The sequence below is a fragment of the Nicotiana tabacum genome, chromosome 21, assembly GCF_000715075.1.
Source record: "Nicotiana tabacum cultivar K326 chromosome 21, ASM71507v2, whole genome shotgun sequence".
Taxonomy (NCBI): Eukaryota; Viridiplantae; Streptophyta; class Magnoliopsida; order Solanales; family Solanaceae; genus Nicotiana; species Nicotiana tabacum.
Window position 1 is genome coordinate 59,895,945 of NC_134100.1, and position 72,089 is coordinate 59,968,033.

Sequence of the window (72,089 nt, forward strand, 5' to 3'; positions counted from 1 at the left end):
CAGGATTTTGAGCGGAGCAAACCAGTTGGTTCACCTCCACTTACTTGGGATCAGTTTTCGCAGCTATTCTGTAGAATTTCATTCCTTTCACTCAGAGAGTGGAGTACCGCAGGCAGTTCGAGCACCTCCAGCAGGGTGGCATGACTATTATCTAGTACGAGACCAGATTTGTGGATCTAGCCCATCATGCAGCTATTTTGATTCCCACGGATAGGGAGAGGGTGAGGAGATATATTGATGGTATTACTTTTGGTATCAGGATACAGATGGCCAAGGAGATGGGGGATGATATTTCTTTCTAGAGGGTCGTAGAGATTGCTAGTTGGATCGATATGATTTGTAGTCAGGGTAGAGAGACGGTGTCTGAGAAGAGGCCTCGTCATTTTGGTAGTTTCAGTGGTGCCTCATATGGAGGCAGAGGTTCTTTTGGTAGAGGCCATCCTCCCAAGCCAATTCAGTCAGCTCTTCAAGTAGCCCACGGTGCTTCGGGCAGTCGTGGTTCTTATTGGTCTCACCCTGAGCAACCAGCATTCATTACTCCTTTAGCTCCTATCAGTGCACCACTGCTACAGAGTTACTACAGTGGTTATCTTGGCCATCATGGCCATAGCAACCACATCATCCAAGAAAGTCTTAGACTTTCAGCAGCCACAGCATCCAAGAAAGTGTTTTGAATGTGGAGATACAGGTCACATCAGGAGGTATTGTCCTAGATTGATAGGCATCAGACCTCAGTAGGGTTCTCGTGCCATTATGCCGGCACCGGTTGCTCCACCGCCCGCACAGCTAGCTAGAGTCAGGGGTCAGGCAGTTAGAGATAGAGGTCAGGCCATTAGAGGTGGAAGCCAGCCAGCTAGAGGCCGTCCGAGAGTCGGAGGTCAGAGTGGTGGGTCCCATCCTCGTTGTTATGCATTCCAAGCCAGACTTGAGGTAGAGTCCTTTGACACCGTCATCACAGGTAGTTTTCTGGTGTACCATAGGGATGCCTCAGTTTTATTTGATCTAGGCTCTACTTATTCATACGTGTCATCCTACTTTGCTCCATATCTGGTTATGCCTCATGATTCTTTGAGTGCTTCTGTCTATGTGTCCACACCTGTGGGAGATTCTATTGTAGTAGATTGTGTTTATCGCTCGTGTGTAGTTTTTATCGACAACTTTGAACTAGGGTATAACTTCTACTTCTTGATATGGTGGACTTTGATGTTATCTTGGGTATGGATTGGTTGCCACCTTATCACGCCATTTTGGACTGTCACGCTAAGACGGTGACCTTAGCCATGCCGAGGTTGTCCCGATTAGAGTGGAGGGGGACTCTTGTCCATTCTACCAGCAAGATCATTTCTTATGTGAAGGCTCGACGTATGGTCGAGAAGGGGTGTCTGACATATTTGGCCCATATATGTGATCCTAGTGCGGAGGCTCCTTCCCTGGATTTAGTACCAGTTGTGCGCGAGTTTCCAAAAGTGCTTCCTGCAGATTTACCAGGGATTCCACCCGATAGAGATATCGACTTTTGTATTGACTGGGCTCCGAGAACTCAGCCCATTTCTATTCCACCATACCATATAGCCCCAGCTGAGTTGAAGGAACTGAAGGAGCAGTTGTAGGATTTGCTTGATAAGGGATTCATTAGACCTGGTGTCTCGCCCTGGGTTGCACCAGTGTTGTTCGTGAAGAAGAAGGATGGTTCGATGAGGATGTGTATAGATTATTGGTAGTTGAACAAGGCCACTATCAAGAACAAGTATCCATTACCGAGGATTGATGACTTATTTGATCAGTTTCAGGGTGCCAAAGTGTTTTCAAAGATTGATATGATTTCTGGCTACCATCAGTTGAAGATTAGGGTATCAGATGTCCCTAAGATAGCTTTTTGGACTTGGCATGGTCATTATAAGTTCCTAGTCATGCCATTCGGCTTGACAAATGCCTCAGCAACATTTATAGATTTGATGAACCGGGTATTCAAGCTCTATTTAGATTCTTTTGTGATCATCTTCATTGATGAAATTTTGTTCTACTCCCACAGTCGAGAGGATCATGAGCAGCATCTGCGGATCGTACTTCAGATTCTGAGAGATAGTCAGTTATATGCCAAGTTTTCAAAGTGTGAGTATTGGTTGGACTCAGTTGCCTTTTTGGGACAAATTGTATCTTCCGAGGGCATTAAAATGGATCCTAAGAAGACCGAGGTTGTTCAGAACTGGCCTAGACCTACTTCAACTACAGAGATTCGGAGCTTCTTGGGTTTGGTGGGTTATTATCGCCGGTTCGTGGAGGGGTTTTCATCTATCTTAGACCCATTGACCAAGTTGAGCCAGAAGGGTGCTCTTTTCAGATGGTCTGATGAGTGTGAGTTGAGCTTTCAAAAGCTCAAGACTACATTGACTACAACCCCAGTGTTGGTGTTGCCTACGGGTTCTGGGTCTTACACTGTGTATTGTGATGCGCCACATATTGGGATTGCCGCGGTGTTGATGCAAGACGGTAGGGTGATTGCCTACGTATCTCGGCAGTTGAAGGTTCATGAGAGAAATTACCCGGTGCACGACTTGGAATTGGCAGCTATTGTTCATGCATTGATGATTTGGAGGCATTAGCTCTACGGCGTGTCGTGTGAGGTATTCACATATCATCAGAGTCTACAACACTTGTTTAAGCAAAAGGATCTAAACTTGAGGCAGTTGAGGTGGTTAGAGTTGTTAAAAGACTATGATATCACCATTTTGTACCATCCCGGAAAGGCCAATGTGGTGGTCGATGCCTTGAGAAGAAAGGCTGAGAGTATGGGTAGCCTTGCATATATTCCAGTTGGCGAGAGACCGCTAGCATTGGATGTTTAGGCTTTGGCCAATCAGCTCATGAGGTTAGATGTTTCGGAGCCTAGCCGACTTCTTGCTTACATGGTTTCTCGGTCTTCTTTGTATGAGCGCATTAGAGAGCGTCAGTATGATGACCCCTATTTGCTTGTCCTTAAAGACATGGTGTAACACAGTGATGCCAAGGAGGTTTCTATTGGAGATGATGGGGTGTTGCGGATGTAGGGTCGAATATGTGTGCCCAATACGGATGGGCTACGTGAGTTGATTCTAGAGGAGGCCCATAGTTCGCTGTATTCCATTCATCCAGGTGCTGCCAGATGTAACAGGATTTGAGGCAGCATTATTAGTGGAGAAGAATAAAGAAATATATAGTAGAGTATATGGCTCGGTGTTTGAACTGCCAGCAGGTGAAGTATGAATATCAGAGACCGGGCGGTTTGCTTCAGAGACTTGAGATTCTCGAATGGAAGTGAGAGCATATTACCATGGATTTCGTTGTTCGTCTCCCATGAACCTTGAAGAAATTTGACACAGTGTGGGTCATTATGGATAGGTTGACCAAGTCAGCACATTTCATTTGATGGCGGCTACCTTTTCTTCAGAGCAGCTGGCCCAGATCTATATCTGTGAGATTGTTCGTCTCCACGGTGTGCCGGTGTCTATTATATCCGACCGAGGCATGCAGTTCACACCATATTTTTGGAGAGCTGTGCAACATGATTTAGGCACACGGGTTGAGTTGAGTACAACATTTCACCCCAGACAGACAGGCAGTCCGAACGCACCATTCAGATCTAGGAGGATATGCTACGTGCATTTGTTGTGGATTTTGGGGATTCACACGATCAGTTCCTACCAATTTTTGAGTTTGCCTATGACAACAACTACCAATCGAGTATTCAGATGGCTCCTTATGAGGCCTTATATGGGAGGCGGTGTCGTTCACCAGTTGGTTGTTTTGAGCCGAAGGAGGCTAAGTTATTGGGCACTGATTTGGTTTGGGATGCCTTGGAGAAAGTAGCTTATGTGGACCGAAAATTTAAGAATGTAGCTTATATGGTGGGAGAGAGGGATTTGCTCAGAGTTTCACCCATGAAGGGTATGATGAGGTTCGGGGAGAAGGGCAAGTTGAGCCCTAGGTATATTGGTCCTTTTGATATCCTTGAGAGAGCTGGTGAGGTGGCCTAAAACTTGCATTGCCACCCAGCTTATCGGCAATTCACCTAGTGTTCCATGTTTCCATGCTTCAGAAGTATTATGGTGATCCGCCCTATGTATTAGATTTCAGCTCAGTCCAATTAGACAAGGATTTGACTTATGAGGAGTAGCCGGTGGCTATTATAGCCAGGCAGTTCTGGAAGTTGAGGTCTGAGAGTTATGCTTCTGCGAGAGTGCAGTGGAGAGGTCAGCCAATTGAGGTAGCTACGTGGGAGTCCGAGTCCGATATGCGGAGTAGATACCCACACTTTTCACCAGTGCATGTACTTTTCTATGTCTGTTATAGGAAGAACGTTTCTTTTAGAGGTGGAGAATATGACGACCCGATAGGTCATTTTAAGTACTAGATCTTATTTCTGAGTTTCGAGACCTCTATTAGATCCATTTTATGTTTCTCATTTTGCGTGCGCAATCCGTATCCTTTTCCAAAAAGATTTTACGTAAAACCTTAAAGAAAACATGATTTTTAGCTTTAAAAATAACTTGAGTTGACTATGGTCAAATCTTTTTGTAAATGATACTGGATCAGTATTTTGACGATTCCAATAGGTTTGTATTGTGATTTTGGACTTGGGTGTATTCCCGGAATCGAAATCGAAGGTCCCTAGGTTGATTTGACTTATTTTGCTGAATGCTAGTAATTTGAAAGTTTAGAAATTTCCTAGGTTTGACCGTAGGTTGACTTTATAGCTATTGGGTTCAGATTTTGATTTTGGGAGCTGGTATAGGTCCGTTTTGGTATTTGAAACTTTTCTATAAAATTTGGTGCAATTCGGAGTTGGTTTGATATGATTCGGATGCTTAGTTGTTATTCTAGTTGTTCTTGAGTTTCCTTTTGAAATTTCATTCGTTTTGATGTTCCATTTGTAGTTTTAAATATTATTTTGGTGATTTGATCACACGAGCGAGCTCGTATGATGTTATTACACTTGTATGCATTTTTGATTTGGAGCTCAAGGGGCTCAGGTGAGTTTCAGATGAGTTTGGATAGTGTAAGGACTGCTGGTGTGTTTCAGTTCTGGTGCTGGGTTGCAGGTCTCGCAATTGCGAAGACCTGTTCGCAAATGCGAACTTTGCTTTGGAAAATTTGAGCTCGCAATTGTGATGGGGGACTAGGCAAGGTAGTCTTCACATTTGCGAAGAAATGTTTGCAATTGCGGATATCCCGTGATTCGCATTTGTGATGGGTTGGGCGCATTTGCGATTGAGCCCTGGGTTTAGACAGATTCACAAATGCAAACCTTTGATCGCATTTGCAGTTGGACGGGAGATCACATTTGCGATGTTTCTATCGCAATTCGACTATAGTAGGCTGGGGACATAGTTCGCAATCGCGACCTGTTTCTTGCATTTGCGATGCTCCCAATTGCGAACAAGTGTTCATAATTGCAACATCTGTAGCTAGGTAAAAGAGGGAAAACGGGACTTGGCTCATTTTACACCATATCTCAACCCTAAACACTCTAAAGGCAATTTTTCAAGAATTTTTTCTTCTTCCCAAAATCATTGGTAAGCAACTCTAATCCACTTTCTTTCAATTCCCCATTACTTTTCATGAGATTTCAACATCAAATTTAGGATTTCCATGGTAGAAATTAGGGATTTGGGTAGAAATGTAAGATTTTGTAAAATTGAAATTTAGACCTCAAATTGAGGTCGGATTTCAAAATAAATCACATAACAGGGCTCGGGGGTGTATGGGTAATCGAGTTTTTGTCCGAATCTTGGGTTTTGACCAAGCGGGCCTATGGTTGTCTTTTGTTGACTTTTTAAAAAATAATAAATATTGAACCTCTTTCATTAATGGGTAGTTTCTAAAGCTTATTTTGAATTGTTTGAACGATAATTTGCTAGATTTGGTTGGTTTGGAGGCTTGTTCAAAGGGCAAGGTCGTGGTTGATTGATTGCTGTAAGTGTTGTATCTAACCTTGACTTGAGGGAATTAGGACTTGTTAAATTATTAATTATGTGAATTATGTGGGAAAATGATGTATATGTGAGGTGACGAGTGTATATATGCTGTCATGAGATTTAACATGCGGGATTTGGGTATTTATTTTCATGTTTTTCTTTATTCCATGATATTTTTTGTTATATGCTTTAACTGTTACATGCTTTACTTGACTTCTATGATATAATTGCTACTTGGCATTTGATTGTTACTTGCCTTAATTTGTTCATTTCTCACATAAGTTTTGCCTATTTTTTACGTGTTTCTACTTGTCTTAATTGTATATCTTAATTACCACATATTTTATCTGCTTTTAATGTTTCACATTATAGATGTACTCTATTAGGTTGTTTCGCTTATGTGAGCCGTTTAACTTTTTTGTATTGATTAATTGGTAAAATTTGAGATTCCGAGATGTTTGAGATCCTCCGTTTATTCTGTGGTTCTTTACTTTTCTGTACATTCCACCTTCTTTGTGTGATATTTTGTGAATATTATTGTAGAGTTGTTTATGTTAATGATTTAAAATTGTTTGGGGATCGGGTTGCACGCCGCAACGGTATTAATTGGTATTGAAATGATATGAAGGAATAAGAACGGATTATGATATGAATATATGATGATATGGTGAGATCGGGTTGCGCGCCGCAACGGATTTAATATGTTGCAATTGCTTGTGATTGTTGAATTATCCTCGGTATTGTGATATGAGACTTGAGACTTTGTTATTCTGGGGATCTCTGGTAGTTGACCTTCGGGTCCGTTTATATGAGTTTATTTCTTTATTTTTATTCCTGTTTTTTTGTTATTATTATTTCGTACAGGTTATTTGTAAGTGACTTGCCATAACCTCGTCACTACTTCGTCGAGGTTAGGCTCGGCACTTACAGAGTACATGGTGTCTGTTATACTCATACTATACTTCTTTATTTCTTATACAGATACCGATGTTGGTCACGGCAGCACGTAATGAGACTACTCAGATTCAGCTACTTTAGGAGATTTGAGGTATAGATGCACGACGTCCGCAACCCTAAAGTCCCCTTTCTATTCTGTATTTACTGTTTATTTAGTTTCTAACAGTTGTATTTTGTTCAGACTTTATCTGTAGTACTCTAGATGCTCATGTATTCGTGACTCCAAATTCATGTATTCATGACTCCAGATTCTGGAATATGATTAGATTTTGCCATTTGGTATTTTTATTAGTCTATTTCAAATGTTTACAGTTTGTTATTATTAATGTTTTGATCTTAAATTGTTAAAACTGGTTAAGTAATTTAGCTAACGTTGGCTTGCCTAGCAAATAAAATGTTAAGTATTACGGTCCCGAGGGTAGGATTCTGGGTCGTGACATACATAAATCCCTAAATAATTTCTTCATCCAGTTATAGAATTGGACATCAAAGCATAGCATGATCAAGCACAATTACACAAGACAACATGCATTCAATTAGGAGCATTTAATGGACATACTAAGAAAGGAAAAAAGGGAGTGAAGAAGATGACAAACCTTCTGTAGTGTAGCAAACTAAGGGGCGGAGCATGGTTGTCGAAGATTCATCTCAGAATTGAAACCAGAAACTCAAGCTCAGCCGGATTTGAGAACAAAAGAAAAGAAGAGAAAATAAGAGTTGAGCGATTAAGAGTGTATCGAAGTGAGTTGTGAGTTTTATCGTGATGTTTAGTGATATTGTTGAAGGTTATTGACTCTGGTATTTATAGCCATAGTTATGGCTCAACTACCAAGTTAGGGTTTTGAATTTCAAAATAGTGACGGTATGTGAGTTGAGAGGAGAAAAAGAAAGATAGAAAAGATAAAATGGAGAGGGGTCTCATCTTTTCAGAGGTCTTGAAGGATTTATTTGAAGGAAAAAGAGTCGTTAGGCTCGAAGCTGGCTGTTCGTCCCCATCATCAAAGCTCTGAGCCTCGAATATGTTTTGGCTCGCAAAATCTTGAATGGTTCTTCCATAGGACCAAAGGATCTTCCAGATCCCATGATGGCATAAGAGATTTGACCGGGACAAGTAAGAGATGAGGGGTTTCTGTGACCTCTACATTTCTCAGAGGTTTGATGGAGAAGAAAGAATAGGGGAAAATGTAATAGGAGATAAGGGTTCAGAGACGGATGGTGAGAGAAAATGGGGGATAGAAGGTGGGGGTCGATAGCGGACCACCAATTGAAGCTCGGGTTCGACGGGTAAAGGTTGAGAGATGAGAGAGGGAGAGACAATGAGGGCAGCCGTCTCTGAAGGGAATGAGAGATTAGTTTTGACCCTAAGGATAAATGAGTGTTTGGGGTTTGGGTGAAGGTGAGTCGTTGATCAATGGGATTAGTGAGAAAAAGAAATGATAAAAGGGGTATCTTGAGGGCCGTTGGATCAAGAATGATCGGAGGGTAATGGTAATTTGAGTGGGGAATTAAATTTGATAAAAGGGGAAAAAAGGTGGGCGTTGATGGAGAGGAGATCAACAGATGAGATTATTTGTGTTTCTTTTGTGAGAGGGACGAGCGGGTGATATGGTACGCGCTGATTGGTGCATTAATAGTGGCGCGGATCACTGAGGTGGAAGGAGGAGCTGGGCTAAGGGTTTTCGGACTGGGTTGGGGTTACTGGGCCAATTCTTTGGGCCTTTTGATGGGTATGAGGATGAAGAAATAGGATTGAATATATAGCCATGCCAATTAAAATCTAAAAATTGCAAGCATAGCCTATTACATTCTTAACCCCTTTTATGATAATTAATTTAATTAACACTTCCTTATTCATAATAATTCATAACAAAATACATTATTAATGACCTGCTGCATATCTACATATTTATAAGCTAATTTTATACTTCAAGTAATTAGTTAATTATATATATGTTTGGGAATTATATAAAATAGCCGATTAATCTTAAAATACAGGTAATTTATAAACATATTTTCTAAAATTGGTACTACCAACATAATCACAAATATATAATTAATATTAATAGCTATTTTCATTATTATTATGCAAAAATATAAGGTAGGTTTAGATGTAAAAAATATAAATAGTTGGAATATACTTTATTATGTTACTATTGATGAGGAAGCATATTAAATTAATGATAAAAAAGGAAGGGCCAAAATTGGTCATCAATAGGTTCCAGGCCCTTAGCCTATTTCTATCCCACTGTATGGCTCCAACTAAGTTGAAGGAATTGAAGGAGCAGTTGCAAGATTTTCTTAATAAGGGGTTCATTAGACCGAGTATTTCTCCTTAGGGTGCGCTGGTATTGTTTGTAAAAAAGAAGGATGGATAGATGAGGATGTGCATTGACTATCGGTAGTTGAACAAGGTTACTATTAAGAACAAGTATCCATTTCCTAGGATTGATGATCTATTTGATCAGCTTCAGGGTGCCAATTCTCCAAGATTGACTTGAGATCTAGCTACCATAAAGTGAAGATTAGGACTTCGGATGTCCCTAAGATAACTTTTAGGACTCACTATGGTCATTATGAGTTCTTGGTGATGTCATTTAGGTTGACAAATATCGTAGTAGCTTTCATGGGTTTGATGAACCGAGTGTTCAAGCCTTACTTGGATTCCTTTATGATTGTACTAATTGATGATATTATGGTTTACTCTCGTAGAAGAAAGGATCATGAGAAGCACCTGCGGATTGTACTTCAGACTTTGGAGGATCATCAGCTTTACGACAAGTTTTAGAGTGTCAATTTTGGTTGGACTCAGTTGCATTGTTAAGTCATGTTGTGTCTTGTGATAGCATCAAGGTTGATCCTAATAAGATTAAGGCAGTTCAGAATTGGCCTAGACCTACTTGAGTTATAGAGTTCCAGAGTTTTTTGGGTTTGGTAGGCTACTATTGCCGCTTTGTGGAGGGGTATTTATCTATTGCAGCCCCATTGACTAAGTTGACTTAGAAGGGTTCTATTTTGAGATGGTCTAATGAGTGTGAGGAGAGCTTTCAGAAGCTCAAGGTTGCTTTGACTACAGCTCTAGTGTTGGTGTTGCCCCACGGTTTGGGGCCTTATACTGTGTATTATGATTCTTCGGATATTGGATTTGGTACAGTATTGATACATGAGGGTAGGGTGATTGTCTACACATCTCGTCAGTTGAAGATCCATGAGAAGAACTATCTCGTGCATGATTTGGAGTTGGAAGCTATTGTGCACGCACTCAAGATTTGGATGCACTACTTATACGACATGTCGTGTGAGGTCTACACTGATCATCAGAGTCTCCAGCATTTGTTCAAGTAAAAGGATTTGAATTTTAGGCAGCTAAGATGGTTGGAGTTGTTGAAAGACTATGATATCACTATATTGTATCATCCGAGGAAGGCTAATGTGGTGGTCGATACCTTGAATAGGAAGGCGAGATGTAGGTAGTTTGGCATTTATACCAGTTGTATAGAGGACATTAGCTAGGGATGTTCGGCCTTGGCTAACAGATTTGTGAGGTTGGATATTTTGGAGCCTAGTAGAGTTCTTGCTTGTATTGTTGCACACTCCTCTTTGTCGGAGCGCATCAAGGCTCGCCAGTTTGATAATCCTCACTTGTTGGTGTTGAAAGACATGGTTCAAGGGGGTGGTGCTAAGAAGGTTGTGATTGGAGATGATGGTGTTATGCGGCTTCAAGATTAGATTTGTGTTTCGAATGTTGTTGGTTTGAGAGAGTTGATTCTTGAGGAGGCTCATAACTCGCGGTATTCTATTTATCCAGGTGTCACGAAGATGTATCATGACTTAAATAGCATTATTGGTGGCAGAAAATGAAGAAAGACATTGTTAGGCATGTCTTACGGTGCTTGAATTGCCAGCAGGTGAAGTATAAACATCAGAAACCAGGTAGTTTGATTTAGAGGTTGGTGATACCGGAGTGAAAGTGAGAGTGCATTACTATAGACTTGGTAAGATTACCACAAACGCCGAGGAAGTATGATGCTATTTGAGTCATTGTGGACTGATTGACCAAGTTCGCGTGCTTCATTCTGGTGATGATTTCCTACACTTCAGAGATGTTGGCTCAGATCTATATTAGAGAATTTTTTAGCTGCACGGTGTGCTATTTCTATCATCTCGGACCGTGGCACGTAGTTCACTTCACACTTTTAGAGAGCTGTTCCGTGTAAGTTGGGCACTCAGGTGGAGCTCATCATTGCATTTCATCCGCAGATGGTGTCAAGCCCCAAAGTCGGGGAGCGCGACCGGCGCTCAACCGAGTGAACCCGATCGAGCAAGCATGTTAGATTTCCTTCTACCCAACTCACCCATGAATGGAGATAATACATATTTTCATTAATTATACAAAAAGGTGTTCATGTCCACAATACCAATTCATTATCAATAGTTCCATCATTTTTAACGTCTTAAATAGAACAAGTAATACACCCACAACATAACATAGTTTGTCTTTCCCAGCACCAATACACAACCCACACTATGTCTACGGAGCCTCTAAAATACCAAAGAGTACAATGATAGTGCTGGCAACAAGGCTCCGACTATACCTCAAAATACAATAACACATACGAAACAAAAGATACACAACCCCGGAATGAGATGGGGCTCACCAAGTTAGTTGGGAAGAATGAGCACCACTATCACTGGTCAATATCCTCTGTTATGGAACCACCTGCATCCATTAAAGATGCAGCGCCCCCGGTAAAAGGGACGTTAGTACATGTCGAATAGTACTAGTATGAAAACCAAACACCAATTAAAGAATTTGGAAATACAATGTAAATATGATGAACCAGGGCGATAATAGAATAGCATAGTTAACCGTTTAAACCAAAGCAAGCTTATCAAGAGCTGTCATTAACATTTATAGAATTTAATATGAGATCCTCTGTAACCGTTCCCACATAAAGCCGCCTCACCCCAATGTATGCGGGTGGAGATTTAAACACAATACTAAAACTCTACTAAAGCGGCCCTACCGCCTCACCCCAATGTATGCGGGTGGAGATATAACCACAGTATCAAAAACCTACACAAAGCGGCTATGTCGCCTCACCCCAGTACATGCGGGTGGAAAATGCATCAACGATACCAATACCTACACAAAGCGGTCATGCCGCCTCACCCCAATATGTATATGCGGGTGATGGTTCAATAACAATATCAAAATCATACACAAAGCGGCTCTTCCGCCTCACCCCAATATATACGGGTGGAGGTGTAACCCCAATCACAATCTCTACACAATTTGGAATAATAGTTTTTCACTTAAATCACGACTTGGAATCATAACACGTAGATACACAATCCATAGTTTGAAACACATCCTAAATTTATAATACAGTATGATAAAAGCACTTGAAACACGAATTGAACATATATCTTTGTCAAAAAACTTATCCATAATACTCAACTTGTAATAGATATCTTGGAACTTACAAGGATATTGGGGTTCCAATTCTTAAAGAAGAGTTTAACCAACATACCTCAATGGAGCTTCCTTAAACTCTAAAATATTTCGAAATTCTTAGTAACTTCAATCTATTTTAGAAATATAACAAATGGACCAAAATTAGGAAGATGCTCATGGTTTTAGCTCATTCGAGCATTTTATCAAACACTAGGTGTGCATTAAGGTTTCAAGGTCCTTTTATGTAGGATTCCATCATCCCACAACACAATCTTTACCATTTTTAGCTCAACAATCTTCCTACACACTTTGATAACACATGCATATAAAATAAAAAACCCTCATGCCCAAAAATTAGCTGCTAATTACCCATTTCAAGAAAAAATTCAAAATTGAGAGTTAGGGTGTAAAATCTTACCTCTAGGATGAAGACCTAGTGAGTTTCCCTTCGTAATCTTCCAAACTTTGAGCAAGAATTGAAGAACAATTATTGAGAATACCTTCTCACTCTATGGCACTCTTTCTCACTCTAAAATATCAGATTTTAGCTCAAAAATGGCCCAAAGCGTGTATTTAACGAAGTAGGGTCGGGTTTTAAAAACCAAAAAATGAAGCTCCGGAACAAGGTTTGCGATCGCATATGCGATCTCATAATCGGTATGCGGACCGCATATCGGCCGCATAATTGGTGTCTAAAACTAGCAAAAACTCTGCCTCGGTCTGCGGTCACTATGCGGCCCGCAGACCTGTTTTGCGGTCGCATAGTGAATCGCAGAACAGTTCTGCGGCCGCATAGTCGACCGTAGAATGGCATCCAAAACTACCCCTCTCCTTTCTCACTCTGCCGCCATTATGCGGTCCGCAGAGTGATTCTGCGGTCACATAATGGACCGCAGAAATGCATTTCTCTGCCAAAAATTTTTTCTTTATCCCTCAGTGCATTGTTCAATCCAAAAAGTCCGAGCTAAGAATTTATACAATCCTCAAACACGTAAGCCCAATCCGGCACCACGAAATATTATATTTCTCTTTGCAAAATTTTACAGGGCCTTACAGATGGATGGCAAGTACGAGCGTACTATCCATATCCTTGAGGATAAGTTGATGGCCTACGTCATTGATTTTGGAGGCTGGTCGGACTAGTTTCTACCATCGGTGGAGTTTGCCTACAACAATAACTACCAGTCCAACATTTAGATGGAGTCGTATGAGGCCTTATATTATAGGTGGTGGCGTTCTCCTATTGGTTGGTTTGAGCCTAGTAAGGCTAGGATGTTTGGTACGGATTTGGTTCGTGATACTTTGGAGAAGGTGAAGTTGCTTCAGAATCTCCTTCGTACAGCACAGAGCAGGCAGAAGAGTTATCCAGACAAGAAGGTCTGTGATGTGGCTTATATAGAGGTCGAGAAGGTACTTCTTAAAGTTTCTCCTATGAAGGGCGTGATGAGATTTGGGAGAAGGGCAAGTTAGACCTGAGGTTTATTTGCCAATTTGAGATCTTAGAGAGAGTTGGAGAGGTTGTTTATAGGCTTATATTACATTCCAGTCTAGCAAGGGTACATCCAGTATTTCATGTTTCTATACTTCGGAAGTATCATGAAAACAAGTCACATGTTTTGGATTTCAGTACAGTGCATCTAGATGAGGATTTGGCTTATGAACAAGAGTCAGTAACTATTCTAGATCGGTATGTTTGAAAGTTGAGATCTTAGGATATTTCTTCTGTGAAATTGCTTTGGAGAGGTTAGCTGAGGGTTTGGCTTATGAACAAGACTTGGTTATGTTATTTCATGGTTATTTTTGAAAGGCTTGTTTGGAGTTGCTTGTGAAGGCATACCTTAGTCGTATTTTCTCGTTCTATATCTTCTTGGTTTTATACCTGTTATCTCTCTCTTATTATTTATCTGGTCATCTTACTTGCTATTTTACTTGCCATCCTATTATTATGTCTCTCGTTACTTTCTCATTACTTAACTGCACATGTTTATATATAGGTATCTTGTCTTAGCCTCGTCACTACCTGTCAGGGTTAGGCTCGAGACTAATGGGGTACATTGGGTTGGTTGTACTCATACTACACTTATGTATTTCTTGAACAGATTTTGGTGTTGGTCCTACTGGTACCACGAGGACAGACTAGCTTGCTGCTCGAGGAGACTCGAGTTAGTACTGCACTCTCGTTCGTAGGCCTTGGAGTCACCTATCTCATAGTCCCGTTACTGTGTTTTCGCTTCGAAGAGTGTATTCTTTATTTCAGGCTTGGTATTTAGTTATTGTGTAGACGCTCATGTACTCAGTGACTCCAGTTTCTGAGAGGTGTTAGATGGTCGTTGGTTTTAAACATGATATATTATTTTCTGAGTATTATCTTTATTTATGATATTATGTTATTTTACGTTTTGTATTGTATTTATTTTTGTTATTCGTTGGTTTGCCGAGTATGTGGTGTTAGGCGTCATCACGACCCTTTGATTTGGATTTTGGATCGTGACAAGGATATGCCTCTTTCTCCCAAGTTTATTCTGTAGGGTCGCGGCATAGTTCCCCTACGACTTTCTATCCATGCTTTTGTTTGAATAAATTTGAACTACCTCGTCGTGGTTTTATTTTAAAAAAAATAAAAAAAATACATTGTATGTGTCTACATTTTCTCATCTTATGTCATAAACTGTGTGTTGGAATATGCTTAGTGGATTAGACGGTGCATATACTCAAATAGGGTATAAAGTATTGATCATGCCTTCGCATAATTACATGCATTCACGAATTTCTTATAAAAGATTGTCCTAGGCTGTTAGACGCAGGCCGATAATGCTTAATTAATTTGTACATATACTATATTTGATACCACAGCTGACTCCTAGTTAGCGCATCACTCTCTCGACCGTTGCAGCGGTGAGACATTCGCTTTGTCCCGGTGGAGGCTATTTTTATGTTAATTTATCTTTTACTGGGACTATATGACCCAATTCGATTGTATTAAGATTCTTAGATGCTCCATAACGATTGAGGGTGTGAGATTTGACGTACGGTATTACTCTCAGTAATTTCCTACGTACTGTTACGCTATCTATCGTAGAGTTGTTTGTTACATTATGTTTGGGAATGTTGGCTGATGTGGATTGAAAGTTCGGTTAGTGGACAGATGCTCGCTAAGCCACTTGCGGACTGTCCAGTTTTGGATCGGATAAGCTTTTTAATACTTACATCATATATATGCTGAATAAAATCCCTTGCCAATTTATTAGTACACACAAATATGTTTATAAAAATTAAGAAACGAAAAGCTCCAAACACTAACTCACACATTGGACAAAGCAGAATAGAATCGAGCCAAAACAAAAGGAAAAATGGCAGCAACTGACTGCGTTCCGGATTTTCCTACTTTATTGGTGTCTCTTAATTAGTTGTTTTTTGGTGTATCGCTAGGCTGCACTTTGCCATCATCTCTTGAAACCTTTTTAGAATTTGCTTCGTCGTTTGCTGTGTCTTTGTCACATAGGACCCTAAGCTGAAACTTGTCGCATAAGAAATTGAACCAGGAGACAATTTCAAAGACTAGAAAGATGAAAGCGAGGCAGCCAGCAACTCCGAAATAAGCTGGTACCCAGTAATTTTCGTCCAAATACATTATTCTTAGCCCTTTCACTATGTTGATACAACTCACGACAAGTAATGAATATCCAAGAACATGATGGAACATGTTCCGATAATCGCGACACTTACTTTCATCGTCCGGTTTAAGTTTGAGAAACAGCATCTGTATGTGGTAAACCAAATGATCAGAGACCTTTTGTTCATCAAGCGAGATAGTCGAAAATTTTAAGTTAAAGAGACATCAAAAAATCAACTCGTTAAGAATATCAACAGACAATTTATTCTAAATTGCAATTCTTTTTATTGGTTTAAGTTCTCAATAAAGTAATAATTTTGTGTTAATTTTAAACAGTAAAAATTAAAATAGCGGGTCTATTTACAATAACAATGTATAGATTTTATACCATCAGATTAAAGTGACCAACAATAATAATACAATATATATGACTGTCTGTATTAATTCTAATTTGATAACCTATAAAATAATTTTCTCCATCAGATTGATGTGGGCTTAGGCAGACCCAACTCGTTCATTACTCCAAAGTCCAAACAGAATTACAAGGAAAGGGTTGGATGTTTGTATAAACCTAGTAAATATATAACTTGCTATAATCAATTAAACTATACTAACCGTTAGAATTTCTTTACACTGTCAGTATATATAATTTTAATTCTTCATATATATGTGTGTACTCTTAAGGATCACTTGGTTGGTGAACAAGTTAAATCGAGATTATAATACGGAGATCAAATAATGATAAATTTATTAAATAGATAAACTTTTATTGGTAAACATTTAATTCATCGATTAAAGATGGGATATGCGGGGATTAACTAATTCTGAGATTGCTAATTGGAGAAGAGAAAATGCAACTAAACTCGTGATAAAATAATATCGTGATAAATTACCCACCCACTTGCGTATCATCTACTTTTGACGAACAAGTATAGGAGACTAGAATAAAAGATGATAATGTTTCCTTGTTAAATTCCAACTTATGTGTTAAGTTGTTCATATTGTTTTTATATTTAAAAATAATTTGATTTTAAATTTCTTATTTTACCTTAAATGAGATGATTTTAAACTATACAAAGATTTATTATTACTTGTTTTAGATCACAAGTTTCAAAAATATTTTTTTCTTTCTTTCTTAATTTTTATGCCCAGTTAAACAACGTCGCATAAATTGGGACAAAGGGAATAATATCTAAATAAAAAGGGCAATTTGTGCTTATTAATTTGTGAAATATTGGCAAATTCTGAGTTTATCCTTAATATATATCGAGATTGAGAGAGATAGAGAGTCTTACTTGTAAAGTGGCAAAAGTGAAAATGCAGATGCCAAAAATTCCATGTTTGGGAAAGGAGTAGTATTTGGATGCTTTGCCAAGCCATATTCCGACAGCCCAACCCGCTGATCCCACAATGTATCCAACTGACTGGCATGAAATATGGTAACTTTTCCATCCCGAACAAGGTAAAGGGTACTCTCTGAAATTCCTTGCTATAAGTACGCCAATGGGCAGCAATGTACCCCACCCAATGATATTTAATACTCCATGAACCTGCAAATTTATTATCAAATGATCAATAGATTCGGATTTAAAATTTAAAGTTGGTGAGTTCCTGCACCAAACTCAAGTTATTATACAATAGTAATTGAATTTGCATTTAAATATTTATTAATATTAAGTGAATTTCTTAAGTTATATACAAGGTTCGAATAAAAGTTATTGAGTTCACATAGATCCACGTGACATATACACGGCAGATTAAACTATTATGCATCAAGATTCGTTAATGTAGCTATCGGTTAGAGTATGTTAAAAAATCTTATGGTAATCTATTAGCTTTATATTGGTCCGTGCAGGTAGCTTTATAGGTGCTCTACAGTAAAATCTATTAGGCTATTTATAATTTTATTTATAGGGTTTGACAGCACGAAGTTAATTTATGTAGTATAAACTTTTTAAACTTGAAAGTTCTACAATTTTCTCCCTCCATTTCATTTTATACATTTGAACTTGTTTGACTGGACATATAATTTTTTTTTTTTGATTGGATATAGAGTTTAAGAAAAATTTTGTAACTTAGGGTAGTAAACAAGTCTTGATATTTTCGTAGCTATAAAATTCCGATATTAAGAATCAAAAGAAAAGTTTAAACTTAGATTAATCCCAAAAGAAAAATTTGCATTTTTAGTACCTCAAATGTTGCCCAATTTTAGTTTTAGTCCTTCTAATATTGTCAAGCAAATTTAACCTTCAAGTAATTGAAAATGTGCGCTTTCGATCCCCTGACTTATGAATCTTTTTAAATTAACAAATATACCATGACATCATTTAACCCACATGTGCTACAGTAAGAACTAATCTAAATGTAATATATTTCAAGTATAAAGGGATCAAAATTATAATTACATAAAATGATTAAATTAACCCTATCTGGTAAATGGTTTAAAATTATCCTCGGTTCATTTTTGGTCCAAAATTGCCATCATAGTTATCTCTATTGTAAAAGTTACCGCTCGATTTGACAGTAGAATTTGTGGACCTCACATTTAATTCGTTAAAAATATTTTATTGGGCCACGTGGCTCCTGGTTTCAGTCCATATATATGGGTCCCGTCCCTTTTTTCTTGTCTGCCCTATTTATTTTATAACCCGATTAAAATAGGGGGATGCTAATCATGCTATCTTCTTCTTGGACCCGCTTCTCTCTCTCTCTCTTTCTCTCTCTCTCTCTCTCCTTTCTCTTTCTGGTCTCTCGCCTATATGTCAAACATCTATTCATTTATAGGAAAATCTAACTACAAGGAGTTGATCTGTTTATGGAAATGAATGTGCTTTTAAGTAAGAAAAAACATTCTCTTTTGGCAATGTTGCTACAATGTGCTCAAAATTTCCCTTAATCGGCTTTCAATTTTTAATCAGATAAAAAGAGAAAAAAGGATCCTTCAGGTTTTACTGCATTCAAGCTCAACAAATGTTCTTCATTTTTTCTTGTAAGCTACAATTGTGTTTTATTTTCTGAATATTATGAACGGAACTTCGAGATCTACTTTCAGCGACGTTTTTAACATGGAATTGGGTGAAACGTTGACATAAAATTGAATGGGTATTGGTCAATGTCATGAATCATGTTGACACCCATCTTTAGAATCTAAAATGCGTCTTGACAAGAAACTATATTTGGTCGAATTCGAAAGAACAGAGAAGCAAGATAAATTGAATATTGAGTACATAAACTGAGTCTAATTAAATGTTGTGAATTCTTTTGGTGGATAGAAGGGAAAAAAAAAGAAAAAGAAGGGAGGAAAAAGAAGATCGAGCGCCCCTCATAGCCTGTTTGGCCGAGCTTCTCACACTATTAGAAATTCGATAAAAATCGATCAAAAAAATCGATCAACGTTGGTCGGTAATGGCCAAAAACCGGCCAAAACGCGACCATTTATGTGTGGACGGTATTTTTGTGGTCGGAAAGGAATACCGACCAAAGTTGGTCGGAAATTACCGACCAACTTTGGTCGGTCAATTAAATTCAAAAAAAAAAATATTGCAAAAAAAAACCGACCAAAGTTGGTCGGTTTTTTCCGACCAAAGTTGGTCGGTATTTTAATTATGTAAAAAAAAGATTCACCATCTGGGAATCGAACCGGGGTCTGTACTGTGGCAGGATACTATTCTACCACTAGATCATTGGTACATTTTGTTTTAAGACTGTCTTTTATTTGATTTATACTCTTTAATTGTATTTTCGCACGAAAATAACCGACCAAAGTTGGTCGGTTTTATTAAAAAGTAAAATTACCGACCAAAGTTGGTCGGTTTTTTTAAATGACCCGCCGAATTAACCGACCAATTTTGGTCGGTTTTTTTAATATTAATTTTTATTTATTTTAATTGAAAAACCGACCAAAGTTGGTCGGTTTCTTGAAACATAAATTTTGCGGGACTCAAAAATAGTTTCCCGCATTTTTGCGCCAAAGAAAACCGACCAAAGTTGGTCGATTTCGTAAAAAAAAAATATTTTAATTTTTTTTTTGAAAAACCGACCAACTTTGATCGGTTTTTTGACCGACCAAAGTTGGTCGGTCGACCTTGGTCGGTTTTTGCCGAATTTTTAGTAGTGTCAGCAGGCCAGTATTTTTTTTTTCCTCAAAAATATTTTTTTTTCCTAACTTAGGTGTTTGGCCAAGTATTTTTGGGGAAAAAATATTTTTAGGAATAAGCAGAAGCAATTTCTGAGAAGCAGAAAAAAGTAGCTTCTTCTCAAAAGCAGAAGTAAAAACAGCTTTGAATTTTCTTCTTACCAAAAATACCCTTAACAAAATATAGTATATACCAAAATAACCGTTAAACCTAATACTTAGGATATTAATATATAAATATTTCTTATTATTTTTAAAATAGCTTTCCAATATATAGTGACTTTAGGAGTGAATGCTTTTATATTTGTTGAATGATTTTTAATATATTTAACTTATATTAAAAGAATTACGTACTTTTAAATTTTATTTTCATATTTTACTTAAATAAAATGAAAAGGTTTAATTAGTGCTTGTAATAACAAAATTTTGAGATTATTTATTTAATTATAATATTAATTATTAAGTAAATCTATTCATGTCCTTATTCGTAATTTGAAAATTAAAAGCACTTTTTGAAAAGCTTGGCCAAACACAAATTATTGCTCAAAAGTGCTTTTTAGAGTGATTAGCCAAACACAAACTGTATTTCTCCAAAAATATTTTTCAAAAGCACTTTTAAAAAAAATACTTATCAAAATAAACTGATTTCTCCAATTTCGCCAAATAGAATATAAACTTTGTTTCAATGGTGGAAATTATAAACAGGATCAAAATAAACTTTTGGCAAGAGAAAGACGGAAGAGGGAGGGTATAAAACGCATATATCCAAAGTAATTGGGGCGGGTAACATTACCCGTATGTGTGTCTGACCAAAAATGGCCACATGGCCCAATAAAATATTGCCAACGCATTAATGTGCGGCCCACTAGATTTTGCCGTTAAATCGAGGGGTAAGTTTAGAAATAGAAATAACGATGGGATTATTTTTGGACCATAAGTTGGACGGAGGGTAAATTTAAATCATTTATCAAACGGACGGGATAGTTTTGAACTTTTTCCGTTAAAGTAACCAATAAAGAGACCAAAAGTGTTACTCCCTCCGTCTTAAATTATCTGTCGTGTTTCTCCTTTACATGTCCTTTAAGAAATATTAATTAGGAGGGGCTTTGGACTATTTTACCCTTATTTATGTCTTAAAATTAATCTCTCTTTATTGAATAATTATTCTATTTATGTACCGTCTCCATCTTCAAGAATAATTATTATTAAGAGTAAATTGGAAAAAATATAATTTATTTTGTCTTGAACTTCTAAAATGACAAATAATTTGAGACAACTATTTTTAAAAATCACGACGGATAATTTGAGACGGAGGGAGTATTATCCTATTTCTAAATATAGGAATGTATTGTTCTCTTTTAAATATGCTAAAAAGAAAAGAAATTTACAAAAAAGAAAAAAAAAGGTGAAAAAAAATCAGAAATAACTATATTTATAACTGGTAAATAAAAAATAGCCACAATTTTAAAAGTAGTTAAAATTTAGCCATATTTCATGTAAAGATAAAATCTGAACAAAAATACTATTAAAAATCCGAAAATATTCCATCATAATATACTGGAGTTCGAAATTTTTGACATATGAGCTTCCATCATAATATGTTGAAAATTTATAATATGCTGGAGTTCCATCATAATATGCCGGAAATTTATATGCAGGAGTTCCATAATCCCGCATATTATACTGGAACTTTCCGTGTGCTGGAGTTCCAACATAATATGCTGAAAGTTTATACGCTAGAGCTTTATAATCCAGTATATTATGCTGGAACTTTAATTTCTGTGTTTCAGCAGAACAATAACTATTTTTCAATAACTTTGCAAACGCTGACTATTTTTCGATTACCAGTCCGAAAAATAGCTAGCCCGTGCTATTTTTACAAAGAAAAGGGATAAGAGCGTAACCTTTTACTTTATCGCCTTTTTTCTTCTTCTTGCATTTATGCAAATACATGCGTTGACCAATATAATAAGCTCGTTTTCTAACCAGAAAGTCCTTTTAATATAATTAGTAGAATTTCTCTCTAAAGTTATATAAAATGGGTGCTTTCTATAATTGGGCATGACAAAGAGATAAATTAAGGGGAAATTAAAGAAAACTCAAGAGTAAGAGAAGCTTAGGCTTACTTGTCTTATCAGGTTAGATGTATGGACTCTATTGCCTCGACCTTTACCAGTCATCAAGTTAATTGTTTCAGTACTATCATAATTCCTGAGTGCTTTAGCATGCATCTTTGGTTCCTTCCCTACTGCATCCACATCAACTCCAACTTGCCACACATGATTTAATCTCGACACATCATATTTTAATGGATCAAGAACAATAGTTGCTTTTATGACATGATACTGAAGGTAATCAATGTAACTGAAATTAAAATTGCTAATGTTCAAGTCAATTGGAGAAGGCAAGAGTTGACAACCAAACTTTGTATAGGTGGTGATGTTGTAAGTATCCCAAAGTAAATTGCTCTTGTTCTTGATACCAATGAGAGCTTGTGTGCCAACCATTCTAGCTTCTGGGCCAGGGTTCAAACCCCAGGCTAGCCACCCTGTTCCTTCTTCTAACATAGCTCCCACCATTATGTCGAGCCTTCGAGGTTTTTCCTTCAGCTTCATGGCTATTTCAACTCCGTTGCTTTCTTGATATCGCTTGCAAAATGTTGCTACTAGATTTCTCCGCTTCGCCTCTGACAAGAATCCCTCTGTGCAACTATGAGCATTAGTTGTACTGAATGAAAATATTGATAAAAACAAGAAAAAGACGACCCCAAATATCAAAGAGCGAGCTGGTGGTGACATTTTTATCATTATTTATGTTTATGTGTAAAATACCTAGTACTTCTAAGTATTATATATATATAATTATCAAGGAAATAAGTGTATATATATATATAACTTTACATATAGTGTGAGAAGGTGGAGTTGAAAGGAGGTAATGTACATATTCTTTTTTCTTTTGTCATGATTTTTAACTTTAAGGATGAAAGGTTGTGATACTAGCTAGTCTTCTGACTACTATTCCATTAATTCCTCACACTTTTCTTCTCTTTTCATGGCCTTTCTTGCTCACAACGCCATTAACAAAGTGAGATGCCTCACCTCTAGTTTCGGTGTGATAAAGACTCAGAGGGAAATGTGTTTCACGATATAAGGGAAGGAGTAGAACTCAATCTATATCTAATGTGCGGTTGTTAAATGTCATTTCTAAAGTATTTCTAGAATTTGATATTGAGTTAAAAAGTATACTAATTGTGGGTATTAGATTAATTATACCTAATTTTAATATTTATTACAATGTGTATTCATATTTCGTACATAAAATTTTCAAACGTGGAATTTAATTGGAGTTTAATGGACATGCTAATGTATGACCAGAGAATCAAACTTAATTATTCATAAGAAGTCTTTCTCTATTTTTTCTTTTTCTTTTTTACTAAGTAATGAATATATATAACTAATTGGTCTTAGCTTATGATCGGTTAAAAATCTTTAGTTAAGTATAAGGAAAATTAAAGGAGTGTCGACCAACATTATCGATTTTAATTATAGTTTTCTACTTAATCTTTCTCTTTTTAATTTTTTACTTTTACTAAAATAGTTAAATTATATAGAATAATTGATTAAAATTATATGACAAGGAATATCACACCTACAACAAGTAATAGCCGCGTTCTTACTTATTCTTTGTGGATTTTATATTTGGAATTACTTGTCTTTTACAAAATATTTATGTTACATAATGCAAATAAGAAATAATTTATACAATCTACTTAATGTCAGGACTTTCTATATAGTTCAAATAATAAAGTTTTTAACGCACAAATATAGTTGATTTGAAGATCCAAAATATTAGGAAATACTAAAAAAATATATTTTTCAATGCAAAATTTATTTTTAACATGAAAAGTGTTATAGTTATGTTGCTTTGTTCAAATAATTAGATAATTTGTATAAGATAAGATTTAATTGATTTTAAAGTCCTTACTATTATGACTTCCCACGTAGCTCAAATAAGGAAGGATTTGAAAATTTATCATTTTTGGGAGTCAAAAATTATAAATTCGTACCGCATATCTTATTGAATAAGTCAGACACATTAAAAAAGCAACTTAAAATAACTTACTTAATTCGAAAATATCAGGCTTATTCTAATTTCATAACTCAATGAAGATATGCAATCTGATTACATGTCATATCTTAGAAAAACATTACCACTAATGAGTAACAAAAAAATTCTTATACTAAAAAGGAGATTGATAATCAACATTGTTGCTGCTTAAACTACATATTTTGAGAGAACATACGAAGACATTATGCACAAAAAGCATAAATCAAAACCGTGGATACTGATAAATAATGAAAAGTTCATGTTTTTGAGTATGTTGTCATATTATTTCTTATGTGACTTGCGGGAGATCACATATTTTTAAAATATATGTCGGAACGAACTTGCGTAGAAAATGATCAAATAGAAGAAAAATGTTGGTGAAAAATAGCTGAAGAAAAAAGTCCCGGATATCGAAATGAGATTCACTTCGTCAGACCGAAACCAGAGCAGAAGAAATCAACAACTAGGTCGCGCGTCTGGACGCGCCCCCAGCTTCTTTGATCCAAAATAGAAGAAGTCAAATCCGCCCTAACTCAACCCTACTTCATATAAATATGATAGTTAGCCACTTTTTGAAGGGAAAATTTTTTTGGGAGAGGTAAGAACTCGCTGGGAGCAAGAAGAAGGATTCAACTTTACGTTTCTTTTCTTCTTTCTTCCTATTTTTTTATTGTTATGAATTCTAGTCTTGTATTTTTATAAACTAGCATGAGTAAACAAACTCTTTATCTAGGATTGTGATTGAACCTCTTGAAGGAGTAATTTCTAATGCATTTAACATAATTGATCCTGTTTAATTCTCTACTTGTTCAACTATGTATTTATTGTTGTTGATTAAAGGGTCCTCAATTGGCTGTGTCTATTCATTACATGTTATTCGAGAGAGATTATGTATTTAGGTAGTTATTGAACAACATCATTCCTAAAGTATATGAGAGATCAATACGGGGGGTTTAAAAGCGGGATTAGAGATAACGAAGCTTTAATGTGATCATAGTAAGCAGTGAAAAAGTGAGAGCTAGCCTAATTCGGAAAATCGACTGGTAAATTATTGTAGTTGTGTAACACCCCGAAAAATTTCGAAGTACTTGAGTGCTAGTAAGAAAGTTGATGTGCACTCATTATATTATTTTATGTGCAGACAAGGACTATTAATATAATGGATATCAATTGGATATGATAATAAGTGTACGAGGCATATTATAAGTGATGTGGGGTCTAAGGAGAGCCCTAAGTCCAAGTCAAGTTGGAAATTTCATGATAGACTAATATTTCGAATGGGTACGCACAAGACCAAATTTTGGACGAGCATATCTACATATATGTAAGGATTTATGTAATGGATGACCAATAAAATTAAATATCTTCGAGTCTAGATTCTAACGTTTTAAGCCGTTTGTCATTTGGACACTCCTACAAGAAGTTATGACCAAATTACCAAAGGCTGGCAGAAGGTGATTTTGCGGCCAATTCTGCGATCGCAGAAGTGATTATGCGATCGCAAAAATGATTATGCGACCGCAAAACTGGTCGCAGAATGGACCAGTGCAGCCCAGTTTTATGCACCAGTTTTGCAGTCAATTGTGCGACTCGTATACCCATTCTGCGGTCCATTATGCGACCACAGACCTGATTTCGGAGGATTAAATTTTCTATTTTCATAACCCGACCCCATTTTGATAAATAGCCTTTGGGGCTTATTTTGAGGTATTTTTCTAAGAGTTTTAGAGAGAGGTAAGAGCATTTTAGAGAGAGAAGGAGGAAACCTAAAATTCTAATCATCCAATCTTGCACCAATCTTCAAGAATCAAGGAAGGCAATCACAAGATCTTCATCTAAGAGGTAAGATTCAAACCGCTAGTCTTCAATTTCGAGTTTGAGATAAATGATGGGTGATTAGGAGTATGATTCTTGGGTGTAAAATTATTATGTATATATGCTTGTACCAATAAGGTTTGTGGGAAGATTGTTGAGCTCAAATAAGTAAAGATTTGGTTGTGGAATGAAGAAAATCTTGTAGAAGAACCTTATAGCCAAATTTGCACACCTAGTGTTTGATAAAATGCTCAAATGAGCTAAAACCATGAATATCTTCCTAATTTGTGTTCAATTTTGTTATGTATCAAAATAGACTGGGATTGCTAGAATTTCCGGAACATTGTAGTAATTTAAGAAAAGCTCAAAGCAAGGTGTGTTGGCTAAACTTTCTCTATTAGAATTGAATTCCATGATGTTCCCATAAGTTCCAAGTATGGTTGTCTCACATTCCTTATTCTATGTTTCGAATTATTCCCAATAAATTTGATTTTCCCAAATAAGCAAAGTATCGAGAATTATGTATTCAAAATATGTTCCGGATTTTCCTATCACATTATGTTATCTTTTGGGAATGTGTTCAAGAATGATATGTGTATTAAAATGCTATGTCTTTGAGTTGTGTTTCAAATGAAGATTATGATGCCAAATTGTGTGAAAAAACTCAATATGCTTAAGACACTTAATTACTCATATGTGTACCTAAAGTCTTGATTGGAAATGTCTTATTGTTGATAATCTATAAAGATGGTTGGAAGTGAAATACGTGAATTGAGAATATAAAGTGTGGCCAACGTGCCAAGAGTGAAAGTTATACTTGTGGCCAATGGCATTAATAAAATGAAATGATGTGAGAAAGATTATGAAATGAGCTTTTATTTAACTGTTCCAAAATTGACTTCAAAAATAGAATTGCCTAAAAGCTTATGAATTCAAGTGATGCCCATATGTGGCTGTTTTAACTAATGCTATGCTTTGTAAGTAGTTTCGATGTGTTTTGCGTTCTTACATATTCGTGCGTTGAAATTGTGTATTGCCCTTTTTGGGGAAAAGTATTTCAAGAATAAATAATGTGTTACTTGTGTATGATTTTAACTTGTACTTCGATTGCCATTTATTTTTCTCCATTTCTTAGAAATAAACCCATTGTGTTTAAAGCCTCCATTACTAATGAACCTAAAGTTGTGATTTTCGGAATATTCTATTTGTTGATATTTATGATGATAATCCATGAAAGGGAAGAAATAAAAGTGTGAAATATGAAATACGGCCATTGTGCCATGAATGAAGAATCATATGTATGGCCAAAAGAGCCAATGAAATAATGATGTTGAAAGTTGTTGCAAGTGCCAATGAGGCTATATACGGTATGAAAGGTTATGAGGTAAATGCATTTTTATTGTTGTTTCCTTTGTATGCAAATCAAAAATACTTTTGGTAGTATCGTTAGCCACCGAGGAAGTGTAGGTAACAACCTAATCCCAAAACTATACGTGCCGGTGTAGGAGTAATTAAGGGGTAAATTCCCCTATTGATATGATGCAATTATTCCCCTTATTTGGGATGAAATTGATATGATGAAATTATTCCCCTTAAATGGTATGAGATGATTGATAGAAAAGGATGATGTTGATCCACACGGCATCATGGTGAGATGGCCTAGCCGATCGGGTAGTGATCGGATTCCATACCGCATACAGGGTGGTTATTGTGCTGAAAATTGTAATTGAAATTGTGATTTTGGTTGATGTCTTCAAATAAGACGGCCTAGCCGATCGGGTCATGATCGGACTCCGTGCTAAATTCACGGTGGTATATTTGTACAAAGATTATGATGGTGCTTGAGTTTGTGATTGTGGTTGATGTCTTCAAATAAGATGGCCTAGCCGATCGGGTCGTGATCGGACTCCGTGCTAAAAGTGCGGTGGTATTGGTATTGAGAGTGATTTTGGTTGATGTCTCTAATGAGATGGCCTAGCCGATCGGGTCATGATCGGACTCCATACTAAAAGTACGGTGGTATTGGTATTGTGAATATTGGTAATGTGAACGGTGGTATTAGTACTGTGAATATTGGTACTGTGAATGGTGGTATTTTGGTGCTAAAGATCTCCCAACCAAAAATAATATTATCATCATATTTTGATTATCACTTCACAGTGTTATCTTCATAATTTGAAAATTACTATATTTTAACTTGGCGTTTGAATATCATTGATTGTTGATTGTTGTTTTCATGGTTTTCCCTTTCTTATATTGGTATTCTATTTGGAAAGAGGACAGTTAGCTTTACATACTAGTACTATACCATATGTACTAACGTTCCTTTTGCCGGGGGCACTGCATCTTCAATAGATGCAGGTGGTTCCACTGTAGGAGACACTGATCAGTGATAGTTGTACACCCTCTTCCCAACAGACTTGGTGATACTCACTTCATTTCGGGGTCATGTGTCTTTTGTTCCTTGTGTATTATGTTTGAGATATAGCCGGGGCCTTGTTGCCGGCATTATCATAATACTCTTCTGTATCCACTAGAGGCTCCGTAGACAAAGTGTGGGTTTTGGTTAGTAAACACTCAAAACTCTTTACTTGACACTTTTAGAAGTTGATTGCTTAAATTCTTGTGAGACGAGTAGTTATAATTAGTAGGTTAATTTTTTGTGGGATTCGACTTTAGACTCATAGATCGGATTATATTTGCAACAATCGCTAGAGCTTTTAGGAGGAATAGTTGGGGGTGATCGAATTTTGGTTTAATTTTTGGAGAATTAATGGTGTTATTAATTATAGCTAGAATAATTGCTAGGATTTTTAGTTAGTCAATTTTATTGATTTTAATCGTATCACATTGAAATTCTAACGTATGAAATCTTGTGTGTTACAGGTGCATGCCGAGAAACTATTCGGGAACTAATGAAGTGTTTGAAGCATTGCCAAAACCCGAGAAATTTTTTAGGGCATTAGATCGTGCAAACAAGAAAGACAAATGACAATACAATCTAAAAGACCAAACTGAAATAAAAATGGGTGACACCATAGACGATCAAAACAACAGAAACAATGCGAATGGCTTGAATAACCAGGATGTGGCACCTCTTGTTCCAAAAGAAGCCCTTTATAGTTGGGCACAACCTACCATTGACAATCTTGCAATCGCAGTTGCAGTCCCTCAAGTGCAAGAAGAATCCTTTCAAATCACAAATAACATGCTACATCTGCTGCAGAACAAGGGGTTGTTCTCCTGGTCTTACATCGAAGATCCACAACAACATCTAAAAATTTTTGTATCAATTCATGTTACTTAAAGGCAACTGAATTTGACACCGGAAGCAATCAGACTGTTATTGTTTCTATTCTCAATGACTGGGGAGGCTCAAACTTTGCTTAATTCACCCCTGATAAATTCCATTACTACTTGGGAGCAATTAGTCAAGCAATTTTTTAACAAGTTCTACTCACCTACTAAGACCGCAAAATAAGTTGATGAAATATTGAGCTTCAAGCAGAAACCAACCGAAATATTGCAAGAAACATGGGAGAGGTTAAATGTAATGTTGGTTAAATGTCCACACCATGGCATTCCAGATTAGATTTTGGAATGGAGATTTTACATGGGATTGACAGACAACTTAGAGGCCAATGTTGATGTTTTAGCAGGTGCAACATTTTTGAGTATATCATTTATAGAGTGTAAGATCCTCCTTCATAAAAATGGCTTAAAACTCGGGATGGATGACAAGCGATACTACACTCACCTTTGTAGTTCACTCAGTAGCTCTGGACCTGAAAAACTCAATAGCCAAGAATATGGCCACTCTGATGACTCAAATGAGCATTCTCACCAAGAAGATTGATGAATCAGGCCAAGCAAGTACACATAGTTAACATAACTAATGGAACGCACACCATGAATTGACCAACAACATGTGTGCTCGTTGACCGGTGAAAGTGATAGCCAGAACTACCAAGAAAATATGAATTATGTAAGATCCCTTGGAGGCCAGAGACAAAGTGGTAAGGATTGAGGACAACGAATCAATAATACAGGCTAACACAGTAGCAATACAATCATAATCCTGGAGCTATGCGACCATATTGTCAAGTTGTGCCCTATCGAAGGCAATCAAGATACAATCAATAGATTCAGCACCTAACATATCAACAACCTAAACAACAGCAGGTGGCTAGGCAAGATGATGAGTTGTCAAAAATAAAGGGTATGCTGCAACAAATAATTGGGGCTAATGTAAATATGCAAAACAAGGTAGTTGAGCATGACTCAGATATCAAGGGCATTGAAGTTCAATTAGGGTAGATATTCATGGCTCTTAATAATCATCCTCAATAGACGTTACCTACGGACACAAGCATCAATCCAAAAGAGCAGGACCCAAATCATCTGATGGTTGTGAGTCTGAGAAATAGTAGCGATCATGATCTAGATCAAGAAGTTTCTCGAACAAGCAGACCAGCTGCAACACTGTTGCCAGTGCCGCTTTAGGGGGATAAGTCAATTGATTTAACTGAAGTAACAATGCAACATGATAAAAAAGAAAAAAGTACAGAAAAGGAGGTCCCTAAGAAAACTGAGCAAGTGCAATAGAAGGTATCAGAAAAAGTGCCCCAGCAGGAACCAACTCACGTCACAAGAAAGAAACAACCTCTCTCACCCTTACCACAGAAGTTGGCTAAATACCATAAGGATGACCAATACAAAAAGTTCCTACAGATGTTAAAGCAGATTAAGGTAAATATTCTACTGATAAATTTATTATGAGATATGCCAGGATATGCTAAAATGATGAAGGATTTGATGTCTCGCAAGTTCGACTTTTAAGACCTAGCCACTGTAATATTGACTCGTACTTGTAATGCGGTAGTTTCAAGACCTATAGCTAAGAATCTATCCGACCATGTAAGTTTTACAATTCCATATACCATAAGCAGTTATGCATTTGCCAAAGCACTATGTGATTTAGGGGCGAGCATAAATTTGATGCCCTTGTCTATCTATAAAAAGTTAGGCATTGGAAGAGCCAGACCCATATTTATGCTACTACAGCTGGCGCCAAACAGTGAAGAGGCCTTTAGGTATACTTGATGATGTACTGGTGCAGGCAGGGAGATGTCACGACCCCAATTTCCATCCGTAGGATGTTGTGATGGAACATAGTCTCTAAGACTAGGTAAGCCGATTATTAACAATGATTAAGCTAATTCTTAACAATGATAACTTGAAACATAGTTAATATAAGTGCGAGACAAAAGCAGAATAAGCTTACGCGACAATAATCATAATAACTTCCCAATATTGGTGATACAGAGTCATGAACTCTAGTTAAAAATATGGAATGATTTCAAGGATCGAAATACAATACTGTTAAAACACAAGCTGATAGTACAAAGAAGGAAAGAACTCCAACGGACTACGACGACCAAGCAGCTCTATCTTGAATCCTCGCGATCATCAAGCTAACTCTGCCGGGTCTGATATCTCCAATACCTGCCTCTGTACAAAATGTGCAGAAGTGTAGTATGAGTACACCACGGTCGGTACCCAGTAAGTATCAAGACTAACCTCAGTGGAGTAGTGCTGAGGTACAAGTCAAGACACTCACTAGACAAAATAACTTGCGCAGTATAAAAGTATAAAGCTAATAATGGAAAGCAAAAATCAGTAAATGGCAACAAGAATCAACAAGTGATATAAAAGGTAAAGTAATAAGAACACCGTAAAGTATCGTCCAAACTAAGCAAGGAACACAAAAGACAACTAACTAATCAAGCCGTGTTTCACAAGTTTCACAACGAAATCACTCTGTGATACCTCGTGTCATAGTCACAAGCCCAGGGTCTCAACCCACCCTCATATACTCACGGCACCTTTGTCCCACATCTGAAATCACAACTGCACGGAAAAATCACGTGCCAGAATCACAATCTGCCCGGCATAGTCACAGGATCACAGTCACAATCCGCCCGGCATGGTCATAGGCTCACCGTTACAATCCGCCCGGCATGGTCACAGGCTCACAATCACAAACCGCCCAACATAATCACAGGCTCACAATCACAATCCGCCTGGCATAATCACAAGCTCGAAAATCACAACCGCCCGACAAAATCACATCCTCAATAGCAACATGAAAACGGATAATACAAGAATATATGGTCATGATCAATAAATGTCATGTTTCGTACTCACGAGCTAGTATAAGTGGCATTCTACATTGTATGCTTGTGCAAGTGTACTACTGCAGCCCAAGACGACAAGTAATATCAAGGATATCTAATAGCTCATAGAGCCCACTAAACAAGTCATGCAAGGGGTATGTCAAATACAAGGAAAATCATACCATCATACGAAATTCACCACCACAATGTCTCCAAACCGACACACATCATACTTGACATTTGCCACCCTTATCTCTCCGGTAGCCACCCGTATCACTCCGCTCTGACAATATCATTAGCCACCCTTATCTCTCATATAGCCACCCATATCACTCCGTGTAAAAGCCACCCGTATCACTCTGTGTAATAGTCACCCTTATCACTTTGTCCTGACAATATCATTAGCCACCTTTATCTCTCCTATAACCACCTGTATCACTCCGTATAATAGCCAAACTTATCACTCCGCCCGGACAATAACACAATAGCCACCTATATCACTCCATACATTCAACAACAGTGAGATGCCACCCTTATGCCCCGTATAACAATAACGGTGAAATGCTACCCTTATACTCCGCATAACAACAACCCAATCACATAACAATTCACATGTACTATCGTCACAATAACACAACATAATCAACTCGTATCACAAGTTCCCGTAGGCCACAACCTTTCCAAAGATTCAACGACGGTAATAAGTTCACAACAAATAGCCCACGTCTCAACACAACAAGTATAGAATCTCAATAACAACAACATAAACGGAAAAGTAACTCGGCAAGGAACCACACCTCTTTTAAACACCACTTCAAGTAACATAGATTTATGCCTCTCGATAACTTTAATTCTAATTAATTGTTTAAGCATGCACTCATTAGTGAAAATATCTCCATGAGATGGCAACTTATCGATAAAAGAAATCACATAATAGTGAAAGTGGTAACAACTCCAAATAAAGAATATAAGAGCAAGTTCGTGAAGTAAAGAATGTGACATGTAATGACAACTTCAAATAAGGTAGGTAATTGTTAACATGACGAATAAAGGATATAACATGTGCTAACAATTTCAATAAATACATAAAGGATGCCTAAGAGTTTAAACCGATAGGATTTCCATGTATAAGCCGGAGTACGTACTCATCACCTCGCGTACACGACTTTCACATGACATAAATAGCACAAACGACTCAAATCCTATGGGGTAGTTCCCCCACACAAAGTTAGGCAAGACACTTACCTCAAAGAAGCTAGACCGATACTCTTAAATGACCTTCTCGTGTGAAACAACCTCGAGACGGCTCAAATCTTGCCAAAATAACTTCATAACATAAATAAAACTCATAGAAGTCAAATTACGGATGATAAAGCTTCGGTCTTTAATTAAAAGTAAAAGTCAACCCAAAAGGTCAACCTTGGGCTCTCACCTTGGAACCTGACAAAATTCACAAAATCCGAACACCCACTCTGATACGAGTCCAACCATACTAAGATTATCAAATTCCGATATCCAATGGCCCTTCAAATCCTCATTTTACATTTTTGAAAGATTTTTGTAAGGCCCTATAAAATTTCATAAAGGAATTTAAGGTTTCGTGGTGCCGGAGTAGGAATTTAAGGTTTCGTGGTGCCGGAGTAGGCTTACATGTTAAATTTCGCAAAGGATTATGTCAAATCCTCAAGCTCGCTGCGACTCGGACTTTTTAGGTTAAACAATGTACTGGAGAGTAAAGGAAAATTTTTGGCAGAAAATATCATTTATGCGGCCCACTATGCGGTCGCATAATCAATCTCCGGACCGCGTAATGGTCGCAGAGTGAAGCAGATGTGGGGTAAGATTTGGCGGAAGTCTACGGTACGTTATGCGACCGCAGACCAGTTCTGTGGTACATTATACGACCGCGGAACAGGTCTGCGGCCCTCATAATTACCGCAGACCCAGGCAGGCGACCCCCAGTTTTAGGCACCAATTGTGCGGCCGATATGCATACCGCATATCAATTCTGCGATCACATATGCGACCGCAGATCCTGTTCCGGAGCTTCATTTTTGGGTTTTTATAATCTGACCCTACTTCGTTAAATAGACGCAATGGATCATTTTTGTGCTAAAACTTGATGTTTTAGAGAGAAGTGGGAATGTTTTAGAGAGAGAGGAAATCCTAGGCTAATTTTTCATCAATATTTGCTGAAGATTTGGGAAAATTCTCAAGGAAAGCTCAGAAGCTCTTCATCCTAGAGGTAAGATTCTACCCCCTAACCCTTCATTTCAAATTTTATCTAGAATTGGGTAATTAGTAAGATAATATTTGCGTAGGAGAGTTGTCCATCTTGCATGCATGTGTTATCAAAGGGTGTAAGAAGATTGTTGAGCTAAGAATGATAGATAATGGGTTTGGGATGATGGAATCCACCATAGGAGGATCTTAAAACTTTAATGCACACCTATTGTTTGATAAAATGCTCAAATGAGCTAGAACCATGATCATCCTCTTAATTTTGATTCAATTTGTTACATTTTCAAAACAGATTGAAGTTGCTAAGATTTCCGGAATATTTTAGAGTATAAGGAAGCTCAAGTGAGGCATGTTGGCTAAACTCTTCTCTTAGAATTGAATCCCACGATATTCATATAATTTATATAAGTCTTGAGTGGTTCATTATAAAATTGGCTATTCCGAGTAAGACTGTATTGAAAGATATATGCTCAATGAGTATCTCAAATGCTTTATTCATATTATGTTATCAATTGAGGATATGTTCAAAATAGGGGTTGTGCATTAAAAATGTTACTTCAAGTCAAGTTCAAATGAAGGCTATTATGCCAAATTTTGTGAAGAATCTCTATGTGCCTTAGACTCTTAATTGCTCACATATGTACTACAAACCTTGATTTGAATTGTTGTTGAAGTTGTTGATGATGAAGATGTTAGAAAGTGAAAAAGTGAGCATGAAATACCAAATACGGACAATGTGCCAAGAATGATTTTATACTTGTGGCCACTAGTGCCAATGAAATGAAAATATGTGAGAGAAGTATGAAATGAGATGACTGATATAAAAAGGTTGATGTCTCGAATGAGACGGCCTAGATGATCGGGTCGTGATCGGATACCATGCCACACTCATGGTGGTGATTGTACTGGAAATTGTAATTGAAATTATGATTGTGGTTGATGTCTTTAATGAGATGTCCTAGTCGATCGGGTCGTGATCGGACACCGTGCTAAGAGTATGGTGGTATTGCCATTGTGAATATTGGAATCGTGAATGATGGCATATTAGTACTAGAGACCTCCCGATTTAAAATATGGAAATTTATTTGAACATTATATTGATCCTAATTTGAGGTTTGATGTTGTTTGAAGTTTCCACTGATATTATAGTTATACTTGCTTATATTATTTATCATTCTATTGAGAGGGTGTTTTGTCATTCATACTAGTACTATTCCATATGTACTAATATCCCTTTTGCCGGGGGCGCTGCATCTTCAATGGATGCAGGTGGTTCCACAGCAGGAGACACTGATTAGTTATAGCAGTACACCCTCTTTCCAGCAGACTTGGTGTTACACCCCATGTTTTCGTACGTGTAAGTACACCATAAGTAAATTGATATAAGTTCGGAAATGAGATATTACATCCGTACGTTAAAATTTCATCGTAAGTTAAGCGACAGAAGTTCGGGAATAAGATTATTTTGGTATTATAAGTATTACATTATTTTAAACAAGTGATAACTAGATTTGTGAATGTTAGAGGGTAAGCAAATCGAAGAAGATGAGTTTCGTCGAAGTTTGGCAATTTGAGATAAAATACGGTCCAAGCTATAATGCCCGATATTTATAGACTAGATCCATACAAGGTACCACATAACCGTGATTATAAGGTGTATAAAGTGTGTTAAAAGTATGTGGTATTTTAAGTTATTTGGGATAATTCTTAATTATGTAGGTAATTAGTTAATTATTGGATAGTGGAAGATTATTAAGTTAATCAAGAGATTAGTGATTAATTAATTAAAATATTTGGGTAAGATTAATTAAGCAAATGTGGCAGCAATTGGAACAAGGATCAAAACCCAAATTATGACTCTTATATTACATAGCAAGGTGGCACTTTTTAAGACAATTTAGTGGCCAAATCATCATGCCATGTGGGTCCCACACCTAAAGGCTTAAAAAACTTTCTAAACTCACTTTGTATCTCTACAAGGTGATGAAGGATGCTTCAGCAAGTTCATATAAGAACGTATGTAATAGTAACGTGAGTTATCCAACAATTCATACGAGATTGTGTCTTAAGCAACATGAGGTTTTGCAATTCTAAGGGAGTACAATGCAGCCTTTCCTAAGAATATCATACGGATTGTTTCCTATTCCAGGTATGTTAAGGCTAAGCCTTTCCTTCATTTTGGAATGCTCTCGTAATTACATGTATTTGATAACGAGGCATAAAGAGAAGTTCATACTCTCGAATTTATATACATTATCCCAGTCTCATAATTTACAGTATTCACCTTATCGGGACTTCATATTTAATTGAGTATTGTCTTCTTCCAATCAAGAGAGCAGAGAGCCTATACAGTATTTTTATTACCATCGAGCTATAATCGATGGACAAGCCCCTATTGGGCAACCTCTGATCAGATGGTAAGTTATATACCGAGCCTACTGTGGCCGAGCGCCTATGAGCGAGCCCAGTTGGCCGAGATACAGAGCCTAGTATGGCCGAGCGCCTATGAGCGAGCCTACTACGGCAGAGCAATTATATATATACCGAGCCTTATTTTACTTACTATATATATATATATATATATATATATACCGAGCCTTATAAGGCCGGACATCTATTTTACTTACTATATTGAGAAACTGAGTCAGTATCAGCAGGTGAGCATATCTTCAGATTATCTTTGACTTCCAGTTACTTTCAGTTATTATATTATCAGTTCAGTTTCAGCTTTCAGTATATTACCTTACATACTCGGTACATTATTTCGTACTGATGTCCTTTTTTCGGGGGCATTGCATTTCATGCATGCAGGTTCAGACAGACAGATGGGTAGACCTCCTCATTAGGTATTGCCTGAGTTCAGCTTGATTGGTAAGCTCCATATCCTTCGGAGTTGCCGGGTCTAGAGCTTTATGTACATCTTATGTATAAATGTATATATGTTATGAGTAGGTTGGGGCCCTGTTCCGATCACAGTATATCCATCAGTAGAGGCTTGTAGATATATCTTGTCAGTTAGTGCAGTATGTTGGGTTTGTAGGCCTTGTGTGTATATTTGGTTGGTTTATCAGCTGTAGTAGTTATGACGGCCTTGCCGACCCAACTTTATATTGATGTTTAGTCCGCATTGGTTTCCATTTAGTTTTATATCTTGCTTCGCAAATTATCTTGCAATGTGGCCCATGGCCAAAGTATGACATTATATGTTTAGAGCCCCTTAGTCGCAAGTTGGTACGCAAGGATAAATGAGGCACCGGGTGCCGGTCTCGCCCCCCAGGCTCGGGGCGTGACAGAAGTGGTATCAGAGCAGTTCTATCCTAGGGAGTCTACAAGCCATGTCTAGTACAGTCTTATTTATGGGTGTGTCGTGCACCACACTTATAAGCAGGAGGCTACAAGGCATTTAGGACTGTCACTCTTTCTTCTTACTCTAGATCGTGTGGTAGAGCTCAGTTGTAAGAACTCAATTTCCTAAAATCAATCTTATTCATAATACGACGATGCCTACATTAGAAAGACAGTTGGTAAGAGATTGCATGTGGCTGTGGAAGAGTTAAGCTAGAGGCACTCTATTTTGCATCATGCTTATGATGAGTAAATGTGAGGCCTTCAGCAGATCATATGTGTACTAAGACATGTAAGCCTCTTGATAAGGAGCCTTAAGGCAAGAATATCTATCCACCCCTATGGTAAAAAGGAATAAGAGAATCAGAAAGTAGACATAAGTTCGAGTAAGTAAAAGAAGCAAGGTGAAAAAGGGTACGAGGTACCCAGTTAATGAAGATTATCGGTATTTTCAACTCAGGCAGAGAGATATGAGCATTTCGAGTTACCTTAAATAGTAACAGAGGTATGTACAATTGGTCATTCCCATTCTAGTTATGCCCTATGGGGGTTAACAGAAGTATTTTAAAAAAAGGACGGGATATCAGGATCCGGCTGGGGATAGAGTAACCCAAAATAGTGAATGGATTATTTGTGTTAGTTGACATTTCTGAAGGATAGTGCAAATATGCTAATATATCTCCTTGTGAGACACCCAGATGGTGCACTCTAAAATAGTACAGCTAGATATGAGTACTACAAAGATGGGTACTGGAAGCCTGGAAGGGATAAATATTATCTTAGTATGGCTCCCGTCCCGAGTAGAGAGAGAATGTTAGGCAACTCGAAGAGCCAATGGATAGAGCAAGGGGGCTAAGAGCAGAAAAATATCTTGTTCGCATTTTTAGAATAAAGTGATAGACATAAATATTAGCGAGAAATAAGAAAAGAGTTAATGAAGTAGAATGAGTAAGATGTGATATATGGATGACAACGGTGAAAAAAAATGAAATGAAAATATTACATAGTCTATAATCGAGGGAAGGAGGCCTGGAGGAAACAAAAGAGTATAGGCCATAAAGTCATATCCTCATTTCAAGAAATAAGTTTGTGACTCTAACGTGATTACCAGAAGGAAAAGTTAGACCGCAGAAATAATAGAATCAGTATGGACTGGTGAACAAGATAAGCTAAACATGAATTAGGGACTGAGTAATTTGATAATGGTCGACATCATGAGAATTTCAGATTTTGTTCCGGCAATAATATAATAGACAACAGAAGAAGATTCATGAGAAATTCAGAGAATGGTCATTCAGGAAGACGCTTCCCTAAAGCAAGCAATGTGAGCAAAGTTCAGCTTAAGGGACGGTATGTGCCAGTTACACTAAGTGTCACCCTCGCGAGTAAGGAATTTTGTTATCCTTGGTACAGAAGGATTACCGTAAGGCAAGTAAGGATCATCAACGATGTGAAAAGACAACAAAGATAAAGAGATAAAACATCTATAGGTAGATCGTCGTAGCTATAGATTTTAGTACTCCCCTAAAGGGGGGAATATGGAGTGATGTGACATGAAGTCAGAATTAAGTGGTTCTAGTAACTACAGAATGGTAAAGGAAGAATGCGATAAAAATGAGAAAGGGATGAGATTGCACTTATTCAAAGCCTGCAGATATGCTACGATTCCAGAACATTATGCAGGCACGACGTCAAGGAGAGAAAGTAAGGGTTCCGGCCTGGGATATTTTTGATAAATAAGGATCCAGTGCGAATGTTAAGTTAAGACAAAAGAAACAACCCAAGAATGATTACACGGAATACTGATATGAGAATGGGCCAACGAGTAGTCAGTAGTTGATTCGGGAAAGGCCTAATTATGGCTAGACAAGAGGATACAAACAAATCAATAGATCATGCAAGATAAACATAATGAACCCCAACATGAGGCATTCAGTCTCGCAGATATGAAATCGCAACCTTGAGAAATATTAAGATATAAGTTAGGGTAGTAAAGGTACCGTATGAGGTTTACAGAGATAAAAGAGAATGCCACTGGGAAGACAATCAAAATATCAGCTCAGAAGCAACCCTACGAGCACAAGGGCATGAAGGTAAGTAAGTAAGGATAATTACAAGTAAGAAAGAACATAAAAAATTCCGCCGGTTAAACGATGTAATAAGCTCGCAGCCTTTCAAGAATCAGAGGGTCCTCCCTAAGTACTACAATGAAAGACTAGCTGAGGAAATAAGGGAGAAGGCTTCAACCTAAGCACAGTGACCTAAAGAGGAAATGGTCATGTAACAACAGTCTCACAACAAAATTATATGCACTCAAAAAGAAAGTGGCACCTACCGTGGCTAATGAACGGGGAGTAAAAATCAAAAGTAATATTCGAGACCATATGAGTTGAACAAAAATTCCGCATGCGTGGGAACTAAGGTAAGCTAAGTATGTACGCAACAAGGGGGCAGAAAGACCAGGAAAAGTAATTCCCTACGTTTAAAGAAAGCTGAGATGGAACGAAAGGAATTATTCGATCATCTAGAGCTAGTTACGTTCTGAACGCACTTAAGATTTCAGAGTATTATCCATGCAGCATATATGTTGACAATTATATGGCCGTAGAAGGTTTTGGTATAAGTTAGAAGGAAGAATTGAGCCCGGATCATAGACAAAGGATTGAATTGTTAAAGGATTGTATCATGGATATTCCATAGCGCCCATGAAAGGCTAAAGTAATCACTTATACCAGGAGCCACAGATTAGAAGATATCTTAAGCCTACATAAAGGCTGATCAGAAGGAAGAGGAAACTAAAGAGTTATGTCAACCAAGTAAATCACGAGTCTGATTATTGGACCCAGAAAATTATAGACATCATGATAGAGAACATTGCAGAATCACTCTTAATATCAGAGGTACAAGAGAGATAGCACAACAACCATATTCTATAACGACTCTACGATAAATCCAGTTATAAAAGTACGAGCCTTATAAGAAGTCAGTATGAAGCTCCCACCGGATTGTGTATGCACCAGAGGTGCAAGTATTGTAATAAAGCTTCAAGTTGTGGATGTGAATTATACCTATGTGGAAGAGAGGTCATGAAAGAGATAGAAGATGTGATGTGAGACTTTAAGGTAAGTAAGGTAAAGGTGAACAACGTGCAAGATACTCAAATACAGAGGGTTGCGAATAGTCCATACTTCGGATAGAAGGCTAGAAGCACGGGGATTCAGTATCTAGGAATGATAGCGGCGTCGTCAGTAGCATATCTTCTAGCCTATTGTTTCTAGGTACCGAAAGATCCAGCCAAGAGAGTAAAGAAGAGTTAGAGACGATGTAATATCTCGCTTGATGTTCCCGAATAACATAAGGAAATTTATGGTGCAAGCAAGTTGAAGGAAGGTTAGGAGTAGTATAAATAGATATGTATAAGTCGCAAGCTAAAGTATGAAAAAGCGACAAAGTTTTAGGAGGACAGGAGTAAGGATAAAAAAGGAAAATTAAGAGGTGACGAGAATGGATAAGTCCTCAGGATTGAGCCCATGTAAACAAGAGAGCTAATGGTTTCTCTAAGTTGTAGAAAGCTCAGTATAGCTGAATGAACTTAAAGGAGTCTAAGACTAGTAGCATTTAGAAGAGATGGAATGCTGCCCTGGTAATAGAATGAGGGTGAAATTGTGATAAATAAAAGGATTTCAAGAATTGTACAGGATTAAAATACCCACATAAGTGAATTACATTAGGATGCTATGAAATACGGTTATGGAAGTATAGTATTGTATCGCCCCAGGTGGATCAGAAAAATCACTTCAAATGTTCCACGATGCAACATGAGCCCTAGTGATTACGTAAGAGGTTTCAAGTTATTAGTGGTGGATTGTAGATTAATATTGAGGTGAATCAACAATGGATGGACAAAAGTCACAAAGTATGAGATGAGATTAGGCCATCATTCTTAAGATGAACAGTAATGAGGAAGCATTAAAGGACTTAGACTTATACATATAGGATAAGCAACGAGAGTAACCTGGAGTTTGGAAGCAGATCTCAGTAACGATAAATCGAAGTAAGAGTTATGGTATAGTATGCCCTATCTAGATGCATTAAAGTCATACGGATAGATAACTGTGTCTATGAAATAAGATATAGCAACATTCGTAGGTTCGACAAAGTATCGAGCGAAGAACTTCAGTATACCTATAGATGCCCAAAGAGACATCTTGTCAAGCTCTGTATATGTTTACAAAGTGAGGCCTAGAGATTGGCTAAAAATTGGAGGGAAAAAGCTGGAGGGAAGAGTCGCATAGGCGCACATACAAGGAAAAAGTGGTACATGCTTCATGATAGAAGGTAGCAACAGTTACGAGATTGGAAGAATTCCGATCACAAGTCGTGGTGTGAGAAAGAGGCTTAAAGGGGGGAATGCCCTGACCTTTGGAGTTATTTGCCGAGCAGTTGCCTAGATGGCAAGGAAAGTACTAAAGTATTCGGAAGACATAAGTTATGAAAATGATAATTGCATCAGTCAACATTCGAGGACGAATGTTCCAGAGGGTGGAATAATGTTACACCCCATGTTTTCGTACGTGGAAGTACGCCATAAGTAAATTGATATAAGCTCGGAAATGAGATGTTACATCCGTACGTTAAAGTTTCGTCGTAAGTTAAGCGACATAAGTTCGGGAATGAGATTATTTTGGGATTATAAGTATTACGTTGTTTCAAACAAGTGATAAGTAAATTCGTGAAGGTGAGAGGGTAAGCAAATCGAAGAAGATGAGTTTCGTCGAAGTTTGGCAATTTGAGATAAAATACGGTTCAAGCTATAATACCCGGTATTTATAGACTAGTTCCATACAAGGTACCACATGACCGTGATTATAAGGTGTATAAAGTGTGTTAAAAGTATGTGGTATTTTTAGTAATTTGGGATAATTCTTAATTATGTGGGTAATTGGTTAATTATTGGATAGTGGGATATTATTAAGTTAATCAAGAGATTAGTGATTAATTAATTATAATGTTTGGATAAGATTAATTATACCAATGTGGCAACAATTGGAACAAGGATCAAGACCCAAATTATGACTCTTATATTACATAGCAAGGTAGCACTTTTTAAGAGAATTTAGTGGCCAAATCATCATGCCATGTGGGGCCCACACCTAAAGGCTTAAAAACCTTTCTAAACTCACTTTGTATCTCTACAAGGTGATGAAGGATGCTTCAGCAAGCTCATATAAGAACGCATGTAATAGTAACGTGAGTTATCCAACAATTCATATGAGATTGTGTCTTAAGCAACGTGAGGTTTTGCGATTCTAAGGGAGTACAGTGCAACCTTTCCCAAGAATATCATACAGATTTTTCCCTACTCCAGGTATGTTAAGGCTAAGTCCTTCCTTAATTTTGGCTTGATCTCATAATTACATGTATTTGATAACGAGGCATAAAGAGAAGTTCATACTCTCGAATTTATATACATTATCCTAGTCTCAGAAATTACAGTATTCACCTTATCGGGACTTCATATATAATTGAGTATTGTCTTCTTCCAGTCAAGAGAGCAGAGAGCCTATAAAGTATTTTCATTACCATCGAGCTATAATCGATGGGCAGGCCCCTATTGGGCAACCTCTGATCAGATGGTAAGTTATATACCGAGCCTACTGTGGCCGAGTGCCTACGAGCGAGCCCAGTTGGCCGAGATACAGAGCCTAGTATGGCCGAGCGCCTATGAGCGAGCCTACTACGGCAGAGCAGTTATATATATATACCGAGCCTTATAAGGCCGGACAACTATTTTACTTGCTATATTGAGAAAGTTAGTCAGTATCAGCAGGTGAGTATATATTCAGATTATCTTTGACTTCTACTTACTTTCAGTTATTATATTATCAGTTCAGTTTTAGCTTTCAGTATATTGCCTTACATACTCGGTACATTATTTCGTACTGACATCCATTTTTTAGGGGCGCTGTATTTCATGCGTGCAGGTTCAGACAAACATATGAGTAGACCTCCTCATTAGGTGTTGCCCGAGTTCAGCTTGATCGGTAAGCTCCATGCCCTTCGGAGTTGCAGGGTCTAGAGCTTTATGTATATCTTATGTATATATGTATATATGTTATGAGTAGGTCGGGGCCCTGTTCCGATTACAGTATATCCATTAGTAGAGGCTTGTAGACATATCCTGTCAGTTAGTATAGTATGTTGGGCTTGTAGGCCTTGTATGTATATTTGGTTGGTTTGTCAGCTGTAGTAGTTATGACGGTCTTGCCGACCCAACTTTATATTGATGTTTAGTCCGCGTTGGTTTCCATTTAGTTTTATATCTTGCTTCGCAAAATGTCTTGCAATGTGGCCCATTGCTGAAGTATGAGATTATATGTTCAGAGCCCTTTAGTCGCAAGTTGGTACGCAAGGAGAGATGAGGCACCGGGTGCCGATCTCGCCGCCCAGGCTCGGGGCGTGGCACTTGGTGAGCCCCACGTCATTTTGGGGTCATGTATTTTTGTTCCTTATGTATTGTGTTTACGGTATAGCCGGAGCGTTGTTGCCGACATTATCATAGTACTCTTCTGTATCTATAGAGTCTTTGTAGACATGGTCTGGGTTGTGTATTGGTGCTGGGGAAGTCTAACTAGCTATGTTGTGTTTGAATTACTTGTTCCACTACAGACTATGAAAAACGTTTGTGAAATTTTGAGACTTTAAAATGATGAATCTAATGGTAATGAACTGGTATTGTAGACATGACCACCTTATTGTCTAATTAACGAAATTATGTATTTTCTTTATTTATGGATGAGTTTGGGTATAAGGAAATATAATAGGTTTGCTCGGCCGGGTTCACTCGGTTGAGCGCCGGTCACGCTCCCCGAGTTCGGGGCGTGATAGTTTTACAAAAATTCCCATTTTCTTTCATTCACTTCACTAATTAATTTTACAAAAATTCCCATTTTTGAAAGATTTTACAAAATTAACTCCCGGTCAAACCTCTTAACCTTCCAAGCCTTCAAATTTTTAATTTTCTCCAAAATACATCAAACCAACCTACGGACCTCCAAATCCAAGTCCGAATATATGCCTAAGTCCAAAATCACCATACGAAGCTATAAAAATCGTCGAAACACCATTCCGGAGTAGTCTACACAAAAGTCAAAACTCTATTCAACTATTTTCGCTTAAGCTTCTAAAACAAGAATTATTCTTCCAAATCAATCCCGAATCATTTGAGAGCCGAACTCGACCACACACGTAAGTCATACTACATAGTACAGAGCTACTCGAGAACTTAAGCCACCGAATGGAATGCTAATTCTCAAAACGACCGGTCGGGTCGTTACATTCTCCCCCTATTAAACAAACATTCCTCCTCGAACGTGCCCAGAACCATTTCGACATCAAATCACTGAATGCACCTACCATACATATACTCACGGGTGATCCCATTGCACTCCAATCCACATAAGACCGACAACACCATCTCAATTGAAGATTTTTCTCCTTCCATAATGATAAACCTTAGAACCACATTTCTCACCATCCTCTCATTTCTAAAAGACCTGATTCCCATAACAACACACGGTGTCAGCCTCAACCAGCTGCAACAACTCATGCTTACACCCACCAGGTACAACTACACGGCGTAACACATCACATATATGCCCATAACAACATTTCTGATCACAATAGCTACCCATAATCAAACCCAACGCCGGCAATTAACCTCATATTAGCTTGAACCCTATTCCAAACCTTCACAACACTGACAACGATGCAATAAACATGAAGACCTCATAACCATTCACCCGAATCAACAAGTCACATCTAATGCCACCCGGGCACACACCTTGTAAGCTAAAACCTAATAAGCACAACACGAATATGCCTAAATATGCAAAGAAAAACACATGAGAGAACTATCGAACAAGACCGACATGCACAACTTCCTATCAGTACCATACTATGAATCAATTCCACAAGGGAGAATCAAAGTATATGAACAAATCACAAGGATCTCATCCTGATATAACTCCACCGCGGCCCGTAGCCCGGTTCAAACATATCAAATCACATGAAGACGCGAGGGTCTCACCCTCAACTCTAAATCACTAGTTAAGTACACATCGTACCAACCGAAAACTTCCAGTAACTCAATTCCGCAAAACAAAATCACAAGACGCAATGAACTCCCCACACCGGTAGAGCATCTAAATCACTAATTGTAACCGAACCATCCAGAAATCACATCAAAACCTACCGAAATGAGTAACAGAAAGATCACTTCTAGCCTCATAGCTCTCAATAGTGAACAAAACAAAATGATAGACACATGATACCAAGATAGAATCTCCCAATAGGTGTAAACACATAAGCAGAGTACGAAAATCATGAAACTAACCCATATGTGAAGCATGATCGGAGGACTCACCTCGATAAGTAGAACCGAATCAAAATAAGGATAATGCTCCTCTATAACAAATCAAAACCATACCTGTAACGACACCACCTGGTGTAGCGGCCTCAACCCTTCCATGGAAAATATATCAACGGGACGGGCCTCCCCCTCTTGGGCGCCCTCTACCCGCCTGTCCTCCACCCCTAACTGGCTGTGCAGGTGGAGTGACAACTGGAATGGAGCCCGTAGCCTGAGAGCTCTGATGAAATCCGCCTCTCCTAAGTCTGGGACAATCTCTCACGATGTGCCTAGGATCACCACACTCATAACAATCCCTCTGCGGGCGTGGCTGCTCGTACTGAGTCTATGCCGGCTAACTGGAATAACCGCTGTAGAAACCCTATGCCGGTGGTGCACTAAAAGATGACTACCCCACATGAGTACCCTGACTAACTAGAGCACCACGAGTAGCCTGAAGTGCGAACTGGGCTGGCCGACTGCCCGAGCCTCCGCCATGATGAGTCATAGCTGAAGAGTAAAATCCATTGAACTCTCTAGAACTCCGAGACCTCTTGGTCTCTTTAGCCTCCCTTTCCTCATCCCGAACACGCTCTAACATCCTAGAAATCTCCAACACCTACTTAAATAGAGTATTAGTTTGCAACTCCCGACCCATACAGAATCTAAGATCATAACCGAGCCCCTCGATGAACCTACAGACTCACTTTCTGACTGTAGGAACCAAATTAGGTGCATGACGGGCTAACTCACTGAAACTAATGGCATACTCTGACACTGTCTTGGTGTCCTAACGCAGCTGCTCAAACTTTGCATGCCACATATTCCGGAGGGTCTGGGGAATAAACTCCCTTAAGTACATCTCTAAAAACTGAGCCCAAGTGGGTAGTGCTTCATCGGTTAGTCTACACTCCTTATAAACCTGCCACCACTGATATACTGCTCCTAATAACTGAAATGTAGTAAAAGAAACTTCGCTCACCTCCACAATACCCATGGTGCGAAGAATACAGTGACATTTCTCTAGAAATCCCTACGTATCATCGATAGTTGTGCTACTGAAAGTAGGTGGACTATACCTTTTGAACCTCTCAAGCCTCTTCTGCTCCTTCTCTGATGCCCCTAGCCTAACCTCAGGCTGAACCGGAGTAACAAGCTGTACCGGCACCATACCCAAAAGTTGACCTATGTGAGCCCGCTGCTCTGGAGTATGGGCGGTGGGAGTCTGAGCTCCTCCACCAATCTGTGAAGTTGCTGGTGAAACGGAGATCAATCTCGCCTGAGCCAATGTACCAAACATGCTCAGGAACTGTGCTAAAGTGTCCTAAAGTCCGGGGGCAACAACAGGCACCACCGGTGCCTGTCCCCTATCCGGAGCTACTGGCGGCTATTCAACTGCTGCTTTGATAGGTTCTCTAGCTCCGGTGTGTGCCCCTACTCGGCCTCTACCTCGGCCTCGGCCTCTACCTCGGCCTCGGCCTCTACCTCGGCCTCGGCCTCTCACGGCTCTAGCATGGGGCGCGAGTGTCTACCCAGCTAATCCGGTAGCAGCCGTCCTCACCATCTGCGAGAGAATAGAGATACAAAGGCTCAACTTCGAAATCAAAATATCTGCACTACATGAATGAAATAAGTGGAGATTTTCCTAATAGTTTTGTAGCCTCTCGAAGATAAGTACAGATGTCTCCGTATCGATCCCCAAGACTGTACTAAACTTGCTCGTGACTCATAAAACCTATGTACCTAGGTGTCTGTTACCAACTTATCACGACCCCAATTTCCCTCCGTAGTGTGTCGTGATGGCATCTAGTCTCTAAGACTAGGTAAGCCGATTACTAACAATGATTAAGCCAATTCTTAACAATGATAACTTGAAACATAGTTAATATAAGTGCCGAGAAAAAAATGGAATAAGCCTACACGACAATACTCATAATAACTTCCCAAGATTGGTGATATAGAGTCATGAACTATAGTTAAATACATGGAATGATTTCAAGGATCGAAATGCAATATTGTTCAAATACAAGCTGACAGTACAAAGAAGGAAAGAACTCCAAGGGACTGCGGTGACCAAATAGCTCTACCTTGAATCCTCACAATCAACAAGCTAATTCTGTCGGGTTAGATATCTCAAATACATGGCGCTGCATAAAATGTGCAGAAGTGTAGTATGAGTATACCATAATCGATACCCAGTAAGTATTACGACTAACCTCGGTGGAGTAGTGACGAGGTACAAGTCAAGACACTCACTAGACAAAATAACATGTGCAGTATAGAAGTATAAAGTTAATAATGGGAAGCAAAAATTAGTAAATGGCAACAAGAATCAACAAGTGATATAAATAGTAAAGCAATTAGAAGACTGTAAAGTATTATCCAAACCAAGTAAGGAACACAAAAGACAACCAATTAATCAAGCTGCATTTTACAAGTTTCACACCGAAATCACTCCGTGATACCTCATGTCATATTCACAAGCCCACGGTCTCAACCCACCCTCATATACTCACGGCACCTCGTGCCCACATCTGAAATCAAAACTGTACGAACAACTCATGTGCCAGAATCACAATCTACCCAGCATAGTCACATGCTCAGAGTCACAATCCGCCCGACATGGTCACAGGCTCACAATCACAAACCGCCCCGCATAATCATAGGCTCACAATCACAATCCGCCCGGCATATTCACGGGCTCAATAGCAACATGAAAACGGATGATACAAGAATACATGGGCATGATCAATAAATGTCAAGTTTCGTACTCACGAGCTAGTATAAGTGGCATGCTATAGTGTATGCTTGTGCAAGTGTACTACTGCAGCCCAAGTCAACAAGTAATATCAAGGACATCGAATAGCTCATAGAACCCACATAACAAGTCACGCAAGAGGTATGCCAAATACAAGGAAAATCACACCATCACACGAAATTCATCACCACAATGTCTCCAAACAGACACACATCATTCCTGACATTTGCTACCCTTATCTCTCTGATAGCTACCCGTGTCACTCCGCCCTTACAATATCATTAGCCACTCGTATCACTCCGTGTAATAGCCACCTGTATCGCTATGTGTAATAGCCACCCGTATCACTTCTCCCTGACAATATCATTAGCCACCCATATTACTCCGTATAATAGCCACCCTTATCACTCCGCCCGAAAAATAACACAATGTCCACCCATATCACTCCGTACATTTAATAACAGTGAGATGCCACCCTTATTCCCCGTATAAAAACAATGGTGAAATGCCACCCTTATACTCCGCATAACAACAACCCAATCACACTACAATTCACACGTACTATAGTCACAACAACACAACATAATCATCTCGTATCACAAGTGCCCGTAGGCCACAACCTTTCCAAAGATTCAATGATGGCAATAATTTCACAATAGGTAGCCCACGACTCAACACAACGAGTATAGAATCTCAATAACAACAACATGAGTGGAAAAGTAACTCATCAAGGAACCACACCTCTTTTAAACACCACTTAAAGTAAAATAGATTATGACTCTCGATAACTTCAATTCCACTTAATTGTTTAAGGATGCACTCATTAGTGAATATGTCTCCATGAAATGGCAACTTATCGAATAAAGAAATCACGTAATGGTGAAAGTGGTAATAACTCCAAATAAAGCATATAAGAGCATGTTCGGCAAGTAAAGAAAGTGACATATAACGACAACTTCAAATAAGGCAGGTAATAGTAAACATGACGAATAAAGAATATAACATGTGCTAACAATTGCAATAAATACATAAAGGATGCCTAAGAGTTTAAGGCGATAGGATTTTCACATATATAAGCCGGAGTACGTACTCGTCACCTCGCGTACACGGCTTTCACATTACACGAATAGCACAAATGACTCAAATCCTAAGGGGTAGTTCCCCCACACAAAGTTAGGTAAGATACTTACCTCAAAGAAGCTAGATCGATACTCTAAAATGATATTATCATGTGAAGCAACCTCCGGGCGGCTCAAATCTAGCCAAAATAACTTCATAACATAAATAAAACTCATAGGAGACAAATTCCAGATAATAAAGCTTCGAACTTTAATTAAAACAAAAAGTCAACCCAAAAAAGTCAACCTCGGGCCCGCAACTCGGACCCGAGAAAATTAAGATAATCCAAACACCCACTCCGATATGAGTACAACCATACTAAGATTATCAAATTCCGATATCGAATCGCCCATCAAATCCTCATTTTATATTTTAGAGAGATTTTACAAAATTTCCCATTTTATTTCATTCACTTCACTACTGTCACGCCCCGAACTCGGGGAGCGCGACCGACGCTCAACCGAGTGAATCCGATGAAGCAATCCTGTTAGATACTTTCTACCCACATCATTTATGAATACAGAGAATACATATTTTCGTTAATTATACAATAAGGCAACCATGTATACAATGCCAATTCATTACCATTAGTTACTTCATTTTAAAGTCTCAAATTACACACATTTTCATGGTCTGAAGTGGAATAAGTAATTCAAACACAACATAACTAGTTTGACTTCCCCATCACCAATATACAACCCACACTTTGTCTACGGAGCCTCTAGTAGATACAAAAGAGTATTATGATAATGCCGGCAACAAGGCCCCGGCTATATCTCAAATATAATACACAAGGAACAAAAGACACATGACCCTGAAATGAAGTGAGGATCACCAAGTCTGTTGGGAAGAGGGTGTACAACTATCACTGATCAGTGTCTCCTACAGTGGAACCACCTGCATCCATTGAAGATGCAGCGCCCCCGGCAAAAGGGACGTTAGTATATATGGAATAGTACTAGTATGAATGACAAAACACCCTCTTAATAGAATGATACATAATACGAGCAAGTACAATCATAATATCATTGGAAGCCTCAAACAACATCAAACCTCAAATGAGGATCAAGACAATATTCAAATAAGTTTCCATATTTAAAGTTGAGAGGTCTTTAGTACCAATATGCCACCGTTCATGATACCAATATTCACAATACCAATACCACCGTACTTTTAGCATGGATTCCGATCACGACCCGATCGGCTAGGCCATCTCATTAGAGACATCAACCACAATCATAATTTCTAGCATAATCACCACCATGTGTGTGGCATGGTGACCGATCATGACCCGATCACATCTTTTCATTTCATACTTTTTTCACATCTTTTCATTTCATTGGAACTAGTTGCCACAATTATAAAATCATTCTTGGCACGTCGACCGTATTTAGTATTCCATGCTCACCTTTTTCACTTTCAAACATCATCATCCACAACAAGGCATTACAAATCAATGTTTTTAGTACACATGTGAGCAATTAAGAGTCTTAGGCACATAAAGAATTTTTTCAAAATTTGGCATAATAGCCTTCGTTTGAACTTGACTTGAAGTCGCAACATTATTAATGCATAGCCCATACTTTGAACATATTCTCAATTGATAACATAACATGATAAAAGAATTTTGAATACATATTGAACATATATATTTCAACACAAGCTTATTTGGAATAGCCACTTTCATAATGAACCAATCGGGACTTACATAAATTACATGAATATCGTGGGATTCAATTCTAGGAGAGGAGTTTAGCCAACATACCTCAATTGAGATTCCTTAAACTCTAAAATGTTCCGGAAATCTTAGCAACTTCGATCTATTTTAGAAATGTAACAAATTGTACCAAAATTAGGAAGATGATCATGGTTCTAGCTCATTTGAGCATTTTATCAAACAGTAGGTGTGCATTAAGGTTTCAAGGTCCTTTTATGGAGGATTCCATCATCCCACAACCCATTCTTTACCATTTTTAGCTCAACAATCTTCCTACACCCCATTGACAACACATGCATGCAAAATAACTAACTCCCATACCCAAGAATCATCTTACTAATTACCCATTTCTAGTTAACTTTTGAAATGGAGGGTTAGGGTGTATAATCTTACCTCTAGGATGAAGACCTAGTGAGTTTTCCTTGTTAATCTTCCACGATTCGAAAAAGAATTGAAGAACAAATTGTTGAAGAACTCTCTCCCACTCTAGGGCACTCTCTAACCCTCAAAATACCAGTTTTTTGCTCAAAATATGGTACAAATGGTCTATTCAATGAAGAAGGGTCGGATTATGAAAACCCAAAAATGAAGCTCCCGAACAGGATATGTAGTTCTCATATCGGCTGCACAATTTGGTGCCCAAAGCTGATGTTGCATGTATGGGTCTGCGGTAGTTATGCGGCCCGCAGGTCTGTTCTGCGGTCACATAATGCACCACAGGACTTGTTTGTAGTCGCATAATGCACCGCAGATCTTCCTCCGAGCTGCCCCATCTCTGATTCACTTTGTGGCAATTATGCGGTCTGCAGAGTGATTATTCGACCGCATAGTGGGCCGTAGAAATGACTTTTTTTGTCAAAAATATTCCTTTACCCCCCAGTGCATTGTTCAACCCAAAAAGTCCGAGCACGTAAGCCTACCTCGGCACCACAGAACCTTAAATTACTTAGTGAATTTTTATAGGGCCTTACACTTTCCCCCACTTAGGATCATTCGCCCTCGAATGAGGGTCAAAATTCGTCATTAGCATTCAATGTGGCCCAACTGTTAATTCACACACCAGTAGTTTTAAAATTTGGCTAACTCCCTAAATTTCCAAAAAGTTCGCCAGAGTCTCCCGTTTAACTGGGTCTATCCACCTGTCACAGAATCACAGAAATCAATCCTAACAACATATACATAATCATAAGAACAACACCAACCATGGCCTAAGAAGCAATATATTACCAGAAACGGAACACCTTTAACATCAATTGTACAAATGATACATAATTCATAGAAGGTCACTCTTAGAATTTTCATAGAACACATCTTTATAAATACATGGCTATTCAAACAAATAAGGATACTTTTTCTTCATTTCTTCCTCGGCCTCCCAAGTAGCCTCTTCAACCTGTTGGTTTAGCACTTTCACGGAGGCAATTTCTTTATTTCTCAACTTTCAGACTTGCCGATCAATAATAGAAACTGGAAGCTCTTCATAATTCAATTTCTCATTAACCTCAATAGTCTCAACTGGAACAATGAGTGTCGGGTCTCTAACTACTTTCTTCAACATAGATACATGAAACACCGGGTGCACTAATGACATCTCAGGTGGTAGCTCAAGCTTGTACGCCACCTCATCGATCCTCTCAATTATTCTGTACAGTCTGACATACCTTGGACTCAATTTCCCTTTCTTACCAAATCGCATTACACCCTTCATGGGGGAAACCTTTAAGAATACCCAACCATCTTCTTTGAATTCCAAATCCCTACGACGAACATCCGAATAGGATTTTTGACGATTCTGAGCATTCTTCAGCCGCTCCTTAATGATCTTAACTTTTTCCATAGTTTGATGCACGAGGTTTGGCCATATCAACTTTGCTTCCCCAATTTCAAACCACCCAATGGGAGATCTACATCTCCTACCATATAAAGCCTCGAACGGTTCCATCTGAATGATAGCATGATAACTATTGTTGTAGGCAAATTCTATGAGTGGCAAATGATCATCCCAGCTAGAAGTCAAGAACACAAGCGTGCAATACATCCTCAAGCGTCTGAATAGTCCGCTCTGCCTGCCCATCAATCTGCGGGTGAAAGGCTGTACTAAGATTCACCTGAGTACCCAAACCTTGCTGAAATTTCTTCCAAAAATTAGCAGTGAATTGTGCTCCCCAATTAGAAATGATGGAAACTGGAATGCCATGCAACCTGTCTATTTCTTTGATATACAACTGAGCATACTGTTCCGCTGTATCGGTAGCCTTAACCTACAAAAAATGGGTTAATTTCGTGATTCGATCCACAATCACCCAAATCGAGTCAAACTTACGAGGAGTGCAAGGTAGTTCTACCACAAAGTCCATATTAATCATTTCCCACTTCTATATTGGAATTTCTATCTTTTGTGCCAACCCACTGGGCCTTTGGTGTTCGGCCTTCACTTGCTGACAATTTGGACATCTCGCCACAAATTTCGCTATATTTATCTTCATATCATTCCACCAATAGACTTCCGTAAGATCATGATACATTTTCGTAGAACTTAGGTGCACGAAATATCTAGAAGTGTGAGCTTCGGTCATGATTCTTTCCCGGAGACCATCCACGTTTGGAACACATAGTCGTCCTTGGTACATTAGTGTACCATCATCCATGCCAAAAGAAAAGGCCATGGTCTTATGTTTATGAATCCCCTCTTTCAATTGTGCCAACAATCGATCGTTCTATTGCTTTTCCTTGACTTCCACAACAAGTGATAATTCAGCCCTATTTTGCACAATCACCCTCCTTCACTAGAGTCCGCAAGATGAACTCCCAAACTAGCCAATTGGTGAACTTCCTTGGCCAATGGCCTTTGATATGCCTCCAAGTGTGCTAAAATACCCATAGTTTTCCGTCTAAGAGCATCCGCCACAACATTAGTCTTCCCAGGATGATATAGAATATCAATATCGTAGTCCTTGAGTAACTCAAGCTACCTTTGTCTGCCTCAGATTCAATTCCTTCTGCTTGAAAATATATTGAAGGCTCTTATGGTCCATGAATATATCCACATGGACCCCATATAAATAATGATGCCACATTTTCAATGCAAATACCACCACCGCAAGTTCTAAATCATGTGTTGGATAGTTCTTTTCATGATTCTTGAGTCGCCTAAAAGCTTAAGCTATCACTTTGCCATGTTGCATTAATACACACCTAAGTCCGATTATCGAAGCATCACAATATACTACAAACCCATCTATACCCTCTGGTAGGGTCAACACTGGTGCCGTAGTCAATCTCAATTTCAACTCCTTAAAGATCCTTTCACAAGCATCTGAACATTGGAACTTAATTGCCTTCGGCGTCAATTTAGTCAACGGAGAGGCAAGAGTAGAAAACCCCTCCATAAACTATCACTAATACCCTGATAAGCCTAAGAAACTGCAAATCTCTACTGGAGTTGTAGGCCTCGGCCAATTCTTCACAGTTGCAACTTTCTAAGGATCAACCTTAATTCCTTCACTAGAGACGACATGACCCAAGAATGTGACAGATTCAAGCCAAAATTCACACTTTGAAAACTTTGCATATAACTTGTGCTGATATAGGGTTTGCAGAACTACCCTGAGATGATCAACATAGTTCTCTCAATTGCGTGAATATACAAGGATATCGTCAATAAACACTATCACAAAAGAATCGAGGAACAACTTGAAAACTCGGTTCATAAGATCCATGAAAGCTGCTGGGGCATTTGTTAGCCCAAAAGACATCACCAAAAATTCAAAGTGCCCATATCGGGTTCTAAATGCTATTTTCGGAACATCCTGCTCCCTGATCTTCAATTGGTGATACCTAGATCGTAAATCAATTTTGGAGAAGTAATTAGCGCCTTGCAATTGGTCGAACAAGTCATATATCCTGGGAAGTGGGTACTTATTCTTGACCGTGACCTTGTTGATCTGCCGATAGTCGATACACATTCTCAGTGACCCATCCTTCTTCCTTACAAATAGAACCGGTGTGCCCCGAGGTGACACACTCGGCCGGATGAAACCCTTTTCTAACAAGTCCTTTAGCTGCTCCTTTAGTTCCTTCAATTCTGTCGGTGCCATTCTGTAGGGTGAAATAGATATAGGATGCGTGTATGGCATCACATCAATCCCAAAATCAATCTCCCTATCTGGTGGGATCCCAGGGAGTTCATTCGGAAAGACTACTGAAAATTCATTAATAGCATGCACAAACTCAAGTGTAGGTGCCTCAGCATCGGTGTCCGTAAATACACCCCTTGTTGATCATTTTCGTCGCCTTAAGGTAAGAAATAAACCTACCGTTAGGCATTACATCATCACCCTTCCACTCAATAACTGGCTCATTTGGAAATTCGAACCTAACAGTCCTGGTTCGGCAATCAAGCTTGGAAAAACAAAAATAAAGCCAATCCATCCCCATTATCACATCAAAATCGACCATTCCCAATTCAATAAGATCGGCAACGGTGTCCCGACCACGCAACATACCAACACAATCCCTATAAACCTGCGTGGCCAAAATAGACTCACCAACCGGAGTAGATACAGAGAACAACTCATGAAGCTGTTCCGGTTCTATCCCAAGTTCCATAGCAATATAAGGAGTGACATATGACAAAGTGGAACCTGGATCAATAAGAGCATACATATCATGAGATTGGACAGTCAATATACCTGTGACAACATCTGGAGAAGCCTCTGAATTCTGGAAACCCCTCATAGCATAGAAACGGCCGGATCCTCCCGAACTATGCGCTCCACCCCTAGCTGCACCACACCCTGCGGGTGTTGGAGTGCCTCAAGCTGGAGGATGTGCTGTGGATGTAGTAGCTGTAGAACTGGCTAGCTGTGCCATGCCCCTGCCCTCACCCAGGCGGGACGAACGACAATCCCTCTAAATATGATCCCTCCATCTGCACCCATACCCTATGGGTAAGTCCATGTAGCATATTCCTAAGTGCATCTTTCCACACCTAGGGCATGGGGGTTTCCGCTGCTGCTGGAATCTTCCACCATGCCGACCCTGCTGGCAGGATCCCCTATTTCTCTGACTGGGCCTGAAATGGCTTCACTGCTACTGACTGGGCTCTGATGGCCCTGCACTAGCCGAAGACTGAGCAAAGGACTGAGATGCTCTTAATGACCCTCCCCTGAATGCTGACCTGCCGCCACCAGAAGAACCACCAAAGTTGCCCGCATTCCGGGCCTTATTACTACCCTCTCGCTCCATTTTGTTCCTCAATTTGTGGGTCTTTGTGGCTTGAGCAAATGCGACCATTTTCCCATAGTTCAAATCGGAATTTAAGGCAACTGTAGTGGCCTCATTAATTACTAAGGGATTTAGTCCCTGCATAAACCGGCAGACTTTAACCTCTATAGTGGGCAACCTGTAAATAGCATACTTGGACAGGTGCGCGAATTTCATATGGTATTCCCACACACTCAGGCTACCTTTCCTCAGGTTCTCAAACTCAGCGGCACGGGCTGCCTTTGTCTGGGCAAGCAAGAAATAATCGATGAAGGAATCGACAAACTCACTCAACCTCGCCGGAGGGCTCTCCTCTTCACGTGACTCCTCCCATAGCTCAAACCAAGAATATGCCACCTCTTTCAAGCGGTAGGAGTCTAACTCCACTGCCTCTGTCTTAGTAGCACACATAACTCGGAGAGTCTTGTGCATCTCATCAATAAAGTCCTGGGGGTCCTCATCTGGGTTAGTACCCGTGAGCACTGGAGGATCCAACTGGAGAAACCTGTTCACCCTGGAACTAGCAGAATCCCCTAGCTGACTATAAGAAGTGGGTGCAATATTTGATCTATGGGCATGGGAAGCCACTATTTTAGCCAACATCTGTATGGCTCCCCTAAGATCCATATCAGAAACACCGGAATCGGAAGCTAGAGCTAGAGGCGGAACTGGTATATCAGTTGGAGGGACCGTTGCACCCTCAGTAGGTGTAGGGACATGTGTAGCCTGATAAGTTGTAGTACAGTCAGGCAGCGTAATAACTGGAGGAATATTCTCAGTCCTTGGTTGTTCACCCACATCATTAAATAAAGGATCAACTGCCACTCCTGGGGTGATATGTTCTCTTTGGTCAGTTCTTGCCTTCTTCTTAGGCGCCATATACTGAAAATTAGAGGAATGCGCGAGTTAAAGGAGGAATAATCTTACAATCAGCTTTATCGCACGATCAAGAACATCAAAGAAGGGTATTATTCCTAAATGTCCAAGTAGCCTCCTAATTATAGATGTGGTCGACAACACACCGATAAGAAGGACGTTTACTAGACACGGCTCCGATACATCTTAGGACACTTTAAAATATTAGGCCCTGATACCTAGTTTGTCACTCCCCGAACTCGGGGAGTGCGACCGACGCTCACCCGAGTGAACTCGATCAAGCAAGCCTGTTAGATACTTTCTACCCACATCACTTATGAATACAGAGAATTCATATTTTCGTTAATTATACGATAAGTAAGCCATGCATACAATACTAATTCATTACCATTAGTTACTTCATTTTAAAATCTCAAATTACACACACTTTCATGGTCTGAAGTGGAATAAGTAATTCAAACACAACATAACTAGTTTGACTTTCCCAACACCAATATACAACCCACACTTTGTCTACGGAGCCTCTAGTAGATATAGAAGAGTATTATGATAATGCCGGCAACAAGGCCCCGGCTATACCTCAAACACAATACACAAGGAACAAACAATACATGACCCCGAAATGAAGTGGGGCTCACTAAGTCTGCTGGGAAGAGGGTGTACCGCTATCACTGATCGATGTCTCCTGCTGTGGAACCACCTACATCCACTGAAGATTCAGCGCCCCCGGCAAAAGGGATGTTAGTATATATGACATAGTAGTAGTATGAATGAAAAAACACCCTCTCAATAGATTGATAAGTAATACGAGCAAGTACAATCATAATATCAGTGGAAGCCTCAAACAACATCAAACCTCAAATGAGGATCAAGACAATATTCAAATAAGTTTCCATATTTTAAGTTGAGAGGTCTTTAGTACCAATATGCCACCGTTCACGATACCAATATTCACAATACCAATACCACCGTACATTTAGCATGGAGTAAGATAACGACCCGATCGGCTAGGCTATCTCATTAGAGACATCAACCACAATCATAATTTCTAGCACAATCACCACCATATGTGTGGCATGGAGTCCGATCACGACCCGATCGGCTAGGCTGTCTCATTCGATACATCAACCTTTTTACACCAATCACCTCATTTCATACTCCTTTCACATCTTTTCATTTCATTGGCACTAGTGGCCATAATTATAAAATCATTCTTGGCACGTCGACCGTATTTAGTATCCCATGCTCACCTTTTTCACTTTCAAACATCATCATCATCATCAACAACAAGGCATTACAAATCAAAGTTTTTAGTACACATGTGAGCAATTAAGAGTCTTAGGCACATAAAGATCTTTTACAAAATTTGGCATAATAGCCTTCGTTTGAACTTGACTTGAAGTCGCAACATTATTAATGCACTACCCATACTTTAAACATATTCTCAATTGATAACATAACATGATAAAAGCATTTTGGGATACATATTTAACATATATCTCTCAACAGAAGCTTATTCGGAATAGCCACTTTCATAATGAAAAAATCGGGACTTACATAAATTACATGGGTATCGTGGGATTCAATTCTAGGAGAGGAGTTTAGGCAACATACCTCAATTGAGCTTCCTTAAACTCTAAAATGTTCCAGAAATCTTAGCAACTTCGATCTATTTTAGAAATGTAACAAATTGAACCAAAATTAGGAAGATGATCATGGTTCTAGCTCATTTGAGCATTTTATCAAACACTAGGTGTGCATTAAGGTTTCAAGGTCATTTTATGGAGGATTCCATCATCCCACAACCCATTCTTTACCATTTTTAGCTCAACAATCTTCCTACACCCCCTTGATAACACATGCATGCAAAATAACCAATTCCCATACCTAAGAATCAACTTACTAATTACCCATTTCTAGTTAACTTTCGAAATAGAGGGTTAAGGGGTAGAATCTTACCTCTAGGATGAAGATCTAGTGAGTTTTCCTTGTTAATCTTCAAAGATTCAAGCAAGAATGGAAGAACAAATTGTTGAAGAACTCTCTTCCACTCTAGGGCACTCTCTAACCCTCAAAATATCATGTTTTTCCTCAAAGGATGGTACAAATTGTCAATTTAACGAAGTAGGGTCGGGTTATAAAAACCCAAATACGAAGCTCCGGAACAGGATATGTGGTCGCATATGTGACCCTAGAATGGATATGCGTTCCGCATATCGGCCGCACAATTTGGTGCCCAATGCCGATGTCGCATGCTTGGGTCTGCCGTAGTTATGCGGCCCGCAGACCTGTTCTGCGGCCGCATAATGCACCGCAGAACTGGTCTGCGGTTGCATAAGGCTCCGTAGACCTTCCTCCGAGATGCCTTGTCTCCGATTTACTCTGCGGCCATTATGCGGTCCGCAGAGTGATTATGCGACCGCCTAGTGGGCCGAAACAATGACTCTTTCTGCCAAAAATTTTCCTTTACTCCCCAGTGCATTGATCAACCCAAAAATTCCGAGCACGTAAGCCTACCTCGGCACCACAGAACCTTAAATTTCTTAGCAAATTTTTATGGGGCCTTACAACTAATTAATGATAAAAATAATTATGGAATCTTGAAATATAATAAATTTCGGATAAAGAATACTTACCCCAATCGAACATGTGAAGAACCCTTCAAAAATCACTCAAATATGAGGTCTACAACTCAAAAAATGAATAAATCCTCAAACCCTCAAAATATATGCTTCTGTCCAACCTTTTCTGCATTTGCGGACAATAATTGTGCATCTGTGCTCTCGCATTTGCGAGAAAATCACTGCACGTTCGGTCTTCACTAATCAGCCCAAGAATCGCACCTGCAACCCATTTTTTGCATCTGCAATTCCGCAGAAGCATCTCAAAACTCCGAAGAAGCGGAAAACCACCTGGAGGCTAACTTTCGCATATACGATCAATATCCCGCAGGTGCGATTCTGTACCTGCAATTCCTCACCCACAGACGCGAAGCAACTGGACGTGCACCATCTCGCAGAATTGACTAACATTGCATAGAAGCCGCTCCGCACCTGCGCTCCAAAATGCGCAGGTGCGACACACCATAAGCAGACTTGCCAAAACATGGAAACGAATTTGAAACTCGTCCGAAACACACTTGGGGCTCGCAGGATCCCGTCAAAACATACCAACAAGTTCCATAACATAATGCAAACGTACTTGAGGCCTCAAATCACATCAAACAACATCGAAACTATGACTCGCACCTCGAATCGAACTTAATAAACTTCAGATTTTTCAAATTCTACAACTTGCGTCGAAACATATCAAATCAATCCGGAATAACCTCAAATTTTGTATGCAATTCCCAAATGACATAACTGAGCTAATACAACTCTCGGAATTGAAATTCCACCCCGATATGAATAAAGTCAACTCCAGGTCAAACCTCTTAACCTTCCAAGCCTTCAAATTTCCAATTTTTACCAAAATGCATCAAATCAAACTACGAACCTCCAAATCCAAGTTTGGACATACGCCTAAGTCCAAAATCACCATATGAAGGTATAGAAATCGTCGAAACACCATTCCAGAGTCGTCTACACAAAAGTCAAAACTCCTGTCAACTCTTTTCGCTTAAGCTTTTTAAACAAAAATTATTCTTCTAAATTAAACCCGAATCATCAGAGAGATGAATTCGAACACACACGCAAGTCATAATACACAATACGGAGCTACTCGAAACCTTAAGACACCGAACAGAACAATAATTCTTAAAAGGACCGGTCGGGTCGTTACAGGAGATTGGTATTTCCTCAAAATAATAATTTTTAGGTTGATGAAGAGATTCTCATATATTTGGGAAGGACGTTCTTGGACACGTGAAGATCTCTAATTTATTGTGATACCGGGAAGCTAAAGATGAGACAGAATAATGAAGAGATGCCAAGCAATCCCCAAATGGCTTGAAACCACCCCGAACCATACCCGGGCCTCTCGGGACCCGGTCCAATAATACCAAAAAGTTCAAATACCTAATCCAAACTTATCCAAATGCTCAAAACACCACAACTAATATCAAAATCTTAAATCAAAGATCAATATGCATCTCTTAACTTCCAAACTATCCAGCTTCGCCAAAACATTCGAATCACTCTTAGACATCCCCCGATCACAGCCAAACTTTGAACACAAGTCCCAATAAACCAAATAAACCTATCCAAAATCCCAAAATACCAATTGGAACCTGATAAAACCAAATTCAACTTTTGGTCAAACATATGAACTCTCAAATCCTTCAAATTGCCAACTTTTGACAAATAGAGCCAAAACCTTCTAGGAACTTCCAAATCGAGATTCGAACATACACACAAGTCCAAAATGGCCATACTAATCTATTGAAACCATCAAATATATATTTCATGGTCGTTTACTCAAAAGTCAAACCTTATTTAACTCTTCCAACTTAAAGTTTCCAAATTAAGAATCTCTTTTCCAAATCAATCCGAACCTCTCGAACATCAAAACCAACCATACACGCAAGTCATAATATATCATATGAAGATAATCAAGGTCTAAAACCACCAATAGAATACTAAATCTTGAAACGACCAGTCAGGTCATTGCATTCTCCCCCGCTTAAACATATATTCATCCTCGAACATGCCAAGAGTCATCCCAAAGCCAACAAGTAACTGTAAAAACTCATGATGCATACCCCCATGAGTGATTCCATGACACATCGATCCACATACTTCAATTAACATAATATCGATTGAAGATTGTTCCTATAACCTTACCCCATAAACCTTAGAACGAAATCAACATCCGGAGCTCTCTCTTAGATCCGATTCCTATATATATACATTGTGTCAATTCCCTTGTAACAACCCGACCGGTCGTATTGATTTCTAGAACCCCGTTCCCCTAAATAAGACTTCCTATGCTTGGTTTTACTGATTTATGACTTGCGGGGATGGTTGGTTCGGGATTTGGGGAGAGTTTCGGTTGAAATCGGAACACTTGGTTCCTTAAGGTTGGTTTAAAAGGCTAAGTTTGACTTCGGTCAACATTTTGAGTAACGACCTTGGAATTGGGATTTGACGGTTCTAATAGGTTCGTATGATGATTTCAGGCTTGGGCGTATGTTCAGATCGGGTTTTGGATGAGCCGGGAGCGTTTTGGTGCCCAATAGTAAAAGTTGGTTCTTGAAGAATGTTGAAGTTCTTTAAATTTGGTTTGGAGCGGGTTTTGGTGTTATCGAGGTCCAAACAGAATTCTGAGACTAGAAATAGTTCCGTAGTATCATTTAAGACTTGAACGCAAAAGTTGGTGTCATTCCGAATAGTATAAGTACTTTTCGGCGCATTGGAAGTAAATTGAAGAACTTGATGTTCTTAATTTTGATTCAATTGGTTTTAGGGTGTGCTTCTTATTTTTAATGTTGTTTTGGGCGTTCCATGAGTTCGAGCGAGTCCGTTTTGTGATTCCAAACTTGTTGGTATGTTCGGGCGGGGCCCCGGGGGCCCTGGGTGCCAATCGGACAAGGCTCGGACTAAGTTGAGAATTTGGAAATACAGCTGAGTGCACCAGATATGTCATAACCGCAACTGCGGTTGGACAGCCGTAGGTGCAAGCTCGCAGGCACGAGCCAAGTCCCCACAGATGCGATCCAAGGATGTCCAGCCAGGTTCCGCAGATGCGACTCTTTCTACGCAGAAGCAGGACCGCAGAAGCGGGAGCCCTTCCGCAGATGCGGCCCCAGTCGGCCCAGTCAATTCCGCAGAAGCGGACATCTGGTCAGCGAAAGCTAATCTGTAGGTGCGTTCAATGCACCGCAGGTGGAAAAATCGCAGGGGCAGTGAGGTTCACTTAATACGAGACTTAAGCCATTTTCACTCATTTTCTTACTCTTTGGGCGATTATTGGAGCTTCTTGAGAGGGATTCCCACCTAGCTTTTGGAGGTAAGTAATTTCTACCTATTATGAGTTTCATACTTAGATTATGGGTAGATTAACATGTGGAAATTAGTGAAAAAACAAGGGTTTAGAGGAAGACCTAGGTATTTGATAAAAACGAGATTTAACCACGAAATTTGTTATGGAATTTAGTAAAAATCATATATTTATGTTCCTAAGGTTATGGGTAACGACTTTCCTTAAACATTTTGGGAATCCAAGCATGTGGGCCAGGGGGTGAATTTTAGAAATCTTGCAATTTAGGTTGGGTAATCACTTAAATGGTGGAATTATGAACTTTTGAGCATAGATTGATTAGTTTATGTAATGTTTGACTTGCTTCGAGTCGTTTGGCATCAAATTTGGAGGTTTGAGCGCGTTCTTGAATTGGGAAGTAGGCTTTGAGACGAGGTAAATCTCCTTTCTAACCTTGCAAGAAGGAATTAACCCCATAGATGAATTAAATAAAAGTTTGTACCTAATTGTGGGGGCTACGTACGTACGAGGTGACGAGAGTCCGTACGTAGCTACTATTATGCTATTGTTCGAGTAGTTTAGGACCCGTATCATGCTATACTTGGAATGTTTGTGCCCTTACTTGCTAATATAATCACTTAGTCATAATAGAAATGGATAAAAGAATTGTATAAGGTTAAATTCACTTACTTGAAGGTTTGTAAGAGATACTTGACTGTAAATGAGAAACTTGTGTTTTCTTGAAAATAATTGTTATTTGTGGATCAGGCCGAGCGCCTCGGTAGTGAATAGATGCATCTATGGTTCGTGCCGTTCGACCCTCAGCTAGTGCACAATTTAAATATTTTGGTTGGATCGGGCCGTACGACCTTGGCATAATTGCACATGTTAATTATTTGGAACTCTCCGTAATTTATACTACTTAAATGCCTTGAAATGTGAGTGGTTAAATGATATGACCGAAATTGAAATTTTAAATTTATGAAAGAAGTACTTATCTCTTCCTGTCATTGAACTGTCAGTATTATTCATGATATCTATACTTAGCGTAACACTTTAATTATATTATTATTGGCCCTAGTAAGTGTCAAGTCGACCCCTCGTCACTACCCTTTCGAGGTTAGACGGGATACTTACTGGGTACATATTGCTTATGTGCTCATACTATGTTTCTGTACTTAATTGTACAGGATCTGAGGCTGGTGCATCTAGTTACCCGCCCAGCGCTCATACCTGATCTTGGACCGAGACTTCACAATGAGCTGCCCCCTTCTGAGCCGTTCAACAGCATGTCGGAGTTTCTCTTTTGTTAATATCTGTCTATTCTGTTTAAGACAGTAGGATAGTCATCTTTTGTATATTCTACTAGTTACTCACACACTTGTGACACTAGATCTTGGCACATATTAGTAGACTTTGATTTTTGGGTTATAATTCAATAGTTATAACGGCTTTTAGATGTTTCCGGTTATTTGCCTTAAAAATCCTTTATTTATCAAATGCTTTAAATGTAAGTAAAGCTAAATGTTGGAATTGCTTAATAAACAAAAATGGGAAGTCACTAAGTTGTTCACTGTTGGCTTGTCCAGCAACGGTGCTGGGCACCATCACGGCCTAAGATGGAATTGGGTCGTGACAACATGGTATCAGAGCTCTAGGTTCACGTAGGTCTCACAAGTTATGGGCAGACCTAGTAGAGTCTTGCGGATCGGTGTGGAGACATCCGTACTTATCTTAGAGACGCTATAGGATGTTAGGAAACTACTCTTTATTCATCTCCTATCGTGCAATTGATGGTACACTAAGTTTCTTTCTTCTATTCTCTCACAGATGGTGAGGACGCATACGGCGGACGTTCCAGACCTGGGAGGAGCTGCTCCCCCGTTACTAGAGACCGAGATAGAGGTTGGGGGAGGGAACTGGCCCAAGGTAGGGGACGAGGGAATCCTAGAGCTGCCCCCGTAGCACCACCAGCGGATCCAGTAGAGGATCCCATTATTGAGGAGCTGGGCGAGGTGTCTGCCGCAGAGCCAGCCATGGTAGATTTCATAACAGCACCGGGCTTTCAGGAGGTAATGGGCCGTATGATGCAGTTCATGGACACCATGACTCAGGATGGTATATCAGACCCAGCGGACCCAGCTATATCTCAGGCAGGAGGGGGAGCACAAACTCCTACTGCTTAGGCTCCCAGGCATGCAGCTATGGTATATCAGACTCCGGGTGCACTACCCGTGGGCGAAGCCCATCCAGTTGCGGCTGCTGCACCTGAGCCTAGACTGGCTGCGGACGGCGATCCGCAGAAGTTATTGGACAGATGGACTAGGTTACACCCTCCTGTCTTCGGAGGCGAGCGTCATGAGGATGCCCAGGATTTCATTGATAGGTGCAGGGACAGACTGCACAACATGAGGATACTGGAGTCCCATGGGTTTAACTTCACTACTTTCCAGCTGGAGGGCAGGGCCCGTAGATGGTATCAGTCTTATCTTTTTGGCAGACCAGCGGGTTCTCCTCCCATGACTTGGAGCCAGTTCACACAGCTTTTCCTGGATAGGTATATTCCACCCTTGGAGAGGGAAGAGTTGCGGTATCAGTTTGAGCAGCTTGAGCAGGGTCAGATGTCAGTGACTGACTATGAGGCAAGGTTTTCTGAGTTGTCTCGCCATGCACTTATGATACTTCCTACAGACGTAGAGAGAGTATGGAGGTTGGCTGCACTTCGGTATTATGGCCAATATGGCCCGAGAGGTTGAGATGGGGACTTCTTATTAGCTGGTAGTGGAGATTGCTCGGAGGATTGAGGGCTACCGTCAAAGAGGGAGAGAGCAGATGCAGCAGGAAAAAAAGGGCCCATTTCTCTGGAGAGTTTAGAGGTGCCCCGGCTAGGGACAGAGGTCAGTTTGGGAGGGGTCAGCCTAGCAGGCCCCCACATTCATCACCATTTCCGTGCCACACCAGAGAGTTCTTACTGCCCACCAGCCCCTCAGGGTTGTTCCAGTGGGTACTTAGGTCACCAGGGTTCTTCCAGCTCCTATATTAGTGCCATGCAAGAGAGTTCATACCGCCCACCGGCTATTCGGGCTTCTTCCAGTGGATCTACAGGCCATCAGGATCAGACATCAGGGCAGTAGATCGCCGCACCGAGGGGCTATTTTGAGTGCAGAGATCTCGGTCACATGAGGAGATTCTGCCCCAGGCTTCGGGGTAAGGCAGTGCAGTAGGGTCAGCAGTCCATGATTATAGCACCAGCTGTCCGAACACCCAGAGGTGGAGGACAGGCAGGGGGAGGCCAATCAGCTACTGTTCAGTCAGGCGGAGACCAGCCCGCCGACGCTCTAGCTGAATTCTATGCTTTTCCAGCCAGACCAAATGCATTGGCCTCAGATGTCATGATCACAAATTTTATTTCGGTATGCAGTAGGGATTATTCAGTATTATTTGATCCAGGGTCTACCTATTCATATGTGTCATCTCTATTTGCTCGTTTTCTGGATATTTCTTGTGAGTCCTTGGGTACTCTTATTTATGTGTCACTCCTGAGGGTGATTTTGTGGTTGTGGATCGGATCTACCGGTCTTGTGTGGTCATATTCTGTGGTTACCAGACTAGGGCGGACCTTCTGCTACTTGATATGATCAACTTTGAGGTCATCCTAGGCATGGACTGGTTATCTCCATACCACACCATCCTTGATTATCATGCCAAGACTATTACCTTAGCGATGCCAGAATTACCGAGATTGAAGTGGAAGGGTTCCTCGGTTAGTATAGCTAGTCGGGTCATCTCTTTTCTGAAGGCTCGACATATGGTCGAGAAGGGTTGTTTGGCTTATCTAGCTTATGTTCGGGACACCACCGCAGAGTCTTCGATGATTGATTCAGTGCTAGTAGTCCAGGAGTTCGTCGATATGTTTCCTTCTGACCTTCCAGGCATGCCGCCAGATCGTGATATTGATTTTTGTATTGCTTTGGCTCCAGGTACCCAGCCTATATCTATCCCACCGTACCGTATGGCTCTGAAAGAGTTGAAGGAGATGAAGGAGCAGATTGAGGAGTTATTAGCAAAGGGGTTTGTCAGACAAAGTGTATCACCTTGGGGTGCATCAGTGTTATTTGGGAAGAAAAAAGATGGGTCTATTCGGATGTGCATTGATTACCGCCAGTTGAACAAGGTTACCATCAAGAACAAGTACCATTGTCACGTATCGATGATTTGTTTGACCAGTTGCAGGGTGCTAGGGTGTTTTCTAAGATCGACTTGAGATTGGGGTACCATCTGTTGAAGATTCGGGACTCAGATGTTCCGAAGACTGCATTTCGGACTATAGATATGGTCATTATGAGTTTCTAGTAATGTCCTTCAGCTTGACTAATGCCCCAGTGGTGTTTATGGATTTGATGAACTGGGTGTTCAGGACTTATATTAATTCCTTCATTATTGTCTTCATTGGTGACATCTTGATTTACTCACGTAGCCTGGGGAGCACGAGCTGCATTTGAGAGTGGTACTTCAGACCTTGCGAGAACAGAAGATATATGCTAAGTTCTCCAAGTGTGAGTTTTGGCTAAAGTCTGTGGCATTCTTGGGGCATATTGTATCAGGAGAATATACTAAGGTGGATACCAGGAAGATTGAGGCAGTTCAGAGTTGGCCTCGTCCCACTTCGGCGACCAAGATCAGAAGTTTCTTGGGGTTGGCAGTTTATTATCACCGGTTTGTGCAGTGTTTCTCATCTATTGCAGCACCTCTGACTAGATTGACCCAAAAGGGTGCTCCGTTCTGTTGGTCCGATGATTATGAGGCGAGCTTCCAAAAGCTCAAGATAGCTTTGACTACAGCACCGATTCTAGTGTTGCCTTCCGGCTCAGGGATGTATACGGTATATTGCGATGCTTCACGCATTGGCTTGGGTTGTGTATTGATGCATGAGGGCCGAGTTATTGCATATGCTTCGCGTCAGCTGAAGATTTATGAGCAGAATTATCCTATGCACGAGTTAGAGTTAGCCACGATTATTCATGCTCTTATGATATAGAGGCATTATCTGTATGGGGTGTCATGTGTGGTTTATACTGATCACCGCAACTTGCAGCACTTGTTCAAGCAAATGGATCTCAATCTGAGGCAGCGCAGATGCCTTGAGTTACTGAAGGACTATGATATCACTATTCTTTATCATCCGGGTAAGGCGAATATAGTCGCAGATGCCTTGAGCAGAAAGGCAGTGAGTATGGGTAGTTTGACATTCATTTTAGCGGAGGAGAGACCACTAGCTTTAGACATTCAGTCCTTGGCTAATAGACTGTGAGGTTGGATATTTCAAAGCCCATCCGAGTTCTTGCATGTGTTGTTGCCCAGTATTCACTATTGGAGTAGGTCAAGGCTCGATAGTTTGTTGATCCGCACTTGGCAATCCTCAGGGATACGGTACTACAGGGTAGTGCCAAAGAAGTTTCTATGGGCGAGGATGGTGATCTGTGACTCCAGGGTCGTCTATGTGTTCCTAATGTCGATGGATTGAGGGAGAGGATCCTAGAGGAGGCACACAGTTCACGGTATTCTATTCATCCAGGTGCTACGAAGATGTATCGTGACCTGAGACAACATTATTGGTGGCGGCGGATAAAGAAAGACATAGTGGAGTATGTAGCTAAGTGTCTAAATTGCCAGCAGGTCAAGTAAGAGCACCAAAGGCCAGATGGCGTACTTCAGTAGATGAATATACCTGAGTGGAAATGGGAGCGCATCACTATGGACTTCGTAGTTGGATTTCCATGCACCTTGCGAAAGTTTGATGCAGTTTGGATCATTGTCGATAGATTGACCAAGTCGGCACACTTCATTCCGGTTGTGACTACATATACATAAGAGAAATTGGCCAAGATTTATATTAGGGAGATAGTTCGGTTGCACGGTGTGCCTGTTTCCATCATATCATATAGAGGCCCTCAGTTCACTTCACATTTTTGGAGAGCCATACAGAATGAGTTGGGGATCCGTTTAGAGCTCAGCACAACATTTCATCTACAGACCGATGGGCAATCGAAGCAGATAGTTCACATATTGGAGGACATGCTCAGAGCATGTGTGATTGACTTTGGGGGACAGTGGGATCAGTTTTTGCCTTTGGCTGAGTTTTCTTACAACAACAATTATCAGTCTAGCATCGAGATGGCCCCACTTTTGAGGCTTTATATGGTTGGCGATGTCGTTCTCCCATTGGGTGGTTTGAGTCCGGCGAGGCTAGGTTATATGATACTGATCTGGTGAAGGATGCCTTGGAAAAGGTAAAGTTGATTCAGGAGCGACTTCGCACAGCACAATCCAGACAGAAGAGTTACGCGGATCAGAAGGCGCGTGATGCACCATTTATGGTAGGCAAGAAGGTTCTCTTGAAAGTCTCGCCGATGAAGGGTATTATGAGATTCTGAAAGAAGGGGAAGTTGAGCCCAAGGTTTATAGGATCATTTGAGGTGCTGATGCGAGTTAGGGAGGTTGCTTTTGAGCTTGCTTTACCTCCCAGCCTATTAGGGCTTCATCCAGTTTTTCACGTGTCTATGATCCGGAGATATCATGACAACCTGTCACATGTGTTAGACTTCAGCACTATTCAGCTAGATGAGAGCTTGGGTTATGAGGAGGAGCCAGTTGCCATTGTTGCTAGACAGGATCGCTAGTTGAGATCCAAGAGGATTTCCGCAGTAAAGGTTCAGTGGAGGGGCCAACCAGTCGAGGAGGCGACCTGGGAGTCCGAGGAGGACATGCAGAGCAGATATCCACACTTATTCAGCACTTCAGGTATGAATCTAAACTAGTTCAAGGACAAACGTTTGTTTAAGAGGTGGAGAATGTAATGACCCGACCGGTCGTGTTGCTTTCTAGAACCCTGTTCCCCTAGCTAAGACTTCCTGTACTTGCTTTTACTAATTTATGACTTGCAGTGATGGTTGGTTCGGGATTTGGGAAGAGTTTGGATTGAAATCGAACACTTGGTTCCTTAAGGTTGGCTTAAAAGGCCAAGTTTGACTTTGGTCAACATTTTGAATAAACGACCTCGAAATTGGGATTTGACGGTTCCAATAGGTTCGTATGATGATTTCAGACTTGGGCGCATGTCCGGATCGGGTTTTGGATAACCCGAGAGCATTTTGGCGCCCAGTAGTGAAAGTTGGTTCTTGAAGAACTTTGAAGTTCTTTAAATTTGGTTTGGAGAGGGTTTTGGTGTTATCGAGGTCCAAACGGAAGTCCTAGACCGAGAATAGTTCCGTAGTGTCATTTAAGACTTGCATGCAAAATTTGGTGTCATTCCGAGTAGTATAAGTACGTTTCGGCGCATTGGAAGTAAATTGAAGAACTTGAAGTTCTTAAGTTTGATTCAATTGGTTTTAGGGTGTGATTCTTAGTTTTAATGTTGTTTCGGGCGTTCCGTGAGTTCGAGCGAGTCCGTTTTATGATTCCAAACTTGTTGGTATGTTTGGGCGTGGTCCCGAGTGCCAATCAGATGAGGCTCAGAATAAGTTGAGAATTTGGAACTACAGCTGAGTGCACCGGATCTGTCATAACCGCACCTGCGGTTGGCCAGCCGCAGGTGCGAGCTCGCAGGCGCGAGCCAAGCCCCTGTAGATGCAATCCAAAGATGGCCAGCTAGGTTCCGCAGATGCGGCTCTTTCTATGCAGAAGCGAGAGCCCTTCCGCAGATGCTGCCCCAGTCGGCCCAGCCAATTCCGCAGAAGTGGACATCTGGTCTGCAGAAGGGAATATGCAGGTACGACCAATGCACCGCAGGTGCGAAAATCACAGAGGCAGTGAGGTTCACTTAATACGAGACTTAAGCCATTTTCACTCATTTTCTTACTCTTTGGGCGATTATTGGAGCTTCTTGAGAGGGATTCCCACCTAGCTTTTGGAGGTTAATAATTTCTACCTATTATGAGTTTAGTACTTAGATTATGGGTAGATTAACATGTGGAAACAACATGCCAGAGTTTCTCTTTTGTTTATATCTGTCTATTCTGCTTCAGACAGTAGGATAGTCACCTTTTGTATATTCTACTAGTTGCCCACACACTTGTAACACTAGATCTTGGCACATATTAGTAGACTTTGATTTTTGGGTTGTAATTCAATAGTTATAACTGCTTTTAGATGTTTCCGTTTGTTTGCTTTAAAAATCCTTTATTTATCAAATGCTTTAAATGTACGTAAAGCGAAATGTTGGAATTACTTA

General features: G+C 39.5%; 1 protein-coding gene across 1 annotated transcript; it reads right to left on the reverse strand.

The window, feature by feature from the left end:
• Nucleotides 1-15,581: 15,581 nt before the first annotated feature.
• Nucleotides 15,582-22,945, reverse strand: LOC107762613 (cytochrome b561 and DOMON domain-containing protein At5g35735). The gene is made up of 3 exons (XM_016580979.2): nt 22,241-22,945; nt 17,275-17,529; nt 15,582-16,126 (listed from the first exon to the last, which is right to left on the reverse strand). Exons 1-3 carry the CDS (start codon nt 22,919-22,921, stop codon nt 15,770-15,772), a joined length of 1,293 nt encoding a protein of 430 aa, XP_016436465.1. The 5' UTR covers nt 22,922-22,945; the 3' UTR covers nt 15,582-15,769.
• Between the last annotated feature and the right edge of the window lie 49,144 nt (nt 22,946-72,089).

Excerpts from the sequence above, each read along its gene's own strand:
- LOC107762613 (XM_016580979.2), bottom strand. The coding sequence starts at position 22,921 with ATGATAAAAATGTCACCACCAGCTCGCTCTTTGATATTTGGGGTCGTC. Across the intron at positions 17,530-22,240 it reads CATCTAACCTGATAAGACAA|GTTCATGGAGTATTAAATAT; the intron begins GTAAGCCTAAGC and ends ATAAATTTGCAG. Across the intron at positions 16,127-17,274 it reads TCACTTTTGCCACTTTACAA|ATGCTGTTTCTCAAACTTAA; the intron begins GTAAGACTCTCT and ends TACCACATACAG.